The sequence below is a fragment of the Diadema antillarum genome, unplaced genomic scaffold (genome assembly GCF_040938485.1).
Source record: "Diadema antillarum isolate AM-2024a unplaced genomic scaffold, OU_Dant_1.0 scf00000071, whole genome shotgun sequence".
NCBI classification, from domain to species: domain Eukaryota; kingdom Metazoa; phylum Echinodermata; class Echinoidea; order Diadematoida; family Diadematidae; genus Diadema; species Diadema antillarum.
The window spans coordinates 1,302,900-1,374,988 of NW_027270960.1; the positions used below are offsets into that span (position 1 = coordinate 1,302,900).

Below are 72,089 nucleotides of genomic sequence, written 5' to 3' on the forward strand. Positions count from 1 at the left end.
GACGCCTTTGTTTATCATTCATTTCATTTTATTCCATTTCTAACAGCACAAAACATTTACATACACATAGTAACACAAGACCAGTACAAAGTTGTTACAAAGAAAATGCTGTGAATTTACAATAAATAATGTTTATCGAATTGGTTCCCGCGGAAAGTTTATCATTATGCACTCAATGGCTTGTAAGATATACATAGTGTAGTGGAAGGTCGGTGGGGAGACCAGCCCACGTTCGTTTTCTTTCTGGAAACCCTTCAGTCCTAGCGTTTGAGTGGTAAAGTAAATCGGTTTAGCACTCTTTTGTTGTGGCATTAGTCTGAACGTTTACATTTGAGGTCACAACATACATTCATGACAAAAGACCTGTCGCGAGCCTGCAGCAGCCGCAACATTCCAAGAACGCGAGAGGACACCAAAATATGAGGGGCAGGATAGCAAGTAAACATTGTGTTAAGAGGTGAAGAATTTCTTAAACATTACTACTGTCGGTCCTTAACCTCACTTCACTGATTAAGAAATTTCAAGAGAAGCCATTTTTTGTTTGCGAGCCGAGATAAGACTACCTTGTCACTTAGTACCAGATGAAACAAAACAACAAAACCCGCGAAACTCTAAATTTCACTGCAACTGATTGACGAATTGCCCTACATCGACGTAAATTACATCGACATCGACGTAAATTTATAAATTTCACCTTCAGCAAACGCTATACGAGGACAAACCTAATAACTGTTAACTGTCTTTGATGCCAAGATGTAACCCTTATTCAGTAAACTTCGTCCTTGCTTTTTTGTTTGTTTTTGTTTTCTCTTATCTACACTGGAAACAAAGAGCTAGTAGTAGTAGTAGTAGTCGTAGTAGTAGTAGCAGTAGTTGTAGTAGTAGTAGTAGTACGTAGTATTGTAGTAGTAGTAGTAGTAGTAGTAGTAGTAGTAGTAGTAGTACGTAGTAGTAGTAGTAATAGTAGGAGTAGTAGTAGTAGTAGTAGTAGTAGTGGTAGTAGTGGTAGTAGTGGTAGTAGTAGTAGTAGTAGTAGTAGTAGTGATAGTAGTAGTAGCAGCAGCAGCAGTAGTAGAGGCAGTAGTTGCAGTGCAGGTCTATAATTATTAGGTTCCGAAGTTGGCCTCTCCAGTGTTTAACACGAAAGAGGCCAATAGCGCTGATCTTACAGCGATCCTGACATGATCACCACGACTGCATCCGTGCAGGTTCTTATCATAAAATTTTCACACTTTTTTTTTTTTTTTTTTTGGGGGGGGGGGGGTCAAGTGGATCAACTTGTGCGAGGAAAAAAGGGTTCAAACAGGATTTGAACTTGGTGTCTTCTTTTAATGAGTTGACTAATTGACAAAACTATACCACACTATGATTCACCTGTCGCGTTGAATTGATTTTAAAACTGATTATGAAGGGTGATGGTGTGAGCTTTATACGCTGTTTGCCCGATGAGGGCAGTACAAGGGATCAGCACAAAACGGGTCAAGGTCAGGCGGTGATTTTCATTGATATTTAGCACTTTTCATTGATGTATGAAATCTTTCATTGATGTACTGCATTTCATAACATACTAGTAAACAATTTTACTTTATGAACATTGAGAATATGCTACAACAGACTGACAGAGTGTGGATGTACGTAAATTAAAAAAATAAAACAAATACAACGGCAGCGAAAACAAAGAGAGGGGTTTAGAAGAACATGTTTTGTTCTGTTGGGTTTTTTGTTTAGATTTCAACAAATGTATGTTTACTAACTTGCAAAATACTACAACCTATAAGAGCAGGAACATTTCTTGTCGTATCATTATATCATGGTAATCATAATCATCTTTGTCATTCTAATCAAGGTAGGCCCAAATGAGTTCGATATGAGTCATTACACGATGAATATAAAGAAGCAAGTTCATTGCCACCCACAAAGGCAAGCTGCACACAAAAAACCCTGTTTCCCAAAAAGAACGTTAGAACGTAAGAAAAAACAAAAAACAACAAAAAGAAAAAAGAAAACGGAAGTCGATTCAGAATGACGATCATTGCAATAACATGTAATGAGAACGCAGAAGTGCAGGAAGAAACAAAAAGATTCCAAGATCTTGACACTAGGTTTAGTGGTTCTGTATTACTGCCGGGATCGTTGAGTCACAGTCCGCCTTGGTCTTCTATCAATCATCACGCCCTTGTTAGTACGGAGGAGGACACGACATCCACCGACCAGCTCACACCTCAGCGGACACAGAAATAATGATTTGTTACCTCATGCTGGACGTCGGAGAAATATGACAGTGGATACAAGCAAATTGACTGCCCTTGATCATGATGTGGGATTGATTTTTTGGAGTAAGGACAAGAACAAGGCAGAAATCAACTTAATAGATTCGTGCATTTTCCACATCTTATTCTTCTGAAGTATTGACGCAATGACATTGACTGGTTTCATGCATCCCTCATTTTTTGAAATATGCCTTGCTCGAGCAAATCTAAGACTTATGACGTCAAAGAGTTTTACTGACTACTCTCCATTTAGACATTGATAATTAATGCAGGATGTGCGCTATCATAATCACTATTTCGGACAAAATGTGCAGCCCTTCTGTATTATTTTGAGTTCATCACTTCCGGCGTCAGACAAGGTGATGTCTGTGTTCTTAAAGAGAAACTCTGCTCCGGATTTCAAGTTGACTTGGCAAACTAACAAAATCGGATTATTCAGATCAGTGAGAGTTTGGAAAAGATTGGACAGGAATCATACAGTGTCTCAACGCTTCACGAAATAATGTTATCTGTACATGATAATCACATACTATGCAGATGGGATGAGGTTATGATGAAATCGCTTCACAAACCTCTCATTAAGCTGTAAATAAAACTTTTCCTAAACTTCTTTTTTTTTTTTGGTAGAAAGTTTTTTGTTTTGTTTTGCGAATAACGTAATTCTGGTCTCACTGATTACAACTCTCCAAAGGGGGCCCAAGCTGCTTGTAATGGGTATATTTTCCTAGAGTATAGATGTTCCAATGTTGCCCCTGTTCTTCTAGGGCTTTTTCATTGTTGTTTTCCCGATATTAGGTACCTATTAATACAATACGCCAAGAGGGCAGTTGTGGGGATGAACGCATCAGACAAGATTCGAACCCGAACTTTCTGTTTCAGTTTTCAGTTTCAGTTTCAGTTTCGTTTATTCATTCCAATAAAAATCCGTGGTTACAAAACACACAAAACAATAATCAATCGAAAATTGACATAATACAGACAAAACAAGGTTCAAGTTTACATATTTGCCAAAAATCAAAAATTCATGGAAATGAAAAAGAGAACTAGAGAAAGGCCTTGCGGCCTTGTATGAAATAAGTTCCCTCAGGTATATACGAGTACTAGATTATGGAGGCACATAGAGTGTTTTACAGTTTCGAGACAAGAACAGAACAAAAACAACTAAAACATATAGATGTAACAGTCATATGAATATGTGCAGAAAAAATATATGGTTCAGTATCTGTCAAGAAAGTACTTTTTGAGAGATTTTTTGAACATCTTTGAATATTTTTGACAGCGTATATCACTTGACAAAGAATTCCAAACAACGGGTAAATTAAACCGGACAGATTTTTTAGCAAAAGTTGTATTAACCTTAAACATATGAAATAAATTACTGTTACGAGTATCATAATGATGGATGCTGTTATTTACGAAGAACATTTCAGAAATATTAAGAGGTAACATATTCTGAAAATGCAGAAATCCAATTATTGCTGTATAATATAAGAACAAATCATGGAAATTCAAAATCTTCAACTTTTTAAATAAAGGGGCTGAATGAGCAAAATAATCACTACCAGTGCAAATACGAACTGCCTTCTTCTGCAACTTTATCAATGCATCTACTTTATACTGACTACAATTTCCCCAAACAACTACACAGTATGTTAAATAAGGTAATATCAATGAATTATACAAAATAATAAGAGCACGTAATGGCAAATGATATTTTACCTTATGCAATATGCCGACACACCTCGAAATTTTACTATTAACATAATCTACGTGTGTATTCCATTGTAAATGTTTATCAATATAAACACCAAGAAATTTAACACTCTCTAATCTTTCAATACAATGTGAGTCAACTGAAATTTCAATGTTCTGTATTGAATCAAAAACCTTACTAAATTTATTATAAAACATAACAAAACTAGTTTTATCAAAATTAACAATTAACTTATTACTTTTAAACCAGTTACTAACTTTTTCTAACTCAAACTCAATATTATCCTTCAAATTTTCAGTTCCAGATTGGGTATAAAATAAGGTGGTATCATCTGCATATAATATGAAATCAAAATTTGTAGAAGAATGGATGATATCATTAATATATATCAAAAACAGCAAAGGACCTAAAATAGAACCTTGAGGGACACCATAATTAACTGCAGTTAAAGGTGAGGAACAATTTCCGAAAACTGTATATTGAAAACGGTTTGATAAATAATCTGAGAACCATTTTAAAGGGGTCCCTCGAATACCATAATAATGTAATTTGTACAATAATATTTCATGATTTACAATATCAAAGGCCTTTGAAAGATCCAGAAAAAAATCCAAATGCAAAATTATTCATATTCAAAGCTTTAACAACTGTATCTTGGAGTTTTATCAAAGCATGATCAGTCCCATGATTTTTTCTAAAACCATACTGGTTGTTACAAAGGATATTGTTAAAAGACAAAAAAGAAAAAACCCAATTATATATACATTTTTCTATTATTTTTGAAAAGCATGGTAATATTGATATGGGTCGATAATTATTAAATGAATGAGATTCTCCTCTCTTATAAACAGGTACTATCTTTGCAACATTCAATTTTTTTGGAACTGCACCTGTTTGTAGAGATAAATTGAATATATAAAGTAAAGGTTTCAAAACTGAATATATTATTTGTTTCATTATGTATACATTTAAATAATCAACATCATACGTTGAAAATTAAGTTTGAAATTACAAAGTCTTATCCACTGTACCACCGTGCTACCACAATGAACGAAGTTTGAAAATGGACGTAAAATGTGACGTCAGAGGATCACTACGACTCATTGAAACATCACAAGACTTTACGAGCGATATTGACACTGATTTTAAGCCAATATGCGCACGATACAATAGTTTCAAAATCGGGAAAAACTATAGCCGTTCTATTCGTATTTCTTTTGTCCTTGTTATTGTTGTCCATGTTCACTTATCTACAGCGACGAAGAACTTTGTCTTGATTTGGTTCATGCTGGTATTCTATACAACATAAAGTACGATAGTTGAACTTGTCAAAATCCCTATAGAGAGTTGCGTTTCGCCCACTGAACTCAAACACGGAACTCAAGTGTTTGAGTTCAGTGGTTTCGCCTGAAGAATGATGCATATCTGATTTCCGGCGCTATTCAAGTGTTTTGATTCATTTTCAAATGGTCGAATTTATTGTGATGCTTTCAGTTTTATTTCATGTATATCTCAGTCTAGAATCAGAATTAAAACCACGTCAATTTCAATTCGATTCAGTTCAATTCAATTCAATTCAATTCAGTTCAATTCAATTCAATTTCAGTTCAACTATAGTTTGGCGATGTATAAAATGCAGAAGTCACCCAGTTGAGGCATAGCAGCCTGTTCTTGGTCACGACCTCATTTTTCTCTTCTTTTTTTCTTTTTTTTTTTTTTGGTGAAAGATGGTTGATACATTCAAGTGAAATAAAGGAAGATTAGAAAGAAAGTGTCGGTCGATCATCACAACGAGTGCATTTTAAACTAGTGACCAACAGAAAACTATCAAGAACCAGAGGATCCAAAAACCACCAAGACTCCGGACGGCTTGCGTGAGGTCGCGCGCGGTACACCACTCGGCAAATCATCCGCCTCATCGCCGAAAGATCGCCAAAAATGATAGGGGTGATGGGTTCTGTGGTGGGAAACCGAAATCGCGGAGGCAATAAATTGGATCAAGAAATCAGAAATCTGAATCAAACTTCGTCAAAAGAGAGGCGAAAATCGTATATCGTCTGCGGTTGAAGAATGAGAAGAAAGAGAGGGAGAGAAAAAGAAAGCGGGGGGGGGGGGGGAGGGAGATTAAACGGTCGAACGACCGCTGCATATACGGCAGGACAGCTCCGCAAGTTCATGAACTCAATGCCATTGTAAAATCCCTCGAGGTGATAGCTGCTTTTTTGAGGCGACATTTATTGCTGATTATCTTTAAAGTCGATCGAAATAACGGCACATTGGCTTGTAGGTCGACCTGTGGCCTCCGTCTGTCTATGTGTGTACAGCGACCCGCAGATCACCGGTGGAAACACGCCGCCCATGAACCGAGTTCCCTGACCCGCTTCTAGAAGTGTAAGGCGGCGAAAAGTCCAGTGTCGTGTACTCGTACAATTTAATCTAGTCTTTCTTTCCATACAACTGCTGACTGTCAATGGGTAACTTTGTATACGTTAGTTTGAAATCATCCTCAGTATGCTCCAACCTCCACCCACCAGAAAGAAAATACAAACATGAAAACGAACCTGAGCAGACGGTACTAAAATTTGTCAAAATATGATAATCTGGTTAATAGTAAAATACCCTAAAGGTGCACTTTTCCATTGGGAAAGGTGATTTCAAAAATGTTCAAGTTATCACATTTTATGCATAATATTATGTGTAGGTTGGTTGTATCCCCAAATATCCTACCATATTTAAAAAAAAAATTGCAATAAAGCCTAAAATACAAGGAGATGTCACTATCTTTCTCACTAAACCATAACTGCAGACACTTCAGTCTAGACACAATTCTATTATAACTATTGTTCACATTTTGTATATTTAACAATACTTAACTTTGATTATACTGATTAATATTTTTTACACTGGTTGTTTCTATCCCTCACTCACATTTCACAACTATTTTGGAGCACTAAAGCAAGGTTTTTGTTTCGTCTGCAAATGGCAAATTATGCATTTAACTTGCATTATTTAAGGTTGTTCTAAAGTTCCTTGTGTTTTCACAAAGATATCTTCCGTTAATTGAAAAATACTGTAAAAAATTATTTCATAACTCAAATAGTAATTCGTTTCTTTTTGTTATATACCTTTCTGAATTACTATATACCTTCCTGTCTTGTATGTAAAGCGTATAAAGAATTCTTTCATGCGCTGTATAAATCACAATTATTACTATTATTACTGTTATCTTTTCTACTATTGATGGAACGCACATACACGCACACACACACACACACACACACACATATATATATATATATATATATATATATATATATATATATATACACATACATACATACATGATACATACATGCATACACACATACGTACATTCGTGTAAACGCTAAACAAGGAATCTCATGTAGCCTTGCTTCTGCAATTACAGGTAAAAGGATAAAAAGAGCTACGAGTACAGTATGTCCCAAAAATAATTACAACGGGGGCCTCCGCAATGATATCTTTAAAAATAGTGAATCAATCCAAATACAAATTCAGGGTATGAAACTATAACTCATTGCCCACATCTTACAGGAAACCCCACTTGATTTGCTTCAGTGGTCAAAGAGAAATACGGAATTTTGTAGAGGATGTCGGGAATCTCTTCTGTCCAAGTTCTGTCTATTATTCACACACAAGATCATCAAAATGCTAAACTCGGAAGAATCCGATTCATTACATGCTTTACAACAATCCACATTTCTCTGTGACCGCTTAATCAAATCAAATGGGGATTTCTGCAAAATAGAGCTACAATGTTATATTTTAAGACCCTGAAGTAGCATTTAGAAATTTAGTCATATTGGGCGTTATCAATGCGAAAATCTGATTGTAATTTTTTGGGGGGACATACTGCAGTAAGTCGCACCAAAATTAACAATCAGATTTTCGAATTGATAGCACCCAATATGATCAACCTGTCTAAGTGCTACTTCATGGTCTTAAAATATAACATCTTAGCTCTATTTTGCAGAAAACCCCATTCAATTTGGTTAAGCGGTCACAGAGAAATGAGGATTGTTCTAAAGCATGTCATGAGTCTCATTCTTCCAATTTAGCAATTCAATGCTCTTGTGTGTGAATAATAGACAGAATTTGGACAGAAGAGATTCCCGACATTCTCTACAAAATTCCTCATTTCTCTTTGACCACTAAAGCAAATCGAATGGGATTTTCTGTAAGATGTGGGCAATGAGTTATAGTTTCATACCCTGAATTTGTATTTAGATTGATTCACTATTTTTAAAGATATCATTTCGAAGGGCCCCGTTGTAATTTTTTGGGGACATACTGTATATCTTTGTTTCTGCAGCAAATATTTCAATTTATGAATCATATCTTTAATTGACTCATTCCAAACTAGCCTCACATCAAATATCTACATAACATATGTTACCCTTCATCGCTGTATTGATCTTAATTCTACCCCAGTCAGGAGATTTACCTTCGGATGAAACAAGCTGCGTGTCCCCTTTCCCTGTAAATCACCATTTATATCATGTCTATGTGTATGAACGCATATTCATATCATTATATCCTCGCGATAACACAATCTGGTAATAATGATGAAAATGACAACTGATTTCATTTTTTAAAATTGTTTTTACAAGAAAGTCTTTAATACCAGGGGCAAAAGTATTGAGGACCCTTAATGAATCATTCACACACATTTCTAGAAAATTCGCAGATTTGCTCATCCTAAATATGTCATGGTATTTAATCCATTTCATCTCAATGTCTATTAATGTTCACCACGTTAAAATTTACATACTGTACATTAAAGTGGTATTGTTTTAACTCAAGCTCAAGCAGTTGAGTAGCTGTTGGTTTTGTTTTTCTACGTATGCACGAAGACAGACAAAACAAATGAGGTTTATCCTCAACCCTACGTCTCTTCACAGTATCACCCTGTTCCCTTCATCCTGAAGTGAGTAGGTGCCACTAAATAATGGAAAAATTTTTTCTTTTCTTACCGAACTAAACGAAAGTCACAAATTTACGTAAAGAACGTTTGAATCTGTCCACACAGGATTACTTAAGACAAATGCCACATACAATTGTAGATAACATACGATTCGCAATCAAGTCCTACTTTCATATTTTGCGTTGGTTTCCCGAAAGTTTAATATCTAGGGAGAATTTGAAGGCGTAGATTGTTCGTGGTTACCTGACGTACTGAGACATGGGCAGCAAGGGGATGGGGAGGAGAGGATATGCTATGCAAAATAATTCTGCACTAAGGATGCAGGATTTGACAAATCTCAATGCAGTTTTATAAAGCTGTAAACGCTGTTTTGTTTTTGTTTTTGTTTTTTTGTACATGGAATTAGTTGAGAGTGACACTGAGAGGGGTGTTACAAACCGCTCATGACTATCCCTAGTGAATTATGTCTTTGGTATTGGTATAACGCCTGTCTGGCAGAGACGTTCATGAAATTGGAAACGTCATTAAGAGACTTCTCACGACCTCGAGTTACCCTCTGATGTCCACAGATAGATATGGCACTTATGGTGACATCTATAACATTGAAACGTTGCCTTTGTCAGAGGGTGATATTGTGTAATCGTCGAGATAAAGAACTGTAGGCCTGAACTAAAATAAAATGTCTTGTAAAACATACTCGTAGCCAACACCACTGCTCTTTAACCACGGGCTAATAGGCTCTCACAGACAATAACACTACATTATCCTTTGCTAAGTAACAACCTTAAGAAAGATTACTCCCAGAAAATGGGAATCGTCAAGAAAGACAGACGTCTCGACCATAACGTCTGGGAGGTTTTTATTATTATTTGTCCACCCAAAATAATGCAGCTCATCCATGAGGCATTAGGAGCAATCTACTTCCTAATCGTATGTTACAGTCCACTGTCTTTTCACTTCAAACTGTGCATGAATGCGCATAAAAACAGTTGGAATGCTAAGTCGCGGAGACGGGGGTGCGTGCCATTTGCGTGTCCTCTTGGAATAGATGAAAGTGGGTTTTCAGCTGTAGAGGGCGTTACCCTTTGCTGATTTGTTTCGGTACCAATGTTGCCTTGTGTACTGCCAAGGGCCGACATATCGACACCCACGCTGGTAATGTCTGTCCCCCAATCACCAAGCTCAGTCGAGTCCGTATGACTCTCGAGATTCGCTGTGGCGCCACCTTGTGTTGTAATCTCTGCATGTTACGAGAAAAAAAAATACGACAAAATAAATCACTATTGCTTGCGCCCATCTGCGTGGGACTAGCTTCTCTAGACGTTGATTTGATGTCTTTTCTGACCTTTTTTCCCCCTCGAAGGATTATACAGGGAAATATAATATAATGGCTGGACAAAGTTTCTCGACTCCTTGGAATAACCATGGAGTGAAGCTGCATGGAATGATGTAACATAATTCTGTACGAACAGTCGTAGCACTGCACACAATAACGCTTTGCAATAATAGAATGCATTTATATTTCTATTCGGTAGTTCGAGAAATGCTCAACCTGTAATTATGTTTTGCCTTTAGCCTATATATGTTCTGCCTAACGCCTTATTTAAACTTGAAAATTAATCCCCTTTTCTTGTGTACGAAATACTTCATTCCTATGTTCCACCACTACTGAGCTTCAGGTTTTCGAATGAAATAGAGTAAGTCACATTCAGTGAGTCATCATACTCTTATCCAACCTCCAAGAAAAGGACGCCTCTAACTCTAAAAGTAACGAATCATAACCATTATGATTATTTCGACCACCGAACCGAACCTGCCAAACTGAACACTAGTGGGTCAAGCAGATGGTAGACTTCATAATCATTACTGGCTTCCTCCCTAGTCAGGACATCGCCAAGTTTGATGACTACTATCAATTAGAGCGCGAAACAGTAAGGCGTGTTTTTCTCTTACAGACGATGCTCGTACTGATGTTGAAAACGCAACCAGACACAGTCGTCACAAGAACAGCGATGGCGACTTATATCTTTGGCTTGACTTGCATCATGAATTAAAACACACTGCAAAGGATATCCTGGTCACACTTTACTTGGAAACTAATTATATAATGACAAGGAGGAAATGCTTGCCTAGTTAGATTTATTGCGTTATGTCATGAATGAATTGTATTTTTAGCTTTCAGGTTCGGCATTCATGATAGAAGAGTAGTAGCCTACTGTTTTTAAATTTGAGTTTTGTTGTGCCAATTACTAAGATTTGGGAGGCATCCTACCTAAAGTTGTCGGGGATGTAGTGGTAGGTAAGGTAGTGGTAGGTAAGGCAGTGGTAGGACAAGGCTCTTCCTCGCACCCCTTGGTGTTGTTAGGCCTGAAGCAACAGTGCGCTATACAGTCTATCGTAGGGGCTGGTTGCATCGTAGACCCCTCGATGCAGTCGACTGCCCGGCTGCGCTGGCCGATGTCGCACGTTGCCGAACACTTGGTGGTTAGTTAAGGAAGAAACAGAACCAAAAACATGTCACACAGTGTGCTGAGTTCTTGGGGTATTTCACAGTGTTTCATGACGCGTTTTGTCTGACAAATTTGTCCGACAAATTTGCTCTCAGCCAACCAGATGTAAGGATTTCCATAACTCATAACAGTTTGCCAGAAAAATTATCAGACAAAACGCTACATAAAATGCCCCCCTGGTCTACACATTTTAGCGAGTTTCTTTTAACAATTGCACAGACCAGACACTTGCACTAGATAAGTGATATGTCTGAAATCACTCTGGTTTTATACTAGCTGTTGTCTGCGGGTATGTCAGCCATTGCTTAGGCTTACAAGGATGACTCAACAATAAAGCATTTCATTATAGACGTGGCTGCTTCATTCTGATTTGAGGAGCTTTCATGTAAATGACATTGACACTGAAAGCAGCAGACATTTTTTTTTTTTTTTTTTTTTTTTTTTTTTACTTGTGATCGAAATCACATTGCCATACCTCGGACCACTCGCCTATCAGCCACATGAGTCCAGGACAGAACTGAGTGTTACATGGTGGATACTCGGCTGGTTTAGTTTCAGCGTCACATAGTCGATGACTGACGTTCATTGGAACACCGTCGACCTCCTTCGAGACGAAAAGGGGCAAGATTAAAACTGACTGAGAATAAATAAACAATTAATATAATATGGTTGTGAGTCTTTTTGTTTCTTGTTGTTTAAAATTCCTTTAAGACCAGTATGACGGTATGACAATTTGAAATATAAAAAAAAAAACACCTACATGTGTTTGATACAATTAACCTACGACTTGATGAATAGCCCAAATGGAGATTTTCCTCATTTTCTCTTCTTTGGTCTTTCAAAATGAATTCAGTGTTTCTTTGTATTGTATAAATTGTACAATTTATGTTTGTTTCCACCTAATCACAAAATGAATATACCCTCATACAATACATGTATTTACATTAAAGTTTTAGTTTAGGAATTAGTTTTCAATAAGCCTTGTATTTCTTTTTTTTTTTTTTACTTCTCATGATTCCGCCACTATGATACTAGATATCATGTGTTTCTGTATGCAAACTTTGTAAACCTAATGTAGTTCTAAAGTGTAAATAAATGAAATGAAATGAAATAGTCCCATGTTTTTACATCACCAAATTCAGTCTGTAGTTCTCATCTCCACCTGTAGAAGTCCAGCTTCCAACAGGCATATTGTACACTCAGCAAAAAAAGAAAGTAAACACTTTTTCGAGGTCATATATTTCATAGAAGATTTTTATGAAAATCAATGTATTATACACCATATTAAAGGTAATTTAATTGGCTATTAAGCTCATTATTAAATTCAAAAGAAAACTTTACGCATGAGTGAGCACATCGGTTTTTGTCCTACAAGGCACAAAATTAAAAATTGCAAAAATTGACATGTTCTCTTTCATTTGCAAATGACCTTTACGATAACGTTGACAACAAAAGACCAGTTTAACACAATAAGAGCGTGAATGAAATAGGAAGAATAAGTTTTTGTTCTCTTTATCTCTGTATTACCTCTAAGAAAGACAAACTAAGAAACTAAAGTGGAAAAATAAGAATTTTATGTCAAGTCAAGCTTTAAATGACATTGGGAATAAAAAGCATAAAGATGGTTAAATGAGCAGAATTTCTTTATTTCTTTTAAACTAGTGATTTAATATGCATGTGACAATTTCAAGAACCAAACATTATTTACAATTTCCTAATTTGTAAAAAAAGCTCAAATTTGTACCATTTTGGTTAATTATTACTTCTTCTCTTATTTCATTTGAATTTAGATCAGACATAAGATGCTTTATTTTCCTCCATTATTATTAGCCGTCATTGGCCTTTTAGGCTTTAAAGATATCATAAAGATCAAAGGTTTGTTTTTGCAGCTTAATTCATGTTTCTTTTTGTGTGAAATTTGTTGTTTGTTCTATGGAAGAGCACATACGCATGAATGACAACTTGTTCAGTTTTGCAATTTTTACTTTTGTGCCCTGGAAGAGAAAAACAATGGTGTTCACTCATGCATTAAGTTTCCCTCTATGTTGACCTACCAGGTTGACAGCCAATTAAATTACCTTTAATATGGTATATAATAAATTAGCTTTCAGCCAAATTTTCGATGAGAAATCTAAACTTGAAAAAGCGTTTACTTTCTTTTTTTGCTGAGTGTATATGCCTAAACAAGCTAGGCTCTTTTTTTTTTTTGGCTATGCTGGAGGGTGGGGGGGGGGACGTAATCAGCCCCCCCCCCCCCATGTCGGACATCAGTGACGTGTTAACGACACCCAAGTCATAATCTACAAGATTGTGTCTTATGTTCTTTTTTAATTATCAATTTCTTATTCTAATCAATTAATTAGAGAGATTAAGCCCAACATCTTATTTTTAGCCTGTTGAATACTAACTAAGAGCATTGAGAGTCTATGTTTTGGGTTTGCATATCTGTTTTAGTACAATTTTACATCATGATAAAAACTTCCTAAAGTCATTTAAATTCCTACTATTTTATTGTTTTCGGAATTCCTATGTATCTTTTTTTTTTGGTTTTTTGTTCACCTTTTTACTTCGGTTTAATTCTTTAAATGGAAATTGCCATGGACCACTTATCTACCATGATTTGCATAAAATCAAACAAAGTGATGAATAGTAAAAATAGGTTTTTATGAGTTTCAAGACTGAGCACTGTTTTCCATAGGAAACGTACAGTACAATGTACATAAAATCATAAAGTTCTGCACGTTTTGGCGTGACATGTCGTTATGAAAATGTAATTATTAAAAATATCTGTAATTATTACAAATATATTGTGCATATACATTGTACATTGTATATGATTTCTTTGTTTATTTGATGGAAGTGAAAATGAATTTGAATCTTTGAATCTTTGAAAAAATGGGCGTGGCTTGATAACGGTACGCGATGACCTGGCAAATTTGTTCTCAAAACTTGCACCAGACTTGAAAGAAAAAAGTCAAGAAGCCTCATGATGAGGCTTTCTCGTGTTGCAGAATTATTGCGCGAAACGTCGGGGGGGGGGGGGGAGGGGCAGATTCCGCCCCCGGCTGATTAGGGTTCAATGGTCAATTTGACGGGGTCATCCCAAGAGCCCGACACCCACGAGTCATACAGCCCACGAGCTTGACATTGAAAAAAAAAAAGTCCATGAGTCATACAGCCCATGAGCTCGACACTAAGCAAAAAAGGCCCTCAAGTGCCAAACTAGGCACAAGGCCAACAAAACCGACACAAGACAAAATACGACCAACAGGCTCTACACTAGGCAAAAGAAGGCCCACGAGACCAAAACTGCGTCGGTCGGTCTCGTGGGTCTCATTCGCCTGGCGTGGAGCTGGTGGACCGTACAGCTCGTGGGCCTATTCTAGTTATTTCGAGCTCAATGGCCTCGTTCACTTTATGTATAGTGTCTAGCTCCTGGGCTGTATGACCCGTAGCCTGTATGACTCATGGGTGTCGAGCTAGTGATTTGCAACCCGATTTACTATTCACACTCGGAGCTATCGATGGTATCGATACATTGAGAAATTCTATTGTGTCGCTAATCATCACTCAGATGAAATTAGGATTGAATCTGAATCTGGATCTGTGTCTGTTACTCTGAAAAGCTCAGCATCTCTCCGAACGTGACTGTGAATGGAGTGCCGCTTAGAAGTCGCTTAAGCCAAATGCAAGTGCTTTTGTGGAGCTTTTTTTTAATCGACTTGTGATCTTTTACCTCCACGCAGAAAATATCGGCAGTCGTGTTTCCACCACCACACGTGACCGGACATTCAGTTAGAATCGTCTGCCTCCAGCTGGGAATGAGAAAGATGCAAATAAAAACACATATGAACAATAAGTTACACGGATTTATGGAAACACATAGAAGTAATAATTTACATGATAGATCTTCAGCTTGAAATTCCGAACATACCTGATAGTTCGCAATTGAATAGTAACGGCTCTGCAATGCTTGATTGAAAATGTTAACAAGGTATTGTGCCAAAAGGTTAAAAAAAAGTTAATTCTTAACATTTCTTTCACCGAATATGACTCTATACGTAAGTGTCATTTATTGACCTCAAATAACACTTGATGTACACTGTACTTTCAGATACAAGGCTCAGACAGTTTGGGACATTTTCCTTTTTGGTATTACTTTCATACCAAATTTCAGACTGCGTTAAAAAAAGTCCCACAATATCAGACGATGTCAAAGTGTCCAACAAGGGTAATAAAATAAACTCACTGAACCTTTTATAGCTTTTGGTTTGGTTTGGTTTATTTCTGTATTTTCTTTCTCCAAATACAATTGCAAATGAAAACAGAGTGATAAAGAGTATGCAAAAAAACAAAAAAGAGAGTTAACATACAAATCAATACAAAAAAAATATCATTTTCGTAACAACATCAATCTTTTATAGTGGCATAGGAATCAAAATATCATATTAAGGCATACTGTATCTATGAACAAAGCAGAAATCAATACAGGGGACCGTCATCATACGCAGAGCTTGACGTGGATGAGGCCCTATCTATATAGTACAAATATAATACAACACCAATTATATATGTACTCATAAAACTCTTAATCTTGATTCACGAAACACATTTTGCTAAAGAAAAAAAAACTGAAAAGAAAAACAGTGACTTGGCGCTTTAAAAAGAAAAAAAGCACGCAGCACCATTGATTTCTGCATGGTATAGTAGACAATAGAAGTGTAGGTGTGTGCGAGTGACAGTGCGTCGTGTGTGCAGGTGGCAGTGCAAGAGAGAATGAATGCTATAGCATGCCTATTTTGGGGGTAAGGTATGTGCTTTACGGAGGGTATGCAATATCAAAATAAGTGCCCCTGTAAAGTCATTATCAAAGAAAAGAACGGGAGGGAATGGCACAAATCGAAGGTTATTCCTTCCCATATCTATGAATAACCTTCAATACCTCCTTTGTCTCATTTCTATTTCTTCTATTTGAATTTGTGTATTATATGCCAGTTGAAAATATGGTTATATAAAATAAGTTATAGTATAATAGTTGATAATGATAATAATAATAATGATTATAATAAGAATATCAATGATAATAATAATGGTATATTACGGGACAAATGAATTGGGCTGGAATGTGACTTAACTTTCCATGGTGTCCACACTTGGCCTTAGCAATCATTTTAAAACATTTTGTGTCCACACCAATGAGATAGTTGTGAAGCAATGTCATGAGAGTCTCATCCATCCAGCCTCAGTGACATTGAACGACATCGGGCTTGTGATCACACGCAAACCTTTGAAATTTTATAACTTTCTCATTTTTGCCCTATTTCTAATGAAAATTTCATTGTCGTTTGCTTCCTAACCTGCTTTTATCCATCAGTCAACTAAAACTTTCATCTAAACATCATCAGCTTTTATTTTCTGGCGCTTAATTGCTGGTGGACCAATCCGACCGTGTATCAAAATCGCCCAGTGCTCCCATGCCTGCAGTTCGCGCCCGCCGCAATATGTACAGCTGTATAATGCTTTCAGCACACCCATGCGCGCAGTTATGGCGCATTTGCTGTCAGGTCGGACGAAACTCAGGGAAAAATTGCCACGGATAAAAGACAATAGAAAAGAAAAAGTATGACAATATAACACTCACTAGTAGGAGACAGGGAGGGAGGTTGGCTCATACCATTCCCAGGTGAACTTAGGAAAGCGGCTAGGCCCGAACCAGGAAGGCCAGTCCATTTTACCCTCAACCTTGACTTTCCTTAGCGTGGGTCCAGACATGACCCAAATCTTTTCCCAATCGTATGTATCCGCGTAGTGCACAATAAGTGCGTCTTGCACAGTGTAGCGTCTGTCTTGCACTCGGTCGAGCGTTCTGGGTTGAAAGATGGATACCCCACCGTAATACAACCCTTGATATGGATAGAAATCAAGCAAGCTTCAACGTTAAATTCCTTTTACATGTGTATTGTAAGAACTGAAATACGAACCTTGAAAAAAAAAACCGCACATACACACACACACAAATATGATAATATAATAAATAAATACATAAATAAAGACAACCAACCAAACTGAAAAACAAACAAACAAACAAACAAACAGCAGAATACATATTGAGGCCAAATGAATGAAAGGGATTATGTTTCAGTCATTAAAATGTATTTCCGTCAGAATTAAAGAGCAACTGACATATCAACCTAGCGCAAAGTACAAATGACAGAACTTTCTAATACTGCGCTGTATTGTAATTTCAACGTTTTTATACAATTACAATTGCACGTTCAGGTAGAAGGATGGGAGCAATCGGGGAAGGCCTAGTTTTTGGAATGTCCTACAAAAACTGTGAATAGTGATTGATTGCCTAATTATTGTTATCTATTTGCATGTTATTATTCATTAATGATGACAAATGTGCCTCGACGAATGTCGAAACTAGAAATGTCGCTACAGCGACTGGTTATACCCCCGCCAACCAACATTTCATAAGCTTTGGTCAAAACAACATTTCATAAGCTTTGGTCAAAAAACTGAGGAAGTAGTTAAATCCGCAAGATCTTTGCTTGATCTTCTGCCATTAATATGCCGTTACCATGGCAACGTACTTTCGGGTACTGTCGAAAAATGCGTCTTGCACATCTACAACCAAAGGCACACATCTGTACCAAGTTTCATGGAAATTGGGCAAAAACTGAGGAAGTAGTTTGCAACACAAAATTTTCCATCATTTTGGCTCATAATATGTGAGCTGTTACCATGCCAACATACTTTTTGTCACTGTCAAGAAATGTGTCATGCTGACCTATATCCTAAGACAAACATTCAATATGAATTCCATGAGAATTGGAAGAACACTGATGAAGCAGTTTTGCCATGAAGCATTTTGCCCTATATTTTACCAATAATATGCCGTTACCATGGCAACGCACTTTTGGGTACTGTCAAAAAATACGTCTTGCACTTCTACAACCCAAGGCACACATCTGTGCCAAGTTTTATGGGAATCGGTTGAAAACTGAGGAAGTAGTTCGCGACGCAAGATTTGCAACGGACCTACCGCCCGACCGACCGCCCGACCGACCGTCCGCTGATTCCTATATACCCCCTTCAAACTTCGTTTGGCGGGGGTATAATAATTGTTCAATGATTTGCCCCAATGCAGGAGCGTAATAAGAAAATGTACAATACAATGAAAGATTTAGCTGAGATCCTGGGGCCCGTTTCATAAAACTTGTCATTGTTATCATAGATGTGACAAGCTACTGAAATTCTTGCATCTGATTGGCTGAGAAAACATTTGTCAAATGTAGCAGTTGTCACTGATTACAAATTTTATGAAACAGGCTAAATGACTCCGAGGTGGCATGAATAGCGCTGGGTGTCGCAAAGAAATTCGTTTGAGGAGTGCAAAATTTTTCGTTTTGCTTTGTTTTGCTTTTTAATCCTAGAGACATCTTTCATGCGTAAGAGGTGGTACAACTCAAGAAAATGGCGATACGTGTTCTCATTTGCGGAGAAAAAAAGGAACCTTATCAATGAAACACAAATTTAACCGAAACAGAATCAAATGACAGCAGTAGATGAAGAATGATAAGTTGTGAAAAGGAGTAAGGCAGAGCATAATTATTATAGTGACTCACCTAATGTGCAGTATCGATTGTTCATGTTAGTGATGTTGATTCCAACAGCGCCTCTGGGAACGATAAACAGCTTATACCACTCTGCAAAAATGACAACATCTTGAGATTAGGCATAGTTCTGCCTTGTTTCCTTGCTGTGTTGATATTACTTTTCATTAGCTCATAAATCAGGAGAAACAAATACCAAGTCATGACTGCAATAACTGCATAATGTGACTGCTGAAACATCAGTTTTTGTCTCCTGTCAATGATAAAGTATGGAGTTGAATAGAAAAGTTTACAAGTGACTGGTGAAGAGCTCATAAAATTAACATAAACTCACCTCTACATCTCGGTAAAGCCTCATTGAGTGACCCGGAGACGTGGGTGCATGTTCGACCGGTTCCTTCGCATATGCCACATACATCCTTCATCTTTCCAGAGCCGTAAATTCCATCACATCCAAACTCCTTGAAAATAGATACGATGTGTAAAAACAAAATATGTACATGCAGAGCAATGCAAAACAAAACAACTTACGAAACGAGATTAGGTTAAGCATGCAGCTGGTTTAATGGCTCACTTGTCGCGAAGATGACTGTTTGGAAATGTTCATAATTATTTTGCTTATATTTGTATAGCACTCTTTGTCAAATGTATATTTAAAGCTCGTACATCTAGTTTCATGTAGGTCATGTAACTTGTCCAACCTTCTTTTCGGTTCTTTTTTTTTATTATTATTGTTTCTTCGTCCCTCTTTTTCCTCTTTCTCTCTCCGACTCTCTTCTGTCTCTCTTTGTAGAATTTAGCTTCCGTGTCTGTATTTCTGGGAAAAGAGTACATAGCGTCTCTATGACAACGGATAAACACATGTTCATACTTACAACACAATGCCTATCCACGCAGTGCCGGGTTCGTTGGAGTTCCTTCGAGTCGGTGTTGTACTTCCAACACTGCAAGCCGTCAACGAACTTGTTGGGATCTCTATTGGCGAAGAACTCGCCGTTCGTGGTTCTGCACGCCAATGTGCAAAGTTCGTTACCTGTGTTTTGTTTCGTTTCGCAGAGAAGAGAATGATTCAAATACTAATGTGAATTGTGCCTCATCGCTTTTTACTAGCCTAGATGTAGATTGCCATCTGCGTCGCCATGGATACAAGTTCAACGCGCAACGTGAGAGCGCATCGTCTTTACTCCCCGAGTAGTATGTCTAATCCTTGTTTTGCTCTCTGCCGTAAAACTCTGTTTCTTTCACCTTGATTCTCTTTTCAGTAAAAACCACATCAAACATTCACGAAATGAACCCTGAATCTTCCTCTAATCATACACATCAAGTACTAGTACATATCACTCTTTTACAACTAGTTAATAGCTATGATGTAGTAGGTAGGCCTACGTATTATACATGCATATCTTTAGATGAAAATCTCGGCTAATCCTGATACGTGTACAATGTTGTCAGAAACGAATGACGGACGAAAGGAATGATATAATCTGACCGTCAATTCGTCCCTCGTAGTTTGGTTCCCAGGTAAAAAGTCGATTCCTGAACCTCACGGGGTTTGTTGCTGTACACTCCTGTCGCCTGAAGTCATCAGAGGTAACTATTCCAGGACAGGGCTGTGAAAGAACGATCGCAGCGGTATAGTAAATTGAACGATAAATGGTATGTTGCCGTGGCTATACATTCACACGCGGATGCACACACATACAACGTGTGTACACTCACAGACAAATTTTTCTCTATCAGGTTTGTTGGTTGTTGCTGTTTTCTGTTCTTTTTTTTTGTACAGCGTTCCTGATTACAGTCTAAACAAGGATGCGCGAATACTTTGTATTGGAAAATTTCATTTCATCTAATTTCGTTTCATTGCACGATTTCATCAATTGAGTAAAAGAATAGAGCAGCAGTGGCAAATCCATGGCAACGCATTATGCGATATTAACGCAAAAGGTGTATTGCACATCTATCTTTGATAGCGGTCACACATGTCAAATCTGAAGTCAATTGCTCAAAAAATTATAGAGTAGTTTGATCCACAACATTTAAATTTGTAGGATTTTTACAAAATTTGCTGTTGCCATGGCAACGCATAATAAGATACTAACAAAAGAGGTATCTTGCACATTTTCCTTTGACAGCGGTCACACATGCCAAATCTGCATGGGGCTAATTGCTCAAAAAATGAGAGTAGTTCAATCCACAATTTTTATGAAAATGTGCCGTTGCCATGGCAACGCATTATTTGATACTGACGAAAAAGGTGTTTTGCACATCTACCTTTGATAGCGGTCACACATGCGACATTTGGGGTCAATTGGTCAAAAAATGAGAGAGTAGTTCGATCCACAAGATTTTTTGCAACGGACCGACCGCCCGACCGACCGACCGCCCGACCGACCGACCGACCGACCACCAGGTTACCCGCCATCCAAGTGATTCCTATATACCCCTTACACACTATGTGTGGGCGGGGGTATAATAAGGATTACGGGAATGGAAACGGAGGGTCCCACTAAAAAGCAAAGCTTGTACGATATGGTACCCTCAGAAAATACGTAAGAGAACGATTATGATTTAATGAAACTACAAACAGATAAAACAAAATCAAAGGAACCAATGTCAACTGACATGAGATCAAATTAGGAAGAAAAACTAGAAAAAAAAATGAAACTACAACACGTGCCATCGTGGACACGAGCAAACTGGAATCCATGATGTAAGAGTAATGATAAGACGCACCCTGGATTGTTATATTGCAAAGAATTGTGTAAGAATGCAGAAGAGCGGACACCTATCAATATTATACATAAATAGTCCCAAACTAAACAAATACAAATCTTTCATTTTCAATATATTTGTTAAAAAAGCGGTACAGTATAATACAAAAATGCAGTATGACATTTTGTAATACATGTAGAAGTAATTCATCTCAGAGTGTTTGATATGTATTTGCCCATCCGAGGATTTCATAATTTGAATAAGGCAATATTACAGATGAATATAATGTAAGCAGGGACGATAAAGGAAGACAAAGATTAAGCTTGATAGTTATACCGATGTTTCGTGACATAGTTTTGCATAAACTGTCAATAGGAAATGTCCATGAAAGCTTATCATCGACTGTTATTCCAAGAAATTTAACATAACACTTTCCAGCGGAGTACTGTCAAAAACAATTTCACCAGATAGTGCCTCTGTAGATTTGCTAAAAAGCATATATTTTTTGTTTTTTGAAGATTGAGAGATAATTTATTTGCTTCTATCCATAGAGCGACAGTTTCTAATTCAGAGTTTATTGTATTTACAAGGGTAGCATGATTATTTTGTGGAAAGAAAATAAATTTGAGTCATCCGCAAAGAGAATAAAAGAAAGAGCATCTGATGACCTACAAAAATCATTTGTATAGACAATAAACAAGAGCGGACCTATACTGAAATTCTCCGAAGGAGCCCGCGCTTGCATAATGTGAGTTACAACAATTTCTTTTTTTTTCCCCATTGTGCGACAGTTTCTAATTCACAGTTTGTTTGGTTTTTTTTGTATTTACAAGGGTAAGAGGACTCTTTTGCGAAAAAAAAAATACATTAAGTCATCCGCTAAGTAAATAAAAGAGCTAACATCTGATGAGCTACCAAAAAAAAAAAAAAAAAATCATTTGAGACAATAACAAGAGCGGACCTGATAAACATCCCTGTGGGACCCCAAGTTTGATATTTAGCATTTGTGAGTTACAACCATTTAAAGAGACATATTGCTTCCTGTTCATGAGGTTGCTCCTGAAACCACTTAAAAGCCTTCTCACGCACTCCGTAACAAACAATCTTAAAAATTATAATATCATGATTATTGGTGTAATGTGTAATGCTATGTTTTTCCCTAAATCCAAACTGAGAATTTGAAAATATACAAATGAATTTTACAAAATATATGTTGTTCTTTTATGAATATTTTAAAAGAATTTTGGACAATGTACATAACAAAGAAATTGGTCGGTAATTGTTAACATCTAATTTGCCACCTTTTTTCAAACAAAGGGATGACTTTTGCTATATTCATACTTTCGGGGTCGGTGCCGTCAAAAAAGTAATGGATTAAATATGTGAGTGAAAGGATCCGCAGTTGACGATATTACCCGATTCAGAAGAAAATTACTGACGTCATGGTGTCTAGGTGTTTTTTTTTAACTACTATCGTTAACGATGTTGACTATCTCAAGTATGTTTGATTAGACCGGATTCCAAATTGGCGGTGTGATAAATAATTTTCAGCACCGTTAAATTCAATACTATTACACTTACAAATCAAAAACCACAAAGTACATCGTTATTTACAGAAGTTCTCATATGTTTCCAGAAGAATTTCAATTCCGATTAGCACAAACACACACACTCACACACACACACACACACACACACACACACACACACACACACACACTATTGCTGTGCTTAAAATCAGCCATTTCAAAATCTAGTGGACATAACTGACATTTAACCTGCTTTAAAAGTAACCTACATGAGTAAACTCATGAAGGCCGATATAGGCATACGATGTAGGACCAGTGATCGACTCACCTCAGTATTACACAGCCGCATGATAGCTGAGCTGCCAACGCAGCCCTTCCCACCGTGACGGGGGCTAGGATTTTTGCAGTATCGCCGCCTCCACACGACTCCAGTACCACAAGTCTTACTACATGTGGTGAATTCGCCTTCCCACTCCGACCATCCCCCATCAATCGGTGCGGGAACTCCTCCGATTGACGACTTGCAATGTCCGTTATAACACCACTGGAGCATAACGCACGAAACCACTTAACTTACATGTTAGCTTACTCAGGAATGCCATATTTGCAGATTTAAACATAAGAACATAAATATATGTTTATATGTAAATAACAATAACTGTTATTTATATCGCACCATATCGATTAAATGAAATGCTCAAGGCGCACTCGAAGATGAAAGAACAAAGATATTCAAGATAAAGAAACAAGACACGTTCAAATGTGACATGTATATACAAGTAATTATGTATGTTTTTTAAGTAGACATAATTTCGTTCTATAGTAGTCCATGGGCCAAGACCCGAAAAATGGGTTGTTGGTACCATTTGAGGTGGCACAACCTTTTTGGTGTCATTTTGTTTGTCGGGCATAGATATGCTTATCAAGCTATGATAGCATTTCCAAATGAGTAGCTTAGTCATAATAAATGCATTTTTTAACCAATTTGGTCTCGTATTTATATCCCTATACTTCTGAATCGAAACTAAACCGCTATACAAAGAAGAGCACTGCCTTCTGTATGTCCACAGGTGTTCTATTGTAAATGCGGTGCGCTTAGTCTTTATTCAAGGCAGCGAAGGGAATATCCAAAGGGTTATGATGTCCACAGCTGTCACGCGGTGCGCTTAGTTCTTTATCTAGACCAATGTACTGTTATCATATCTAAAGTTCCTCATAAAAGGGATTATCTATACTGTTTTTATACTACCCTATCAACAAATACATCAGTTTTAAACAAAAATCACTCTGTTCATTTACAATATCATTCATTATAATGTATCGTAGTGTACCGGTACATTGTTTTTGCATTATCTTATATTGTTGGAGGGAAATAAAGCGACATTGGCGTGGTATCAGCGTTTTCACCGTAGCGTTTTCACCGGAAAATGATAAATGATTGAAAAATACGGTAAAATTCACTAGGAATTGCTTTTGTTGTTGTTGTTGTTGTTTTTAGATAAAAGGATATACACTGTATCATACGCTTTGGATATTCTCTTCGCCGTCTAGAATAAAGACTAAGCGCTGTGGACATCATAACCTTTGGATATTCCCTTCGCTGCCTTGAATAAAGACTAAGCGCACCGCGTTTACAACAGAACACCTGTGAACATACCATAGAGCTGCATTTTACAGCTCTATGGAACATACAGAAGACAGTGCTCTTCTTTATATGGCGGTTAGTTTCGATTCAGAAGTATAGGGATATAACAACGAGACCAAATTGGTTAAAAATTCATTTACTATGACTAAGCTACTCATTTGGAAATGCTATCATAGCTTGATAAGCATATCTATGCCCGACAAACAAAATGACACCAAAAAGGCTTTGCCACCTCAGATGGTACCAATATCTGGCCTGGCCCATGGACTATAGGGTGACCCTGACGTAACCAACATGATGTACCCTGAAATCTTAGACAAGGGACTCTTGCTGTGTGAGTGCGTGTGTATTTGTGTGTGTGTGTGTGTTTTCTTTTGAAGACATTAAATCCTAGTATTTCACATTTTCTGTCAGAAATTATTTCTGTTTCTCGCTGATCGGTCAAAGCAAAGATGAGTTGAGGGCTGCATGCTCTTATCTCTTTTGCGACACACAGAACTAAGTGATATACATTGTATTACACGTTGCTTTTTTGATGTGTGCGTACAATTATACTCTATACATCTACTGCCCTAATGGAAACTTTCAAGGATTCTTTTTTCACATTAATTTTGGGACAAATACACTTCAGAAAAGCCCTAGTGGAAATAAAAAATGATACGACCAAAATGTTGATACTTTACTGTAATTTAGTCCATACTCTGCATTGATCATCACTTCAGTGTGCAGAACAATTTTTCTTTCTTACTGTACGAAAACCAATCCTCTTGAAGAGGAAATCCACCCCAAAAATAGATAAACTCCAAAAGACGAGAAAAAGAGAGAAAAAAATCCCTTCATTACCTCCCCAAAATAACAAAAGCCGGATAAGAAATATGGAAGATATGACATATCGAAATTTCACTTTTCAGAAAACACTTCTTAATTATCCCTTATGAACAGTCAAATGAGCGAGTTGATGATGTCATGCCCGCACAATTTTTCATGTTTCGTTATGAAAATTTGAAAACTTGTCAAAAGCTACATTTGACTGGTCAAGAAGTCTTTTCCAAAAGATTCTGAAATTTCCAAATGTCATAACTTCCTTATTTCTTATCCGATTTTGATCATTTGTAGACTGTTTAGACTGCAGGGAATTTCGTTTCTCTTTTTATGGAATTTATAAAGTTTTGGGGTGGATTTCTTCTTTAACGAAATATATTTTTTCCGGTTTTGGGCTGATATGTATTTTTGCTGCAGTCAAGGTTAAAACTCACCTTATTTGTCCCGCACGGTGTGCCCTCCATCACTTGAATCCAGCCGCAGGAGCTCCACACCTTACATCCAATATGACCGCAAGTCTGTAAAATTAGAGAGGGAAGTTTATTAATATATTTGGCGAGAAAGCAACCAGTGTTTTCTCCCTGGAGATGCTATATTGCACCCTCACATATCATTTCATTAATTCTGAATAACCCGCCATCTCCACATGGTGAAAATATGTGTCTCATTTCGTGGGATCTACAGCGTTTAGACTCGGAAACAAACATGCTAGGCTCAATCCCGTCGTTATCCCTCTATTATCCCCCACTATTTTGATGAGACCTAACTTCAGGTTTCTAACAATGTTTTAACGAGATAATGAGAAACCTCTTATGAAATGTGAAAGAGCATGTAATTCCGAGAGGAATTTATCGTTTATTTTGATGAAAGTTGGCTTTGAAATAGCTGAGATATCCAAAACAAGGTATTCCTAATAAGAGTTTGGTCCCACCCTGTATTACGATTGTTTTTTGGTTCGTTTGTTTGGTTGTTGTTGTTGTTTTTTTTTATGTCGCAGCAATTCCACAATTTTTCACCAAATAAACTTTGAATTCCTCTTAGAACAGTTTGCTCTGTACTATTTCACAAGTGGTTTCTAGGCATCTCGCATAAAGTTAAAAGCCCAATCCTCTTTTCCGCCAATTACTGTATCATCCATTTAACCATTCAGGTTTCCTGGAATACTTATGAATTACACCCAAAAAGGTTAACCATTCACGTTTCCTGGAATACTTATGAATTACACCCAAAAAGGTTAACCATTCAGGTTTCCTGGAATACTTATGAATTACACCCAAAAGGTTTCCCAAGTGGAGGAGAAAAATCTCTTTGATTATTCCACTGACTGGCAAGAACGCCCTCATGGGGCGCCGGTAGTCAAGACCGGGGAAATGGGACAGTAATTCGAATATAGCAAAGAGGTCGAGCTATATGTGATTTTTATACTCTAGCGTTAAAATCAATATTCAATTCAATTCAATTCAAAGGTTTTATTTTCACTTCTTTCAACAGAATGTACAAAAAGTATAAATTCGACATGCGTTTGCAGGAATGATACATAGATGGAAAAAATAACATTTGTCAGTAGTCAAAATGAGGCATTTTTCATACAAACATATATATACATTCTGCGAAAAAATTGAAATCGAGCAGTGTATATTTTGCACTCATTGTTTACGCCATCTCTGAAGTGGGCGTGTCTTATTTGTTTCCAGTTCATGCCAGAGTTCTGGTCCTTAGATAGCCTTTTTTTTCCAAGGCCCCTCGCTTTAATGGGCGAGCGACCCCACTCAGCTGATCTCTTAACCATACAGCGAGAGGGTCTTGTCAAAAAGAACTCGATTAAAGAATTTAATTAATCTGCATAATTACGAGTACCCGCTGCATCAGCAGTGGCTGTCGGGCGGAAGCTAGGTGGTCTAGTGGATAAGATGCCTGTCTGACAATGTCCGGTGATCAGGAGGTCGTAGGTTCGAATCCTGCCCGAGTATATGTATATGCCCATAATATTTTTGTCGTGGCTACTACTAAACAACAATGAATATGGTGCTTATTTACATCACGTACGGCAATGTGTTAATCAGTTGCAATAAAAACAAGTCGACACACGAATTATATTAATTTGATGATTAAAACCACTTTCTCGTTCTGCAAACCATCTTAAAATTAGCACTACCACTCAATGTGATTAATACCCCATCTAACACTGAGAGAGTTAGCTCAACCAGGAAATGCTTTATATGCTTTTTATTGAAAAAAATGTTAGCATGGCAAAGTATTGTTCAACATCAGATAAATCAAAATGTATATTTTGTTCACTGATAGTCACATGTTCCACATATAAAGAAAAGTGCTCAAAACCTGAGTGAGTAATTGGCAATTTCTAATATTTTCATTTAAAAATGCTGCTACCATGTCAACACAACGTTTAACATGAACAAAAAAATGAAGTCAGCACAATTATACCGGGTGTCCCAAAAAAAGCGGAACGGTGGATTTTCAGTACCTTGCGTTCTAAAAGTGATATATTTTTTGACATCATTAGAAAGAGCATCTTCCGCAGAAGACTATGATACCAAAACCATTAAATTTGGTTTAGTACTTTTTATTCTACGCCAATTTCTGTAAATGCAGTCATTTTCAATTTTTTGCGACTAATGAGATAATAATTTGGGTGCGACACGCGTTCCATACGGTGAATTGTGTACGCTCGTTGATCCATGTCAACAAAAGATAAAGCTTTCATATTGGGCGTACACACACACACACAGAGACACAGACACACACACTGTTTTTTTCTGGCCCGTGCCCAATGTGAAAGCTGTATCTTTTGTTGACATGGATCAGTGAGCTTACACAATATTCACCGTATATGGATCGCGTGTCGCACTCAAATTATTATCTCATAAGTCGCAAAAATCCGGCGAAATTTGAAAATGACTGCATTTTCAGGAATTGGCGTAGAACAAAAAGTACTGAACCAAATTTTATGATTTTGGTATCATTGTCTTCTGTGGAAGATGCTCCTTCTAATGATGTCAAAAAATATATCACTTTTAGAACGCAAGGTACTGAAAATCCACCGTTCCGCTTTTTTTGGGACACCCGGTATATTATAGCCGTCACATGAGCCAAATTTCAAGCCAAATGCTCAAAGACTGAGGGGGTCAGCTACATGTAGTATCCACTGTTTTTTTAATTTTTTAATTCAAAATATGCTGTTACCATGGCAACGCATTCTTCAACAATGACAATGATTAAGTTTGCACATCTACACACCATAGCGGTCACATGTGCCAAATATTAAGCCAAATGCTCAAAGACTCAGTGAGTTAGCCGAAACCACAACATTTTTGTATGATTTTTCAATTAATATATGCTGTTACCATGGCAACGCCTGTTCAACAATGATGAAAGATTAAGTTTGCACATCTATATACCACAGCGGTCACATGTGTTAAATTATAAGCCAAATGCTATAAGACTGAGGGAGTTAACTGAATCCACAGCATTTTTGTATAATTTTTAACGCACTGTTCAAAAATGACGGAAAAATAAATTTGTACATGAATGTATCATAGAGGTCTCATATGCCAAATTTCAAGCCCGATGCTCAAAGACTCAGGGAGTTAGCTAAATCCATTGTATTCTTGTATGATTTATCATGCAAAATATACTGTTACCATGGCAACGCCTGTTCAATGATGAAATATTAAGTTTGCACATCTATGTACCATAGCGGTCACATGTGCCAAATTTCAAGCTAAAAGCTCAAAGACTGAAGGAGTTAGCTGAATCCACAATAGTTTTGCATGATTATTCATTCAAAATAATCTGTTACCATGGCAACGCATTGTTCAACATGGACGAAAGATTAAGTTTGCACATCTGCATACCACAGCGGTCACATGTGCCAAATTTAAAGCTAAAAGCTCAAAGACTGAAGGAGTTAGCTGAATCCACAATAGTTTTGCATGATTATTCATTCAAAATAAGCTGTTACCATGGCAACGCATTGTTCAACGTTGACGAAAGATTAAGTTTGCACATCTGCATACCATAGCGGTCACATGTGCCAAATTTCAAGCCAAATGCTCGAAGACTGAGGGAATAAAGTGAATCCACAATATTTTGTAATGCTTTTTAGTGAAAAAAAAAGTTACCATGACAACGCATTGTTTAACAAAGACGAAAGATTAAGTTTGCACATCTACGTATCATAGTGGGCACATGTGCCAAATTTCAAGGGAGTACTCAGTTAACCGAATCCAGAGAAGTTTTGTATGATTTTTCATTCAAAATATATTGTTCAACATCAACAGAAAATGTGTTCTGCTCGTCTACATACTGTAGTGGTCACATGATTGTGCCAAAATTCAAGTCAAATACTAAAAAACGCAGAGAGTTTTGTCAATCTTCATATTTTTGTATGTTTAGCATAAAAAATGCTGTTACCACGGCAACAGACTTTTTCGCACACACATGAGGCAAATCCCTCGTTTGAAGAAGCTACACCCCTGTAGACAATGCCAGTGTATATCTTGGCAATCAAGGATTTAAAAACCAAAGACATAAAACACCTGTTTCTTGACCCTGGTCTAATCTAAGCATCAGTCACCGCCACAGGGAGGGGGGGGGGGGGGGGGCACCCGCGAGAGGAGATTGTTTTGGTTTTGGCATGGGCTATGTAGCTCCATGGTGCGTGTGTGTATCGACAAATTTCTACAATGCTCTCCTTATTCCTGTATTTTCGTTATTTATGGGTCAAATTTTTTCGTTCGAAATTCAAAACGGATGACTATAGAATTTCTCAATAGAATATAAACTCTAAAACTTTAGAAAGAATAGAGAAAATTGAGTTCACTTTGAATGGTCTGCCACAGGCAGATATCCTTATTATGCTCTTACGTAATATGACAGCTGTTGCAGTCATTAAACCCTGGCTTGGCCTCCAGGTTTGCCACGCCTGAGTAGAAAGTTATTTTGCAGTGGGCAAATACATCGACTTCCACTTCTCAAACAAGGAATTGTTAGGGGGGTATAGCACCCCATCAGCTTCGTTTGGCAATGGGGTCTCGCCTCAAACGGGGGTTTGACGGCATGAAAAAAAGGCATCTTGAAATAGTAAACATTACATTGATTGTATATCCCACATTTCAACTGAATTGCTCTAAAACTGAGAGTAGTTTAATCCACATTTGGCAAGATTTGTTTAAAAATTTGCCGTTGCCATGGCAACGCATTATGCAATACTAACAAAAATGGTGTCTTGCACATCTTCCTTTGATAGCGGTCACACAAGCCAAATACAAGATTCTGCAACGGATCGATCGACCGACCGACCGGCCACCCGATCTCAGAGTGATTCCTATAATACCCCCATACACACTATGTGTGGGTGGGGGTATAAATAATTGTATGCTGATGCTTACAAATTAAATCATGTGACCCATCATTCATTTGTTTGTTTGTTTGTTTTTTAAAGCCATGTTTACATTTATAGTAAACTAATTTATAGTAAATTATCAGTCCATTTCATGAACGCAGGAGGCACGGCATCTTGGACTAATGAAAACGAGTTGTGGCTGTGTCTCAAAAGATAAATCCCTCTCCCCCCCCCCCCCCCCCTTCCCTTCTCTCCTCCCTCCCTGTCTCTGAAAGATAGTAGTCTTCATTTGCATAGTTTAAAGGAGCTTCTTATACATCATCACTACTCTACCAGGGAGCTCTGTCGCCATCATTGCCATCGCCTCGCCAACTTATATTAGACTTAGGGGACAATGGACACTGTGGGTATTAAAGTGTCTTGTCCGAGAGGTTGAACACACCTGGTGGCATTTCAACAAGCGTTTTGTTAGATTTTTTTTATCTGTCAAACTGTTTTAAGCTACTGAAATCTTTGCATCTAATTGGCTGAGAGCAAGTTTGTCAGAAAATATCTCACAATGCGCTTGCACGAACCGGGCAACTTCTTTCAAGCTTCATTCATCATATCGAGGTGGCGCTACCACCTCTTTTTATTTCTCATTCATGATCTTTCCTTTTTATGCTCACGTTAAGTCGATTCGCCCAACAATATTCCGTGATGCGATGGTGATGGCGATACGCTTTATTGCACTGCTCTAGTCGATCGTATCGCACTCCTGGAAGCTGGTCCCACGTGAGGAGTTGGACGTTCTCCTCATCCGTTGCTGGTTCGTCCAAGAGGCAGCTTGACTTGTCTGATCTGGCAACAAAAAAGAAAAAAAAATAGATCAATTTAAAAAAATGACGTTCATCAAATAGTGAAAGACACGATACCTTATTCATGTGCATAAAATGTAAAACGACCTTAGCTAGCCCATAATGTTGGGGCTTTGTGTCACTTGCGCCTGTACTGTATAACATCTGCTGTAATTGAGCCGGTCAGGCCTGCAAGGTTTATCACACATTTCACATGGTGGCTTTTCCTGTTTTGTCAACCTATATAGCGCACTCATTATGACTATGCATCCACCTTCTATAAAGTGTGTATGCGCGCGTGTGTGTGTGCGTGACACCCAGTTACTGTGTGTCAATGGAAGAATAGTCTACCGAAAAGACGTGGAAAACAGCACCAAACTCTCGACATACAATAGTAGAGTAGGCCTACTGTAGGTTCGATAACGCAATTCTCTGTGAACAATGAGGAAAGTAAATATGCTTGGTAGCAGTCTTCGAATAGTGTTATGTCACATTAGTAGTATGGACTTGGCGATGAATTTAGATTCCCACTGATTCTTAATACATCTACAATGTCTATAACGATAGAATATCTTAACATAACAGACGAAGTCGCAAGTCGCTGGTACAAACGGAGCAAGAGAGGTCCAAGGACTTACTCAAGAAAGTCGGCCAGGTACTCGCGGCTGCACTGCGACCACTGAAGAGAGTGGATTCCCGAGGGGCGCATGGATGACATGATGTTACGATTGTTCTGGCAGCCGTAGGTCGGATCATGGCTCAAACTTAGACTGGTTGGTGTGGAAACCAATATGAACAAAATCAAACAAACGCACATACGTTCCACAAAATCTTAATACTGCTTATAATTTAGGCATATTTCATTACATGGTATCTTAAAAGGTACTATGTCAAGACGCTATGTCAAACGGTTTTCCATGTCACGCGTGAAAGAGCGCAATTTGTGAGGAGAAAAAAAAAAAGTTTCCTCTCTGGATAGAAATCCCGGACAAAATAACGAAATGAGTCATTGGTTATACAGTGTAAATGTACGTAGATTAGTTAATTTTGTGTAATTGTTGTCAACCTAACAAATCTGTTGCGAATACAGCTACATTGTTATTTATTCACTGTGTAAGTATTTGTAAGTGTGTCACTACCTGCCATGTGTTCAGAATAGGACCATGGACCTGATATATATGTCAACATGTCCTTTGTTTTTATTCATTAATAAAGACAAGATTACAACAAAAGCGACATCAATGGTCATCGGAACTGATGCAGCAACAAACAAAATAAACACTGTCCCAACGTAATCTCAACGTCATATGTCATTAATGGTTAAACATAGTATCAATGAGAAACGGGAAAGTTTGCGTTGAGTGGTTGTATCTAAAACAAAACCTTGTCAAAGATATTACTTATTGCCAGATTCTATTGTCTGATTATAGTACGTACTATGATTGATTGGCATGCTCATCGATGGCCATTTTCAGCTAACCCACCTGTGACCCAGCTCATGGGTGATCACAAAGCCCGCGGGGAGACCATCATCCTGGTTGACTGAACAGGACCACTCGGGGTCACAAATTGTTCCGACATAGGCACGGCCGAGCAGGGAAAAGCTTTTTCTATTGTTAGCTGCCATCGTGTATAGATCCAACCTTATCGAATTAAGTAAATGCAATGATCATTAAAGTAATTTTGATATTTTGTTATCAAATGACTACTTTGAAATTTTCACAGTTACAGTTTCTTTAAACAACAGCCAGTTCTCAGCCTTCATTCCTGTCTACTTTATATTACTGCACTCTTATCAAGGTTGTAAAATACTCAGTTTTTTGTCAGATGCATTGTATTTGTTATGTAGTAGTAGTGAGAAGTATACTCCCTGAAAATTATAAAGTTAGATATAATATGAACTATGATTAAACAAAACAAATCAGCAAATTTAACAAGTAAAGACATAGAAACAAAACTCTGAGCAATATCCAAACAACAACTGAGGGTCCGACTTCTATTCATTTGCTTCCAACCCATCTCAACCTATCGTGGCTGAAAATTCGTCATTATAACTGTGGCGTCCCAGTTCCGCACGCGTGTGCTGAATGCATGATATAATGTTGCGGCGCCGGCGAGCGCAAGCCAGTCGCCATTACATTGTGTATTCGCCATACGTGTGCGCGCATGGGACACCGCAGTTCCATAGCGTTGGGCGTTCGCCAAGTAGGATATCGATCTATACTGCCACGCTCACGGCAGTCAGACCTACCTTGTGATCAATATTGCCGTATCCCAGTGGCCCGGATCGTCGTCACTCACGGGGTTGAAGTGATACTGCCAGCCACACAGCTCATCCATGACCTCATCACCGTTGCCAGAGACGACCATTGTTCTATTTATCCCGTCAAGCCCTATCATCTGAAAATTAAAATGTAAAATGGTCGTTAAATATACCAGGCCCTGCCATTCTTCTTTGCTTATACGGTTTCCTTCCATAGTAGAGGGCACGACTGACCGATTACACGGCAATGGCTTTATGGCAAGGCTGTGCTGGTTTGCAAGCCGTGAAAGGGAGATGGTAAAGGAAAGCATATTATATCCGTGTCGGATGATTTCATTTCATTTCATTCTTAAACAAAAGTATGAACTACAGTATGCACTTGAACACGACCTCAGTTTCTTGACGCCGGCACACTGCCAGGCCGTATACGGCAGGTTTGCAGTTTCCAGGAAATGTGCGACTTACCCAAGGCGTGTTCGTCGTCAGAACCAAAACCCGTACGATAACAAGTCTGATCTGTGCACCGACAGACCCTTGTGCATACCTCCTAGATACCTGTGTAAGAGAACAGAGATCTGATTAACGTTAAAGGTGTGCTAAGATTAATATCCACGTGCAGAGTAACACACCCTCTGATCTTGTCCGGTGTTTTCACATCTACCGCTGAGGTGACCCTGTGCGTTGCAACCTCTTGCACTTTAACTACCATTTAAATTATTTCTCTTCGGGGTAGTACAGACTGCATCTATGAGCAAAGCGAATTAGGATCATTCCCTATTGCGCTGTATCTTCCCACGATGTATCTGAACAATATCTTGCTAGACAAGGATACCTTTGAAACTGTCAAATTTAGGGACAAATTTTACTACGTTCTGAATCTATTCACCTACAATGTATTCATTAACCTATCTAGACACATAAAGGTATTGACCTGGACTGAAGGCAATGGTCAAACATTTTGTGCAATACACCACTGGTCTTATTGGTCGCTAGAATTGAGGGAAAAAAAATCATTCTTGTAAATCATTTTATACAGAGTTACCATAATATCAATTATTTCCTTATTCTTCTTGGTAAAGTAGCGAAAACACTTTAATCAACATGACCAAAATCTATTTTCGTCAAAACTACAGCAGCAGAAGTATTCAACTGCCTATATTTATTTTTTTTTAGCTTAAAAGACTAACGATTTTGAAATGAAATGAGATCTGATGAAGATATGAAACGAGCGTGAACGCTCTGCCGTGGTTGCATAGGAATGGAGTTGTTGACATATGTAAGTACTTGTTTCGGGTTGTTGTAGTGGTCACTTACTATGTTCATCAGAGACATCGTGTAATTAACAGCATCATCGCCGTGGAATTTAACCATCTTGCGATCGATCAAGAGAAATATCTCGATATATCGCTGCCCGACCACAGCCTGTCGGAAGTCTTCGAACCTCGGCTGCTCGTCTGCCAAGTCCTCTGTTTGTGGCTCCTCGTCGTTAGATACATCCGCCCTCCCCACGTTAGGATTCACAGAAAACGGCGGCAATTTCTGTCTGGGCTGGTATGGGTTGTGTCCAGGGGCTTTCAATTTAACGGAGATTGCACGTCAAAAGTGTTAAATTAATATGATACAGTGTACTTAAAAAATAGCAGATTGTAATTCATTGAAAAAACAACAATCGAGCATCAATATTGATAAAATGGCGGACCAGGAAACACAATTAAGATTAGATAGGAAACTACATATATGCCGAGACAACAGAGCATGATATAAAGATGTAGGAAAGAAGAGGACGTATAAATGAACGAATAATGCACTCGCTAATGGTTGAAATCTTTAGTGTTGTGTCCATTTACTGTGAAAATGCACATCTGACTGTGAAAATGTGATATTCTCTAAGGTAATAATTAATATCATGAAATCTGACAAAACCTGCAATCAGCTAAGAGTAGCAAACTGCTGACAGGTTAATGGTGATTTGAACCCATCAGACGTTTTACTGTTAGAGTTACCCATGTGAAACATTATTTCAATAACTAAAATGTAGGTCATATTTTGCTACTGACGGTTATATTTGAGGACTTTAATTGTCCGCTGTTGACAAAAACTTTCTCGTCAAGATGACTTTTCGTGCACTCACGTGTAGCTGGAGAGCAAAACTTCTCTGGTTCTGTATCGTTGTCACGGCCGACATCAGCCTCGTGCTGGTCCTCGTCAAACTGGCCGTACTCGTCCTCGTCTTCATAGCTGCTCGACGAACTTTTCGACGACGAGCCGTACGACGGCGACCCACTCGACCAAGGGCTGGTCGCACTTCGTTTGTAAACAATATGAGCACGTTCTTGCGTCGATATCCCGACATCGCGTCTAAGGCGAGACTCGTGATCGTCCTTTAGCGGTTCTACGTAAATTTCATTGTCTTCGTGAATAATGACACCGCGCTGAAAGGAAATCATACATTGTATTAAAAATGCTGATGACAGGTTACTGTAGAGATTAATACATGTACTTGCACAATCTATGAATATATTGACTAGAGTACTACACTGTGACTTCAGAAAGCCAACATTGACATACGATACATATTACGTACATGTATGCACATTCATTTATGTGTATTACAACAGGTATAGGAATGCAGAGAGCAGCATATATTTATACCATACATTTGATCTCGCCGTTTTTGGTAATCACGAATACAATTGTCCTGTAAGGTTTTTTTTTTTTTTTTTCTCATTATTGCAGAGAAATAAAGTTCTCAGAAGATCAATCAACAGCATGTAATGTATGGATATTGATAAAGCACATATCACAGACTGATATAGATTTTAGGCAACGCATGGATGATATGCGCAGGTTGTACTTGTTACATGGTACAGTCTCCAGTCTACTCACAAGTCCATTACACGTGCTGAGGGCTCCCTCCGACTCGTCTCCATGCGATAATAAACGCGCGAAATAGTGACAGTCTCGGTTTGGCGAGCTTTCCTCTGTAATCACACCATCTTCTCCCAGTGTCTCAATAACGAGGTTTGGCCGCATCAGATAGTAGTTCGGGTGGAGATGAACAAGGTAATCCTCACCGAAGGCACGGAATTTCACCAGGAGATCGCCATCAACGGCTGATTGTGAGTCTACACTGCGTTTAGTCATCACGGATGCATCGAGATATTCAGGTGACGTTATGTCGTGATCTAGAATAGAGAGAATTTCATTGATTTTTATCAGTAGAGATTTACATAAAACAAGCTTGACATATTACAACAGATTAATCTCGCCCCACTGATATATGAAGAGATGATGAAGGCAATTCCCCCAGGTAATGGTGTGTCTCATATTATCTGTTGCCTAACATTTATATCAAGATATCAACGTTCTTTTGTCCAGATGTTAATACAAGGAAGAAACAACACACTGGTCCAAAGGGTGCACATTTTATTGAACGAATTAGTGGTTGTTCAGCGTTTCTTAACTGGTAAAAGCAATATTCCTACCTTGTTAAATGAGCTATAAGTCCGTCACATTTTTTGTTTCTTTTTGTTTGTGCACGTCTACTTCCTGAAAAATCTCATGTGATATGAAAAAACCGACAATGTCATTTCATGATGAAATACAATACATATTATGTACGAGCGACTTCTTACTGCTGCATCCCTATATCCAAGAATCACGAATTGCACGAGTTACTCACAAATTTATGAGTAGATAGTCATTATTGCCTTATAGTCCGATTATGTACAAACATGTATACTATGTCACAATCACAAGTTCCCTTATTTCCTGCAGCGAAGGTACGGTGTAAAGTCGTCAGAGGTGAAAATGTCGGAGGTTGAAAAGTGAGAGTAAAAATATGTGAGGCAAAAAAGTGCACATAAATCAAACTCACAAAAGAAAAAAAAAGTAGCTTACAAAAACTTTACATTTTGTCTGATTATCAACTTTCCTTTGTGTGTGTGTGTTCACTGATTTTCAAGGGAGCGAAGTGAGTAATAAAACACCTTGAGCCTTTTTGTTGTGAAAGAGAAAAGGAGATATACGTATTAAATATTCCGGTACATATGAAGAAATTCGGGCTTCTCGCTATATAATTCGTGGCGGTTGCTCGAATGTTGTAATTTTCACAAGGGGGGGGGGGGGGGAAGTTGGCTGCAGCCCCCTCTCCCTGTACACCTTCTTCATCGATCATTGTTAATCGATCGTATTCCCGGGATCGTGTCTTTAATAAGCCCAAATAGATAAATTCAATGCACCAATGCACATCATTTTTGCGTATACATAGATAACATAACCACATAAAGTGCAGTGCTGAAATTATGGATTGACAATAGTATGTGGCGATCATCAGCAGGGGAAATTAAGCGTGGAAAAATAATGCTTTTTACAAAGTGAAAATGCTCTCTGACGAATTAGTTTCGGAGACTGCAATACTATCAGATTCCATCCTACTGGAATCTCGTTTTATAGACTCCTGATGAAGTCATCAAATATCTCACATCTTAAATCTTGGGATTGGGAAAACTGAAACAACGCAAATATAAGATTACACAAAAGTAAAATTAAAAGGAGGAAAAGAAAGCACGGCAAAAATGACACCATTTCTAATGAATCTTCGAGCATGCACTCCAAAATGTAGCGGGTATTATTAAAAGATCAACCTTTACGTTACAGTTGATTTCCTAGAATATTTGACCAATGACATGTTTACCTCTGACATTTAAACCTGGCACCGTAGTGAGTACTTACCATCTATGTCCCTCCCATTTGTATAAACATGGACTTCTTCAATGGAAAGATGCAACGGTTTCTGAAAATGAAATGTAATGAAACGAGAAGTGCTGATAGAAGTCAAGAAATGATGCGATCAACGTTCAACTTGTACGAGTAAGCCTCTGGTAATGATGGATTAGCATTCGACCTCAAGTTGTTAACCCAAAGCTCAGCTATTTTCTTTGCTGGATTTGTTTTGTTTTGTTTTTGTTTTGTTTGTTGTTTTTTTTAAATTGCGGTTCTGCATGAACGATTAGATATCTAGAAATTTTTCAAGAATGAGGCAACGAGATCGATCTATCCTGCGTCATTGAGTTGACCAATTCCTACCACCCACAACTCCATTTCTTCGTCATAGTAAAGTTACTTAGTAGTCCCCGCCACATGCATCATACTTACAGATGCAAAAATGTCACGTTATGTTGAACCGGTATGAAGACTGTAGTTTACAATGTCCGCAATGTATGTGGAATATGAATAAAATTTTCATTTCATTTCATTTCATTTCGGAATCAGTGGCGGCACTGTCGGGTGTTTAAATAGTGTAACTGTAATGACTTCAAACTGTACGAATTCCGTACTACAGTAATAGTACGTCATCTTTTCAAATGAGCTTTTAATTTGTGGTGACATCAGCCCTTATCCTGGACCTGATCCTGCAACACTCTCGGTTCATCGACATTTGTATTCCTTGTCGACACTTAACCAACTGAGACATTCAAGCGAGACACTGAGAGCACCTTTGTCTGCTTGGAAAGTGATGAAAAAATCTCGGCATTACGGCTATTTCCCTTCATAATCGCGTGGAACTCGGGTGGTACGAGAAAGCAACGCCGCCATACACAACTTTGTGTGAATAATACGACAAGCGAAATAAGCTTGAAACCGCAAAATTCCAGTGAGAGTAACTTTGCCGCACTTCCAACCCCCAAAATACTAGACTCCAGAAATATGAAATGGGATTCCCATATATCTGACCTACTGAAACGATGTGAACAAAACACTACATGCTAAAGTATCTGAAAAGATACAGCCATCGCGTGACATGACCACAATCTATAGTGGATACATCCGTCCTATCCTTGAGTGTATACGGAGCACCTTCTTCAGGGCCAGTTTAACAATAGAAAATAGTGATCTCCTTGAAAACACAACGGTCTTTCAGGATAATAAATACCACGTATGATATGTTCCTTGGAAACCCTCAGAGACAGGCGAAAAAAGCTTTACCTGGATTTTGCCACTAAAATCGCCAGAAACCCATTGTGCAGTGATTGGCTTCCTACACTACCCAGGATGTCAATTACAGTCTACGTATACCAACAATTTAACTGCAAAACAAAACGGTTTATCAAACTTTATCAAAGTAGTGCCCTTCCCTATCTCATACGCTTATTAAATGAATAAGATATGTTTTGCTTGTTTGTTTATAAATGTTTTATGCCTCTTCCATAAGGTGCCGCCGGGCATTTCACTATTTCCCTCATATTTATGTAAAGATGTAAAGCCTGAAAGTACTTTTATACAAATATGGTGTGCACAGTACGCAATGCGAGAGTCTCTCCATAGGAGAGGTTTGGACCATGGGGCCAAGGGTTAAATGACATGTTAAAATATTGGAATAGTATTTTCTCCATATCTCCGAATTGGTTCAAGGTACAATGTATCTTCATGATGTAACGTTTCAGCGTTCTGGTGTTGTTTATTGTTTGAGATCCGATTCTGTCGTAATTATGTGCAATCATAATAATAGAAATGTTGGTTAGATAATTTTGTTATTCGTTGGTAGATATAACACAAACGAGAGAGTGTGTGTATTAGTGGAATGGGAATTAGAAGAGAGAGAGAGAGAGAGAGAGAGAGATGTGCAAATATTAAACGCTATCTTTGTATAATAATGTAAACATAGTATTTAGTTATTTATTCACAAATTTGATTAAATGTGTTTTGTGGAGATTGAATAAATTTTAATAATTATGAGAGTTAATGCTTACAAAGAGAAGATTGTTTCTAACTCTCAATTACGATCTCGTAAAGAGCATAACATAATTATCTCAAGCTATTCTCTCCTTTGATGAAAAAGTCGCCGAAGCCGTAGACCAGTGCTATCATACAGTGGGAGTTTTCCTGGACTTCTCCAAGGCCTTCGATACCATCGATCATGAAATACTTCTTTATAAATTGTGTCACTATGGTATCTCATTAAATACATCATTAGATATGTATATTTTCATATTCTAATTAAAAAGAGGCAAATTTTTGCTGAAGTTCTCAATGTAAAATTGTAAAAGTATTGGAACATTTAATTTCGTTTTTTCTCCAATTTCATGCGTATGGCTTAGCTGCTCCGTTAATTCACTCATCACTTGTCTCCACCATCGACATTTAATTTACTATGTGTTTTCCAATCATGTTATCAGTTCTTCATCTCTCTCTCATATTTTGTAATGTTGACATATTTGTACATTGTGCTTATATCTTATGTGGAAAAAAAATGTATTTACAAGTTCTGTTGGAGATGGAAAAATAAATGAATGAATGAACGAATTGTGAGAAAATATTTTCTTTTGTTAAACTTATTTTTGTTGCATAAAATGTGTAGATTTTAGGAATGTTTATAACATCATCACCTGTATTAATAAGTATAAGTGACCGCTATACACAACTGACACATTGATCTACTCAATTTATTTATAATTATCGCAACTAGTGATTTCAGAAATTGTAATTTTGTGTTTGTTTTGTAGACACAGGTTGATCTCATTGTGCAATAGCTATGATTAAGCCTGATTTTTTTTGTTCTATGTATTCTTTTATTTACTAAAGATACGTTGTATCATGTGCATATTTTTAATGTATTCATGGTCCCTTGTGTACAATGTCTGCAATTCAGCCTGTGGGCTGCGATGGATAGGCCCTATTAATCAATAAATCATCTTTTTCAATTCAATTCAATTCAAAGTAAAATGATTTCTGCGACCGAATTCCCCAACAGCAAAAAACAAAACAAAAACAAAGACAAAAGCAAAACAAAACGAAAAAAACACCCAAAACAAAAACGAAAAACAAAAACAAAAACAAAACAACCCCCCCCCAAAAAAAAAAAAAAAAAAAAACCAAAACAAAAAACGAGTGAGCCAAAGCCAATGACAAAGGTGTATAGGCCTATAGATCGTCAGGTTGGTTGTAGCACTATATAGGCCCTGTGGCTGTAGATCTAGAGTCTGTCTAGACTTCTAACGTTAGTTCTAGATATTGAAACTTCATGCAAGTCTTTGATAGATTGGAAAATAGACATCTATTAAGCTGTAACGTTCGGTCCTGAGAAAATCAATCAATGACAATACAACAATCAAGTGAGTTAACGATGTGATTCTGAGATTCTAAATTCAACAGCAGTCGCATTAGACCTAGATCTAAATGATTATTTTGTATTAACCAATTGTAAAAATAAGTCTCGGAGTTCTAACGTTATACTTACAAGTACCTCTGCAGTCGCTATCGAATTGAAACAAACTACCATCGACATCGCCATCGTCATCATCATCGCCAGTGGCATCAGCCTGACAATGACATTGTCATTGGTGTCACGATACTCGCCACGACAGTGCGTTTGACCCATGATTACAGTTTTTGGATGCAAGTTGCAGTCTGGGCAATCTCATCAATTCAACTTTGTTTTCCAGAGATGAATTAGTGGCATTCATACATGACAGATGTATTCACTTAAAATGTGAATGAAAACGGGCGACCGGCGGCATAATAATCACATTGCTAGCCCAAGATTATCAACATGATTATGTGATTACACACATGCTGATATGATTACAGTATGCGCAAGCGCAACCCAAGCCGGCCATGCCAGCAGCACATCATCCAATACAAAGATCCTACACAAGATACTCGTGGTGTACGTAACCGTATCACACAGTACGGTTACACTTGAGTAGGCTTCCACGTATCGTTTTGCGACGTTGCACTGTGAAAAAAACCAACAACAAACAAATCGCGCATCACTCTGCCGAAGCGCGTATTAAAGTCGGTCACGCTCGCGAACTTGCTTTAGGCTACGTCACAATGAGCACATGCTCCGTCATAAATTAGTACAACGTGTACAAAAATAATGAATGTTTATGAGTGCAATAGTGAAAGATGAAAATGATCCATTCAACGAGGCGCAGCCGAGTTGAATGGATCAAAGGTGTCATCTTTGACCGAATGAAATATTCTGTCCATTGCACGAATGAAAAACATTTATTGTTTTGTTTCATATAACGCCTAAAAAGGGGGCCGCGGAACATTTTTTTTTTTTTTTTTTTTGGTGTGGAGGGGCTGCGGGACGCGTGTTTTTTTTAGACGGCACAGATTGGGGAAACTAAAAATCTATCGGGGACCCTATCCCTAAACCTAACCCTAATCCTAATCCTAACCCTAACCATCAAACCCTAACCCTAACCCTGACCCTAACCCTAACCCCAACCCTAATCCTAACCCTAACCCTAACCATAACCAAAAACCCTAACCCAACGTTTTTCCCATAGGTTTAACACGCGCCATGCCCCAATCTGTGCCGTCTTTAAAAAAAAACGCCTGCGGGACGGGGGGTTGAAGGTCAAGAACCCCCCCCCCCCCCCCCCCCCCCGGCTTAGACGTCGAGAATCTGAGAGCGGAATCTTTGGAAACTAAAATTCATGGGTTGTGATTTTTTTCGCATTCTTTTCTTCTTCTTTTTTGCGGACCCAAAAGTGTGTGTGTGTGTGGGGGGGGGGGGGGGTAGCAGCCCCCCCCCCCCAGCAACTATTGCATAATCTGCTAATGTCTTGATAGAATGCAGTGGGACTTTGTTTGGATTTATATGTTTTGAGCAGGCCTTTAAGTCGTTTGCGTTCTAGTGTTATCTGCCCCCTTGGATCAATAATTTCATCTTTCATCGAATGAAATATTTTGTCCATTGCACGAATGAAAAACATTTATTTGTTTTATATTACGTCTAAAATAGATCTTTATCATGAGATGTTTTATGAATTTAGAAACAAGAGAGAATGTGCGGGATCTGAGATTGAGAGTGTGCTCACTGAGCGCTTTACGCTCGCCCGCTGGACATCGCATACACACTTCAAACGCAAGTGTTTTACTCGCGTAGTGTGCCGGGATATCGGCGTGCTTGCTGCAATAGAGCAAATCGTATGGATCCAAAATTGCACGGTAAATAAAGCTACAGTTGCACGGATGAGGACGTCATAGTGAAATGGGCCGAATGATCAATGTCAAACAACCAATCAAATGACAAGGATCTATTTAGGCGTTATATTATGTAGATTATATCTAGTTTATATCTTCATTAATAATCTTCATTACATAACGCTTGAAGAGATCCTTGTCATTACTTTTGATTGGTTGTTTGACACTGATTATTCGGCCCATTTCACCATGACGTCATCATTTGTGCAATAGCAACTTCATTACATTCCGCGCAATTTTTTTGGATCCGGGAGGATACGATTTTTTGCTCCATTGCACGCTCGCTGAGAGCCTGGCACACTATTATACGCGTGTAAAACGCTTGCGTTTGCAGTGTGAATAATATGCGACAGCGCGCTACCAGTGAGCACTCTAACGATCTCAGATTCTCTCTTGTTTCTAAATTAATAAAACATCAAATGACAAGGATCTATTTTAGGCGTTATATAAAACAAATTCTAAATGTTTTTCATTCGTGCAATGGACAGAATATTTTATTCGGTGAAAGATGAAATGTTTGATCCATTCAACGAGGCGCAGCAGAGTTGAATGGATCATTTCATCTTTCACCTCATGAAATATTCTATCCATTGAACTCATAAACATTCATTATTTGTGCAACATTATCACTTTATTGCAGTTTTATTTAAAGACAAAGGAGAACATTGAAACAGGTATAACAACACAATTTTAACATCAATTTATTACAGCAATCACTGCATTCACATTGATAAGGTGCATTCCGTTTGTAAACCATGTTTCCGAAATCTCATTTCACAATTTCTTACGATTGGTGTGTAGCTTTCATTGCTCTTTCGAGGTCACCGAATAGGCCTATATATACCCTCAGTTTTGTCCGGCAGAGAGAACTGACATTTATTATTTAAAAAGCGTAGGCCCTACCCTAGAGCTACCTGCTGCAGTTCAAATTCTAAATTGCTTTTTCCCCTGATAGTGACAAATGACAAAAACATGCCGATTTTCTGTTGTGTAATTTCTATAACTTCGTTACACAGGCGTCATACGGTAACACAAATTTGTGATGTTACGTCGTATTGCTATTTAAAGTGAAAGTGAAATATCAAAATCTTTCTTTAAAAAAAATCTACAATAAACTGAGATTATCAATTAAACATCCAAGGGCAATTTTGTACTTGTCATTGTGTCTGTCCTTTTTTTTTGTCGGGGGAGGGGCTATTTTCATTAAAAAAAAAAATAATCTCGTATTTGACGTCGTATGTATGGTCCCATAGATGAGAGGTGGTCGCGTTTTACATACAACCGGCAATGTAGTTCCTATCAGGAGGTGTTGAAACATCGTAAAAGGGAAATGACAAGCGGTAACGGTATGTTGATATTATCATGATACATTGGGTCATGATATTGCGTCAGTAGATTGGGAAACTGTGTGAACCATGTATCATGTGGTGCATATTCTGTGAAGAACGTTTGCTTTGTTGGATGTTAATTATAAAAGTGCGGGATCTGCAAACCACGTGACCGTATATATGAACATTGCTCGTAACAGTTAGAACTCATTCAATTCGTTTTACAGGTGTAAATGAATGAAATTCAGTTATTCCAGATCTCAAGTCCAGCACTACACTTTCTCGCTTCAGAATATTATTCAAACGACATACTTTTAAGAAACTGTTATCCATGACTGAGTAGACTGCTTGATACCAGATTTCTTCTTCTCTTCACTTCTCTGATCCTGACATTGCTACTGAATGAGTGTGTTGCGCTGTGTGTGTGATAAGAACATGTTGTGTGTGTATAGTGTAGGGCTGATAAGTTTGTGTGTGTGTGTGTGTTCTTTTTTTTCCCCTTCTTTTCATTTTTGCACAATATGCCATTAACAACTGCATTTTGTATAATTTTGTTTTGGGCCCCAACAACAAGCACCAGATGCTTCAAAGGTGTCCCGGCATTAATTTCCATAACATGTGCATGTATGTTTATGCACATTGCTTTTGTTTTTATTGTGTACATAATGTACTTTTGCTTTATTTTGTGCCGAATAAATTGAATTGAATCGAATTGAATGTGAGCGTAACGTACTATGTGTGTATATAGGGTGAGCTTGTGGTGGTGATGCCAGCCTGGATGCCAATAGTGGAATAGGCGAGTATAAAGGTGCGTTCCGAGAGCAGGGTTGCTTTGTGTCCGATGATTGGGGCTCCCAGGGAGGAGTCCGCTCAACCAAGGGCCTGTCATACCCCCTTTCACAAATGCTCCCACAATTGTCCGCATATTAGCTATGCGGAAAATTAAATACATTGTAATTCGATAAAAGTTGTGTTCACTAGCTCTGAAAATAACGTGCACCCTTAGGAGTAATGATTAAAAAAAAGTTTGAAAAAAAAACCCCAAGCAAATGGACAATTGTCATGGTAACCGCACACGCCAGTCCGTTGAGCGCGCAGCGGAAAATGTGACCTTTTGACTGCACCTTGGGAATAATGCACATTGTTTTGTATTACATCTAGTTGTATTCTGTAAATACGGCTGAATGGGCGATACTCCTGTTTCATTATACACTGCTCTCTCTACTCTTCGAAACAATCGACTACGCACTAGATATCCAGCGAGACAATAGTCGGGAACACAAATTTCTGAGCAAATTATGGCGAAACCTAGGCATCTTTTCATGTTTGCTTCTGTTTTCGTGTTTCGATACAAGTCCAGAATTATTTGTACGATTAAAATTAACATTTAATCGGTTAAAAATCATATTCAGTATAAAAATGGTATGTACATGTACTTTATGGTACGTTTATATCTATCATAATGTATGCGCAACATACATTCCTCTTTCACATGACCATGAAAAAAAAAAAACAACTTTCATTCTCTTCCCTCATTGTTCTCAAAATAAAGACACAAAACAAACACAGAAATATGGCCATAACATGTCATACATATTTCACTTGGTTTAATTTACAAGCAGACAAGAACAAAAAAATTCTTGTGAAAGCACCGCCACAATAGTGAATGAATGAATGAATGTACGACATTTAAAAGTGTTAAAGACAAGTGATCACCGGCATAACAACAGATGAATTTGCGTTTTCAGTTATGACACGCACATTTCTAAATTACTCACACCTAATGAATTGTCTTGTGGGTGGGTAGACAAGATAACTATGTATAAAATGGCAAAATACAGAAGATAACCACTCTCAAGTAAACATATTCATATAGCAAGATGAATCGAGACGAAAGACACCTCACCGAAAGAAAGATACAAGGATAAAATATTTACGGCTAGCACCGGCAAAAATATTTTTGTACAGTGATATGTGAAGCATGGTGACGTCCATTTCATACCAAATGTACCAAGCCAATAATTTAGAATGACGAAAAGGTTAGACAAGATGTGTCAATTAAAAATCATTTGCCTCAGAGACCAAAAAAAAAAAAAAAAAAAAAAAAAAAATGAATGAGAAAATGTCCATCTTAGATTTCTTTTGCAAATCAAAATTATCAAAATTATTCAAAATTACATAATTCATAATGAGCACAATAGATTTAAGTCTTGACAAAACCTTGAATTTTCAAGGGGACCATAACTCTCATACGAATACAAACAATGTGAAATACAATGCCAGGTAAAAAGTCAATGCACATTCAATCAAGTGGTAAATTCTTGGATGAAGTCGTAAAACATACATTAAGTTAAGAAATTAATCGCAATAAAGAATAGACAAGTACATGTATTAGTATAGAAGTTTGAAAGAAAACGATAGGGCATATTTAGTGGAGAGCACTCTAAATATAGGTAGCTGCATAAGAAATGACTTATAGATACACCATTGAGTTTGTTTATGATGAATAGTATGATAGGGAGAATTTGGTCATTTTCTTTTTTAAGAGATGAAACATAATTATGAGAAAAAGAAAGGGGAACACCAACTACCTTGATTTTTATCAAGCAGTGTATGTCTTTCGTCAATATGACTTGTATGTGATTTTTTTTTTTTTTAATACATACAATTTGAATAATAAAAATGAATCAAAGTGAAAAATAGGTTTAGGTTCTTTCTGGCTTTAAATGAGAGCACTATTTTCTACAGAATTAAACACAATGGAAGTACTTACATAATCATTACTCTGTGCATGGCATGCTAAACTGCACCAGGGAGGTGGGAAACCACCTTCCCTGACTGCACCAAACACTTTTTATCCTCTCCAGTAAAATCCAAATCAAACTCCATGAAGCAAATTCAATTCACACTTTAACCTAGGTTTATAAAGAACCAGTTGAAATACAATTCTTTGCAGAGCAAGCTTCCAACAACCACAGTCTATATTTCAAAACAAAAATATCCTGTTTGTCATAAAACAAAACAAAACAAAACAAAAAAGATCTAGTGTGCACAAATACTTTAAAGTGCACTCTCTAGTAGAAATCAAAACCAAGTTCATCCAGTTTTCACAAAATGGTGAAATGTATTCCATCAGTTTTGCTACACTGTCTTTGTATGTCTCTTCCATTCACACTAAAACAAAGCATGAGTACATTTATTCCTGTAGAATGTCTTAGGTCACAGTACCTGGATATATCAAAAGATATCCTCTGGTTAGTGTGACACAGACTGTTTGCAGTGCTTTGTGCTGCACTATGTGACAATCATCTAAAGGTCATGATTACCAAATCATTCGATGTAAATCAAAGCTTGAAATTCACAGCTTCATTCTGGATTTTCAGTAAAAATGTCAATACAATATATATTTCCTGTGGGAACTGCTGCCACAGACGATGCGATTTGTTTCAAGCTCCAAGAACGGGAGACAAGAAAAGTGCTGCATGACGTTCTAATAGGCAAACTGAAAGAAACAAACAATATCTGTGAAACTATTTCAGTGCTCAGTCAGTGAGGAACGACACAAAATAAGACAGCTTGAACTCCCCAAAACATCAGCTTGAAATTGTTTACCGATAGCTCCATACTGGTACATTATGCTATGATACTGTTATGTACCTTGGAGTAAATAACTATTACAGTAATAGGGTACATCTTCTGAGACCTTGAGAGTCTTTGTGAAGAAACCTTGCAAATAATTATGTTTGAAAACCCTGCTTAACCGTTCTGTAGTTTACAAGAGTTGTTAAATATCATTTTGGTCTCGACTGTAACAACTAAAAAACTTTGTAACACAGAAAAATACCTGGACAGCAAGAATGGGGAACATCAAGGCTTAAGCTGTGCACAAACAGGATTCTGAGCACTTTGCAAATCTATAAATACATTTATATCACAGCGCTGGAAAAAACAATGCAAAACAAAACAAAAAAACCCCAAGATGTGCAAGGATGTGAAAAGGTAATACACAGAATAGAAGCTGTAAAAATAATGGAAAAAACAATACAACTTGTCATTCACAGCTGTTTGGGTGACAAAACATGGATGACATGTGATGACACAACTGGAAATATATCTGTACATATTATAAAGTACAAAATTAAATAAAGAAAGAAATATGCATCACATACACTCTTTATAAATACAAATGAAGAAGAATAATACATTTAGCAACATTTTGTCTTTGTTTCAAGAAAAGTGCAAAAATAGATTATAAAAAGCCTCTCTGTTTGAATCAGTGTAGTCACTCTGACATTTGTCACAATTCAGGATGATAACATTTGTCAACTCAATCAATGTAGACACACAAAAAAAGATGCTATATCACAAAAGGTGCGTTATTAGTTGTTCACTCTGTCTGTAAATGTGGTAAGCAGCTTTTTGGTGCAGTTACCGGAAAAACATGTAAATTTTGGTATGGGTGGTGGGACAATTTTGGAAAGAGCTTGAGAGAAAAAAGTAATAGATATGAGAAACATTCCTAAATGAATCTGGCATAAAAATGTGTCCAAGACTGATGCAAATTAGCATGTGACCATGGCAATATACATCACATCAAATCTAGATCAAGGCAACAAATATTTTCTGCTCCAACAGGAATCAATTTGCATTTGCTCTCGATGACAGGTATGTAAGCTATGAGTTGTACAACTTTCTTTTACCAACAAATTATAGAAGTATTAGAGTTATGATTAATCCAACTGATAAACCCCACAGACCTTATAAACTGATGTATCTAATATACATGGTACAATGACATTCAGTACAATAATTATAGAACAGAGAAACAGAGAAGCATAGAATTTAGCATTCATAAAAGGAGATACGAACACTGTAATAAATGCATAAAATATGGGGTAAAAATTTCATCTTCCTTTTTTCCAGTCTTGTAAAAATATATTAGTATCTTACTTTCAAACACATACTGGCATTTGGATTTTTTTCATTTCAGTACTGTTTCATCACATGAATACACTCAGGTGCTAATGTTCTACAATGTTCTGTACATGTCAAGACCTTGTTTTCATATTATGCATAATAATTAGTGAATCTATACCTTGGCATACAAGAAAACAAAACAAAACTGTTATTTTTCCATCTTTGCATTAACATGTGTTAGTGCTCAAGCTCAAAAAATGTAATGGTGTTAGACATAATGTGTTCAAATGAAATTTACAAACAATTTATCATATCAGATGACTTTCTGAAAAGTATGTAACCTACTCTTTACACTGATGAACATTCAATCATGAACGCAAAAGCATAGATAGTGTTTAGGCTGAGAGTGGTCATATTTATAATGTTCTTTCTTCTTTCTTTGTATCCATTCTGCTGCCAGGAACCAGTCATGAATGCTGCATACTTCTTACATCAGCTCTCTTACCATGGAGAATGGTTTCGCTGCTCCCTTACCTGCTGGTCTTCCGATCAAATCTCCCCACAGGAATAAAAACACAGGAGCAGTCAAAATCTGATGCTCAACAAGTTCCATTCATAGTCAATCTTGGCAGCACAAAATTTTAAAAAGTCATATTTGGTGTCAGCTCAAAGAGGATCTGATCAAATTCTGTCTCTGTCCGTCTTTCTCTCAGATCTCGTCGTCGTCGTCGTCTTCCAGGAGACGTTCCGTATCTTGCTGCACGATGTCCATGCCTCTGTTTTGCTCTTCCAGACTGAGTTCTGAAGCCCTGCTGTTGATGAGTGAGCCGTAAATTGGGTTGGAGAAGTTTGTCCTTGCCTGCCATTCACACACACACACACACAAAAGAAGACAAGAAATCAAAAGTTAACAAAATCTATGGGAATTTAATTGTCTTTCTGTAAGAAAAGGAGCAAGAAAATTCTGAATCTCTTGATCCTGTAAAACGAGGAATATTTGTGTGCATTTTAATTCTGCGCATTTCGCAAGCGCCAAAATTCACGAAATTGAAATGCATGTGAAAGTTCTCGTCTACACTATAAATGCATTGAATGCCAGTGGCAATTTACAAAAATTTCCTGCCGTGAAAAAGGCCGTCGGGTCCGATTCATGAAAATTTCATGCCATGAATATATCTATCGTGTTTTACAGTATCATTTCAAAATGAAGAACACCCTGCACATGTATCGACAGGCCGGGCATTCAGGAAAGAAATAGAAAATTGATGCACTTTTAAATCTCGGGTAGTCAATGCACTGTGTGCTCGTAAAAATGCACATTTCATCAACAATGACAGCGACGATAGGCTCAAGCCTATTCATGGCAGTCACTGTTGAAGAATTGTATGTATCATGAAACAGTGTCTTTAGTGGTAATGTCTACTGACCAGGCATTCAAGAGTAGACAAAGATGAAACAATACTCCCTTTCACAAATGCATCCCCTAATGCAATAATAATAATAAATAAAAATAAGAATAATGCATGTGAAAATAATCCACATTATTTTTTTTAAAACAAACAACCTTAAAAAAATTATTCTGCAAATAAATATAATCATCATAACTGCACATGCTCCTCTCAAGATGTACTGTTTAATCCGCACGTGCAAAAAACAGGTGAAGTTTTGAACGCAGCTTAGAACTAATCCGCGTTATTGTGGAATTGCATTCACAAACTTCACGTCTTGTCAAAATGCACATATCAATATGGATACTTGCAGCACTGAAAATAGGCAGATCGCTCAGGTCCCATTCCCATTTATTGATCAAATCAAATGATGTGGATATTATCTGCATGACTGAAAGAGGTTTATTCTAGTCTAATGCCCCTTTTTCTAATAAACAGCATAAAAGCAATAAAAGCAGCAAGCTGAAATCTAGGTTTATGTGATGAATAATGTTGACAATCAAAACTTGTTTTACTGGACTTCAGGTCACATGTGTCTGACTGCTTTCATTTTTTCAGACATTCACGCATCATGTCCAGCATATGAAAACTTCATAGAATAACACATGCACAATACACCAAAGCACATAACAAATTTATGAACTCCATATATGGCTACATATGCACTACACAAATGAACCAGTGTCACATAGACTGAACACAAAAATGCACTAAAAACAGAAATACTGCTATTCCTGCACATGATCAACAATGTTTTAGGTTCATCATACTCACACATTTGATTGACTACCATTGATTATAGTCCAGAAATACAAGCAAATAAAAATAACAAAGCTCTGATAAACAACACAAAGGTACACAGTTGATATCTACTTGGTTATACGTTAAGCTAAGAGACCCCCTCCCTCTCCCCTTCCAATTTTAGAGTCAAATCTCAAACAATTGGAACTTCACTTCAACTGGAAAGAAATGACTCTGGCTTGTATGTGAAAACATTGGCTGATTCTCACTCGCAAGCAGTATAGTACACTTCAGCTTTCCAATGAAGTAGCCTTGCATATTTGTTTGTTTGTTTGTTTGTTTGGGGTTTTCTGTTGTTGCTTGTTTGTGTTTTGCAAAGTACATGACTGACATGCATGTGATTGAGAGCATCTAATCTAAATATGACTTGGGTCAAAATAATACAGGCATCATAGATCTATCTGGTTTATTAAGCAGTTATCTTAACAATGGTCAGCTTAGAATACAGTAGCTTGACCAGCAGATGATGGCTAGAGACAAATTACATTTTGATAAAATTTAAAATTAATGGAACCCTTTAATGACATAACTGTTAAAAAATGGTTTCCATAGGGAGAACACAATGTATTCCCAGGCCACATGACGACAAAACATCAAGGAAAGCAATTCCCATCTATTTGCAATGAGTAGCTGTAAACAGCTTTTATTCTTTATGCCAAACTTAGAGAAGCTTTAACAAAACAGTTGGCTCACAAAGAAAAGAATGAGAAACTCTAGAAAAGCACATGATCACCAATCATAGCATGCAATAGGTTTGAGAACAAATATACTCCAGCAAACAACCTGCATGTATGTATTGGAGTGGGTTGGGCTATTTAAATGTTAGAATCGACCGCAAGGTCTTCAGTTTCATTGTTCAATCTCTGGTAAATTGGTGTGTTGAGCTTCTTTGCTCCCTGCAGCAACCAAGGCGGGCAGCATTGAAAACAAAACAAAACACATAGAAGAATGGAGATATAGTGATAGCCAGCAGAGTACAGAAACAGGCTGGAGATTACAACACATCAAAAATAGGATGATTGCAAGATGGCATTTTGAAACACAGCAAAGTTTCACTTTATCATGTATTACAATATAGAAACAACAGAATCCTTCGTTCCAAAAATAAACTATGAACAAGAAATGCTTATTTGACAAACAAAATACCAGCCATGCATAAAAAATGGCATTGTTTAAAATCATTCTATTTTAAACAAATATCCACTAGTGCAAGGCACGCCTAGATTTGCAATTTTTCTCCCTCTCTAATGCAGAACCAATAAAACTCTTTCATAAAAAAAGGCATAAAAAATGGTGCTCCTTAGTCAAAATAATAATAACTATATACAAATAAAAGAAAATCTTGTAGAGGACACAACAGAATAGCAAAAACAAAATATCAAAGGCTGCAAATGGATGTGCATTCTTGGAAAGCACAATTACTGTTTCTATTTTCTTTGATTATCATTTGAACTTCTGGACCTGGTCAAATTTTGAAGGCGTTTATTTTGTAAAAATCATTTCCACAACGTACAGGTATCTCAAACCATTTGAATGGTATGTGTTTTATCATTTCCCAAACAGTATCTTAAGAAGATCAAATTTTACCTGTGTTGACACTGACCTTTCAACACTTGTGATGGTAACTTTTAATTTTCCTCTTTTTTTTTTCTTTTTTTAAAGCTGTTGTGAAGTTTCCCATAGTCCTGCAGGCAGAGTGCTTTTCAAATAATATATCTCACTGCATCCACTTTTGACTGTACATAAATGCCTGGTTTTCAAACCTGTCATGACATGTCATCATATACTAACAGGATTTCCATCAAAATTGATTAACTATGACTGAAATCAGAAATAAATGATTTACGGAGAAAATGATATTCCTTGTAATCATTGACTCATGGGCAATGATGGTGATGTAGGAACTATAAGACTGTGATCACATTTCTAGCTATCTAAGCATCTTTGGTGTGAGCATATGTAATGCATCAACATGCCAACCTAAAAAAAATGTCGCCAAATGTCAGTTTTCGGTTCTTGGTATTCCAGATTCTTCAAGACTCTCAGGATTGCACATGCCTCAGTAACAGGTTTCAAAAGGAGTACAACGTCTATACATTTCAAACATTCTTAGACATTGATATTCAGACAGAAAGTATTTCAGACATTAAAATTGTAGATTTATCACTGAAAATTTAATATGTTTGCTTTTCAACTGAATCACCTTTCACTTTTGTAAGTTTCCGGAATTTAACATCTACGACTTTATTGTTTCAACAAGGTAATGGGTCGCATAATGTTTTTATCGAGAGACAGGGTGCTACCCAGTAAAGTGGTTCACCACATACCCACCCTGGAAAATGGGTGAATGATGCCGACCCCTTTGTGATTCGCTCCAGATGACTAGTGACAGTCACCTTATGCTATCTATCATCTGAGCTCATTGTAAAATGAGAATCATCAAGAGACTCATTAATTCATGGACTTGAGATCTTGATTCCACTGAAAAAGCACATAAATGTCTCCCATACAGGGGCAGATCCAGAAATTCTGTAAAGAGGGGGCACGTTGACAAAATTAAAGGGGGGGGGGGCGCATGCACCCCTCCCCCATTTTTTTTTCTTTTTATTTAAACAAAAAAACAAAAACAAGGGGAGGGGGGCGTGCACCCGGTGTGGTCCTCCCTGGATCCGCCACTGCCATAGTCCCCTGTGTAGATACATCTTGATATGCCACCCTACAGAAGACAGTGCACACAGTTAGTCTCCAGAGGAGTGGGAAGTATATGCCTACCTTGTGATCTCGTATCGTGAAAGGCCCCTCCATCTGATCCCCCTCGTCCTCCTCCTGGTTCAGCTGCCGGGAGTATTTGAAGGTGGGGTTACCAAACTCCATGTCATCCTCCTCCTCCTCCTCCTCTATCCTCCGGTGACGGAAACTGTTTCTCAATCTGTTCGCATGCCAAGAAGGTCAGAGGTCAAGAAGCCAACACTGGTTCATTTATCCCTTGCTGCTAGCAAGGAGGTAGCCATCATAGTGTTTATGCTTTTTTTTTCATATTTCTGATGGTTTTTCTTTTATTGTTCTGGCATATTTTCAGAATCTGAACCATTTGAAATGTTCATCTTACTACATTGTATATCTCATCATCTTATACCCACTTGTCTCAGGGCCAATGTACAATGTATGACATATTTTCTCATTCTGTCATGGCTCTTCATCATCAATAAAAACATTCATACACATAACAGGTAACAGGTGATAGAAAGAAGCCACTGGACTGAATGTACATACACATCTTTGTATGAAAAAAAGAAAAGAAAATAAATTATCAACACCATGTGACCTTGGATGTGACATGAACCAATCTCAAACATTAAAATGAGAAGTACAGAGCAAATGAAACAAGAGAATAAGTGATATGTCAAACTTTGCTAACCTCCGGCTACCTATTGATATACCAAATTGCACCAACCTCTCTCATTACTGATATTAGCTGTCACATTGTCAGAAATAAAGGAATTCCCTTTTTATTCCCTTCTGTCAGTATGTTGACTTCTGTTTTGTTTTGTTTTCTTCTTGTAATTTAATAACGAAATGATGCAGAGTTGCAAACTCTACTGAAATACGGAGTTAGTATTCAATGGCTGATCTGTGGCACCAACTGAACAAACTAGGAGAGCATTATTTACCATGAATGCTTATTTGAAGAAAAACGTACTCTGGAGGCTGTGCCCTTCAGAAATAGTTCAGTATATAACATTCAGGTTTTAAAGACTTGAGGCATGATTTCTTACCTCCCTCTCCACCGGTGACAGATCAAAACCATAAGGATGAGAAGAACTGCCACGATGAGCACAGAGATTACCACAGCCACTGCAACTGTGCGTGAATAAAGATGGAGAGGATAAAAAACTAGGCTCAAAATTCACATTCTTGGTACAAGCATGAAATGACAAGAACATTAACTGTAACTTTTTCTTAGCTATTAAGGAAGAGACTGACTATGGAAGTATGTCCTACATTGCAGCATGAGTCTGTAGAACTCGAGAGTCCTTCACCGTTGCTGATGTCCAAAGACATCCTAAATACAGGCAGACAGACAGACAGACAGATAAACACACACAAACATGATGACACACACAGACACAAACACTCAACTGTACAACTAGTCTACTTGCTTTGTAGGTCCCAACATTTAAAGGGTGTGTACAGTTCTGGTAGAGGTGAGAATTGAGCTTTTAACGTTTTGCGAGATATTCAGAAACCACTATATGAGATGTCAAAGAACATGCAATTCTAAGGGGTATCAAAAGTTTATTTGATGAAAGTCGGTTTTGAAATGGCTGAGGTATCCAAAAACTAGGTGAAACAAAGAGATCCTAATAAAAGGCGTGGCCTGTCGCCTTTTATCACTATCACTTTTTTGGATATCTCAGCCATTTGAAAACCAATTTCATCAAATAAACGTTAAATTCTTCTTAGAATGACATGCTCTTTCATATTTCATAAGAGGTTTCTCATTATCTCACTTAGGAATGTTCAAAACATGAATCCCCACATCAACCAATACTGTACAGTCCCTTTAATATCAAAAAGTGAAAAATGTTGATTTTATAAAGACTGCCGGAACAGGGTGGTAATATGTTGTAAAGCCAAGATATACGGGATCACTATTGCATCACCATCACAAAAGTTTCCCTCATCACTAGCAATAATATTACATTGTATTTGTTGTGTGAAAATGAGCATCACTGTTAAATCTGGCCGTGAAGTAGGCTATGGAAAGCTTTCTCTGTTTTCCAGTTAATCACAAGTGAAACTTTTCCTTCTAAAATTCAGCTAACTCTGAGCAACAGGTAGGCATCATGAATGAATCACTCTCTTGTGCATGACATCACAGTATGCACATTATTAGTCATTAAAAGTCAATGAAGTTGTGAGATCATCGTGTTGTAACACTGTACAGAAAGACAGATGTAAGATTCTTCCTTTCAACTGGTAAGTTAGATACAGTGTTTTGGAATGGAGAAAGAATTTTCTCCCCCTATCTTTGTCGTACAGCCATTGAAGTACAAAATTAGGGGCCCGTTGCATAAAAGTTACAATTATGGTAACTTTGCCATCCAATGGGAACTTCCCTGGAATTCTTGATTTTGATTGGCTGTTGAGTATTGTTGCCATGGTAGTCACCACTGGATGGCAAAGTTGCCATAATTGTAACTTTTATGCAACGGACCCTAGAATTCACTATACACTTTAATGTAAAACTTGCAGTGCATGGAAGTGCAGTGTTACTATAAATGTCAGGTACCAATGCAGGGACTTACTGTTAGATTGCCGGGTATTTTTGGACGTATGCTTGTCGGGCTTACTGTTGAAAAGAAACACAAACAATATAAAAGCTTTATGTCATGAATATATCTCCAACTTGACAACAATCTTTGAAAAAACAATCTTAATTTGATAAACAGCTGGTACTAAAGGTCTTGCTATTATAGTCTAGTAGAGCTGAAGGCTCCAGATATATGGCTTTGACAAACTAAGTTTTCCAATAAAAAATCAATACATGCGCAAAGAAGATATATCTCGGCATGCGACGATGAACTATACCTGAGATTGTTGTCACCAAAGATATTTGCAAAGTGAGGGAAAAAATATTGAACAAGAAAGTGTCATAATGATGCAATGGAAATGAAAGTATTTTATTTATCTATTTATTTATTTATTTATTCTTTTTTTTTGGTGGGGGTGGGGGGGGGGTAAGGTTTTGTTTTTTGGTTTTTTGGTCACTGCCCCTGGCATACTCACATGCATTTTATGGCATCATTCTCCAGCGTACAGGAGTGGTTAGCTCCACTACAATTAGCACAGCGGTCCACCTCACACTGTGGCCCCTGGTATCTCCATGAACAGACACACTTGACTTCCGTTCCTGGTAGAGGAAACACACAACACAACTTGTTACCTCAAATTCATTCTTACATGCATGAATAGTCATCAACAAAAGTCTGAAAAGAATGCCACCTCCACCATGCAAAAATTCAGAGTAATACTGACACTTGATAGTTCTGGTCACCTCTATCTTTGAAGACAATTTACTCCATTATAGACCTCTGTATGTGGCACATTTTGAGCACTATGCGGCAGGAACCAAGCATTTCACAAATCAATTTATTTTACTGGAGTACAAACAGATAATTTCAAGTAGGCTCTAAAAGAAAACTGAATGGAAACTGAAGGTAAAAAAAAATAACTTCATATGATTTTACTCGAAGAAGTATCAAGTTCAAGAATTAATTTTAAAAAAAGACATATGAATTTGAAGTCATAGAATACCAAAGGATCTTATGAAAATGTGGAGAACACAGCTAAATGACATAGCCATAGCATTTCTATGTAACTACATGTAAGCAAACATTGTCTAAATGAATGCAGTTGAGCAGCTGAAATACATAAGCTTTTTTCTACACCATGCATAAGCTTTTTTCTACACCATAAACAGGCATTACATTCATCTCAAAATCTAACATTATTTCTTTGCTAGCCTTGAAAGCAAGTGGTAGTTACATTCTCCTGTTTTACCAAAGGACACAAATACTATCAAAACTACAAAGGGCTAAAAATTCACTTGATTATTCTCATCACAAATTCCTGAAAATTACTACCAACAAAATTTGTGACAAGGAAGACATTAAATTTCCAATCATTCCCGACATCTGAGAACATGTGAACAATTTATTTCATGACTCTACAATGCCAAAGTATGAGTAATGAACATCTCATATTCTCATTCCATAAACTAACATCAGCCGTCCTTATAAACAGCCCAACCAAGAAAAAAAGCTTCTTACCTATTTGCTCACAGTCATTGCCTTGCCCACACAACTCCTGGCAAAACGGCAGGCCCTCACACCTTGTACCGGGGAACTCCTTGGGGCAGTGACAGGTGGGCTGCCCCTGGTTGTCATAGCGACAAACACCACCATTCTGGCAGTGGTTATCGCATACTCTTTCGTCACAGCGGTCTCCCGTCCATTTAGGGTCACAGCTAATTTGTTGAAAGAGAGTAAGAGGCAAAGACATGGTGGCAGATTGAACACATGAAATCTCTACATGCAGAATACATGCAGAGACGAGTAGAATTACCATCTGAGTACTGGTATCGTGCAACTCTTGCGCAGAAAATGGTAGAGTGCAAACACATTCACTCTGAAGTTCAAAAAATGGGAACAAACTGGAAGCAAACGGTGCCAAAAAAAAAAATGTATTTCTCATCAATCTTCAAGAGTTCACTGAAAACAGATGTCTGAAAAAAACCCAAAAAAACAAACAGAAACGCAAGAAAGAATAAGGCTTATACCCTTTCCCTGAAAAAAAAAGAGAAAAAGGAACAACCCTATTACAAAAGGAAAGCTGTTATCATTCACACTTTATAACCTGATACAATGATTATCGATGCTTTCAGCCATAATAAAAGTGTGTTAATATCATTTAAGTCAATATGCATCACAACAAACAGGACAATGGCTCATTTCTGACAAAGAATAGTAACAAAGGCCCAATCCTACCTGCATGAAATTGTGCCATCAGCTTGATTTTCAATGCACCTCCCATGGCCGCTGCAGAAGCTGCGACATTTGTCGATGGTGCAGTACGGTCCCTCCCATCGTGGTCTGCACTCACAGCTAAGGACTCCCCCTGCACTGTAGGTACACTGACCATTATTTTGGCAGTGGGACTTGCACCTGTCTCTCTCACAGAATGGACCATAGAATGGGAACGGGCACCTGTACCATAGAGGAGAGAATTGGGGGGTGTTTCATCAACGAGTTCGTCGGAGGTTTTCACCGACAAATTTGCTATTAGCCAATCAGACGCAAGGATTTCAGTAGCTTTTAACAGTTGTCAGTGTAAATCACTGACAAAAAGTTTCATGAAACGGTCCCCTGCATGATACGCCTGTGTTCAGTTTTGATTCTATCAACATCAGCATGCCATAAAATGCGTACAATCATTGCCTTCCTAAATTTCATAGTTACATGAACAGAGCGGCTACTGTTGCTTTTTGGAGCCTTCTCAGTCTTTACATGACAGTACACTTAACTTATAATACAGTAAATATACACACAACATACAACTTAGATTGAAAATATGATAACATTGCTCGAAGTCTTTTCTATCAGTAAAACAGAGTAAGCATTTAAAAATGTATGAAATATGACTTTTACAAAACCATTCCTTGTCATAATCACACATGAGCACCTAAAACTAAAATCTTACTATTTGTAGTAAGACCAGGGTCCCGTTTCATAAAACTTGTTATCAGTGACAACTGCCACATTTCTGTGACAAATTTGCTCTTAGCCAATCAGATGCAAGGATTTCAGTAGCTTATAACAACTATGACAACTTGTCACTAATAAGTTTTATGAAACGGGGCACTGCCAGACAATGTAGAGGTGTTAAAGTTGTCTTTATCAGGCTTCTTCTTTTTGTGTATGAGGCAGGGGCAGCTAAACAATGTCTCTTACAGGTGTTCTAGCCAAGTTACAGTCTCAGGGGAAATGTTAGAAGTGTCTATTCTGCATTATATACCTCACTTGATAAATCCTCGATTCTGATTGGTCCAAGGTGCAGTAAATAGTTTTTGCCACACTGCCCAGCAGTCAGATAGTGGCTTTTCAAGATGCATGTAAGTATATCTGGCACACGTATCTATATGTGGGCATTGTGATATGATATTACATGTAATTTCTCTGACCAGTGACATGGCAGCTTCATTTCAATGCCGTAATTCAGCTTAAAACTTAAATCACGTGGGATATGGTATATAAGACATGTATTTACCGGTACTGCTTCTTTTTGGGTTCAGGTTAAAACTATTTGCCCTATATGATTTCTGAAGTGCTATGCCCCAAGATGAAGTCTAAGGCATAGCACTGTTGAGAGATCATCTCTGGGTGAATAGTTTTAACCATGCCCCTCAAAGCAGTCAATATATGTATACTATGACCCTGATGTCAGTCTGAGGGCAGAGATTTGAAAGTTTAATTTTTTTTTTTAAATATCTTCACCTGCATTTCCCCTTTTCATTCACTTTGATGCAAGTCCCGTTATTCATGCACTGGACATTTTGGCACGGTGACTGGACTGTAAAACAGAAGAATAACACATAAAATATGAACACAAATGAGAAAAACAGCAGTCATAGTTTCAGAGAACACTAAGGTAAACATTGTCCAAACATTTAGAGTGTAAAAGACTTTCATTCTCATCAATGGACTGTCAAGGTACACCTGACTTGAACATGCAATCAAAGGAATGCCAAAAATTTACTTGCCTGCAATTCTGCATAATTTCCAAAGTAAGTATCTCTGAAAGTTCTTTTAAAATGGCCCCAACAATGCACTTGAACATGTACATTCTTTATTAAATTAATCCAAAATGTGAGTTACTTTGAAAAAAGATTATTCAAATTTTCCATAATGTTCAAATTTACTGTCATATTCATACTACTGCTGATAATATTCATACAAATGGACACCATCCCCCATGTTTGGTACAAAATGGTTACTACTTCTCAGATATGTCTGCATAACAGTCACATACTGGTATTGCAAACAAACATTGACAGCGCTGTGCTGACTAGAATTTAAGCCGGTGTGTTGGAATGACAAAAAGATCATCATTGTTTGATGAGAGCAATATGCGAAGTCATGACACATTTACAGTAATTTACATGTACATGAGTGAGGAAAGCAATCTGTTAATTACACTACACCTCTAATAAGTGCCTGCTAAATAGTCCTCTACTAACACAGATATCACATAGAACATTGAAATGATGATTTCACGGTCTTTTGTTATCGCTTAGTACTGGCTCCAAACAAGATATCCTTGCACAAGGCTTTGGGTAGTGGGTTGGAACCAGGTACAATCATTGCTAGCAGCAACCATTGTGTTCACAGCTACAAATGTATTTGGGCGGGCTTGTGAGGTTGTTCAGAACCCGTTTCCATGACGATATACAGCTATGAAGTCACACTTTGGTACTCTATAGTTTGGTGATTGAATCAAGCTACAATCCAAACCCAATGCATCAGAGGATGTCTCCTTGCAAAATCTCACCCTGTTCCTTGATGCATATTCCTCTGGTCATGATGTAACCATCCTGGCAGAGACACGTGATGCCTGCGTTGTCTGCCATGAGATCATTGATGAGGCAGAGCTGGTGGTTTGCACAGGACTTTGGCAGACAGGGGTTGGTCAAAGCTGGACAGTGGGGGTAGTTCAACATGGATTGTAAATGGCTCAACTTTTCATCGGCATCAAGTGTGTATCACTTCCAAAAATACATGAGTAAACTAGCCTATGCATTTTACAAACAATGCTTTCTGACATGTTCACAATTCTATTGAATTCATTTTGAACATTAGATGCTCTCTCAGTAAGGCTCCTTTTTGGCTCAATTCTTTAGCCAGGTTTACAGCAAATCACACAAACACTGGCTGTAGTTACTGTTAGCTTCTGAAAGGCAAGAGCATATTCTTGAACATACTTACAACGCATATAATATAGTCACTGACATACAAGTACAGTCTCAATGCATGTCCTTCAATAAAATGGAATTCCATTTACACTCCAGCCGATAAAACCAAATTTAGCAGCTGAAACAACAATAAATATTCATATAATTTAATCTCATAAATTGCACAAACACTGATTATCTTGAACAGCTATGACAAAAGTTATTAAACAGTTACAGTAAAGTTGTAGATACACATTACTAATTCTGTACATGCACATGAATGTGTCAGCCAAGTCAAAACATTTGGAACGAATACTCACTACTATCCTGCTTGTTTTTCTGGACAATCTTGACCATTGACATCCTGGTCAGTGGCTCGGTCAGATAAGTCAGCTGACCACTTTGGGAACTCTCATTCCCAAATTTGTTGACCCTGAAGACCCTGTATGGTGTCTTGGTAACTCCATAGATCCATTCCTCAAAGACATCAACAGAGAAGGGCACACCAGAATCTGTGAAGTCAAAAGTTGAAAAAAGTTCTATCAACTCTTTTTAACATGTGCCACAATGTAAACCCCCTGTGTGCCACAATGTAAACCCCATGTGTGCCACATTATTCTGAGACTGCAATGCACATGCGCTTGTTGAAAACATTCTGTATTTTAAAGCCATGTAACTTGTTATAAAAATGTTTACACTAGACATGCAGTGAGCAAAGTTGTACACAAAATTCTAAGATTTCCAGGGATGTCAATTTAATGATAAATCAATTATTTTTTCCCCTTTCAAATGGCCAGGAGCTACATCATTAGCCAAGACTTTTGCACACACAACTATTTTATAACAGGCAATTACAATTTCCTGAAAAAACAAATCACTTTAGGGAACAATGGTATTCAATCAGGTCTAGGGCAATTACCCCGGGACCCTTCCCCTGACCCTTGGGGGCAATTGCCCTGATACAATTCAATCACCACGCAATGCAAGCTACATGTGAGAGGAATGGAATAGCAAGTACGCTAGTGAAACTATCACTGTACTGTGGTATTTGGCAATCTGTAGATCGGTTTGGGTGGGTTTGTGTGTTTGAGCAAAATATGCAAACTTTGCACACCGTCAACTGATTCAGGCATGCCAACGTGGCACTTGAATAGTTAATGCTAACGCCATGAACTGTATGCATCACAATGGAAGGTTTATTTGTGGTAGCAACAATCTGAGTTCAGTTCATTCAAAACTAAAAACTGTGATACAACACAGCATAACAAACCTCAAGCACATCACACTTTCAATATGGACACAATAAACTAGACAGTCATGATTGAAGTTGATTGTATTTTATTCGCCATTTATCAATAGACTATTTCTGTAATGTATTCAAATTCTATGCATGCTTTACTCGCAAAAGATTGCCTCTCTACTAGAGGGAACGGAATGCTTCCACACAACACTGCTCAGGGAGACTGGGATCGAATGCGGTAGGGGCCTACCCTTGGATCTGGAGGCAAACGTGCTACCGACTGAGCCAAATCACCACCCGGGGAGTTCACTGACCTTTGGGGAAGGAGATAACTGGTACACGGTTGCTACCGTTCAGGTCTGAGCACTCGATGCGGCGCCCCTTACTGTCTGTCCAGTACACCTTCTCGGTCACATAGTCCATGGCGATGCTGGTAGGCTGGTCTAGGTTGCCCTTGACTATTGTGACAAAATTGGAGCCATTCATGTTGATGCGATGAATTCCAGGTTCATTGCCCCATGTAGTAAAAAAGACCAGGCTAGATTTAAAAAAACAAACAAATAAACAAACAAAATGTAGAAAAATAAAAATACATTCACCATTTTTTTTGTAGATCTAGAACCTATTTAGGGCTTGCAATGTACATCAATACAAACTTGCTTTTTTTATAGACTGTCCTATCATATTTCTCAAACATTTGTACAAGTTGAGCTGTTTATTGCAACTGATTGACAAATTGCCCTACTTCGACGTAAATAAGCACTGAATTGATCGGTGTTTTAGTAGTAGCCATGATATTGACCAATTGCCATCACAACTAATGCATGTATATCATGTGTATATATTTTCTTGTTTGTTTGCAATTGTCAACGTGCAATATTTTGTGTCCATTATAATTCATAATGTATCCCATTATGAGAAGCAAGAAATAAATTTATCAAAAGAATTCAATTGAAAATCTATTTCAACAAATACAGCATGCACTGTGGATGCTTCGCATGACGTATCTAGCCCTCCGCCAATGTCATGCAGACAGTTTATGCCCTAGACTGGTGTACATTATGTATCTCTTGGAACTGTATTTAGAGTAATCCTGAAACATCCAGCTATAAATACTGTAAATGACACGTTTTATGCATTGACATGTTGTACTTAATACATATGTGACCGGCGACAATAGTTTCAGGCAAAAGTCGGGAATTTTGAAAATTCATTTTTTCATTGAATAACATTGCCCATTTCCTAAGCTTTACATTGATATAAAACACTTGTATTCTCCGGTACTGTAAGTGGTCATATTAAGCGAAACATAATGCACTTTTTGATTTGTTAGCCTGACAAAATTGCGAGAAAACGTGCTATAAAGATTCCCATCATGCTCGAAGACAATGCCCAGCGGGGATGCGAGGTGAGAATCACCCATCCGTACAATCGTGCCAATCGGGATTAAGCTCCACATCTAGCAACCACAACGGCTTCTGACTGGCTAACTGAGAGAGTCAAATTTCCCGGGCACCTTCTTCGGAACTCGGCATATGGAGCCCAATGCACAATGCTTTTCAATCCCGTTTGTTTACCAGTACGTCTGTCAAGATGGCGGATACGATAATTACAAGCTGCTGGTTACGTGTGTATGGTGCATGTATTACTCAATAGCATCCACACGCTATGCCTGTGCATATAATGTCACGGGAACGGGCGGCACATTCGTATCCACATCTTTACAAATCACGTTTTCATAGCGTTGATTTGTCTCGTAAATTTCATCATTGGAACTCTTTCGAAGGCAAAAAGATGAAAAGGGTATCGCTTCCTGTTTTTTTTTTTTTTCAAGCCGTGCAGGTGTTGCATTGTGCGGTAAACAAGCAGACAAGCAAACAAACAATCAAACACGACTTCACTTTAATAGTTAGGTGCAATTTTGATGTTTACTATGTTGGGTGTATTATGTGAATACTGGTCATTTCAATGACCACTCCTTTTCTCTCTTTGTTGTCTTTTTGAGTCAACCTGCTGTCGTATTTACCACAAGCACAATTAAGAAGTCAATTTCCGATTGTATGTTGCACGATTTGTGTGGCAATTTGCCACTCTGATACGCTTAAACCATGTTCCGCATCGTAACTATTTTCGCATTACGTAAGTTAGTGCTGCATCGTGTTGCTGTTCACGTTTTGTTTCACTTCTGTTGTCAAACATTGCGGTAGAAAAGCTCGGATAGAAAGCCAAACGAAGAGCGTACGGTAAAGACCGAGTGTACTGGTATCTATTGTTGCAACAACAATGGAGCACGCATGCGTGGACAAAACATTTCCGATACGCTGCAAGGCGTATCTCCGAAAGCCAAACTATGTAAATGTGTGCGACGCACTATCCAGCACACACGAGATGCCGCGCCATAGCAACACTGGGCATAGTGGCACGGCATTCGAAAGAAGATCGAAACTGACGAGTGCGATCCAACATAGGCTGTTTAAAATTCCATTTTCGGTAGGAAAAACTTAGTGTTATGCTGTGAAATTTAGTGTAGATGTAGAAAATATATCAAAGATTCAATTTCTGCATAAACCCAAAATCGACAAAAATAATGGTCAAAATCTTTGTACCCCGCCTAGGAGGGAATTTGCACTTGCGTCTTTTGCCTGAAATCGTTGTCACAGGTCACATATTTTATTAGTGGAGAAATGACAAAAGAAAATGGGATTCCATTTTTCCACTAATGAATTCTATTCATTTCTGGTCAGTTTCATTCTGCTTACATTTGTTCAATACATATTTTGATGGACAATCAGTATTCCTTCATCTATGCCATCAGTGCTAAAGATTGATGAAGAATATCAAGAATTCTCCAAGTGGTACACACACACATACACACACACACACACACACACACACACACATTCTTTCATTATGCTAGAAAAAGTTTCCAAGGGGAAACTCCAACAAACACTGAATCTTTAAATTGATGGCATAGAATATAAAATGAGCACATGAAGGGTTTAATAAACAAATGGCTGAATATGAGTTTTCCTACACGAAGGGCAGGTAGCCAAATACCCATTTTGATCTTCTTCTTCTCACTTTTATGAAATGTAAAAGAAAATCTTAATGTAAATGTATTTACTCAGTAACTTGAAAATAATGTGTGCAAAATGAAAATAAAGGATTGATGCAATATGCAATATGCGATATGCAACTTTCTAAAGCACAGTTAGTCCTCCCCTTCAGTGATATGGACTTGTCTGTTTTTGTGTGTGGCACTTACCCCCTCTTGGGATGTACCACTATAGCTTTGGGTGATCCGACAAAGTTTGACAGGAGAATCCGCCTGCTTGATCCATCCAGTTCTGCCACCTCGAGTGTGTTGAGGGCGCTATCAGTCCAGTAGAGCTTGTTGCCCACCCAGTCTACAGCTAATCCCTCTGGTCGATCCAGCTCCAGGAGCTACAAGTGTGTGCAGTGGGGAAATGAGTATTCATCATGTCCCACAGGCAGTAGTTGCATGTCATTCAACTCAACAATGAACTCCACAGTGTGCCATATGAAAGGGGAATGATACCCAAATATACTGTAAAACAAGGAATTTTCGCGTGCATTTTAATTTCGCGAATTTCGCGAGCGCCAAAATTCGCGAAATTAAAATGCACGCAAAAGTTTTTGTCTACACTACATGCATTGAACGCCAGTGGCAATTCGCGAAAATTTCATGCCGCGAAGAAGGCCGTCGGCTCCAATTCGCGAAAATTTCATGCCGCGAATATATCAAGTTTTACAGTATTGTTTTGATATATGATTTAATATGTACATTATTGGTAATCAATTACATGCCACACTTTAATTTAATATTTTTCCATATTAATCTGCTTAGAAATGCCAGTAATAAGCACTGTATAGGTGTTATTCTTCATTATTATTATTATCATTATCATTGTTATTATTATTATCATTATTATTATCATTATTATTATTATTATTATTATTATTATTATCATTATTATTATTATTATCATTATTATTATTATTATTATTATTATTATTATTATTATTATTATTATTATTATCATTATTATTATTATCATTATTATTATTATCATTATTATTATTATTATTATCATCATCATCATCATTATCATCATTATGTCTGGGTTGAGTGAATGTAAGATTAAAATATTTGATATTTATTTCTGCAATTTCATGATATACATAACATACAAATACTTTTCTCTTCTGTACAAATCATAGGATCTTTTAAAGAAGAATTAATAAACTTCATGAATACAAAATATTGACAATCATTTAATACAAATTAGACAGTCTATTGGTAGAACACATTACTGAAGTTTGAGGAACTTTGGTCAAGCCATTCATAAGTTATGAATTTTTAAAATTTTGGTGCCACCATCACTGGATGAAAAGACTACAACAGTTTGTGACATCACTGCTGGACAACGATATAAAGAAAATTTAAAGAGAACTGAAAATACTTTCATTTTTCTCGCATAATGAAAGAGCACTTGACTTCCCTCTTTCAACAAGCTGGGAAATATCATTACCCTTAACCTGTTGAGGATGAGCTGCTTTTGCTATAATACGTTTCCCATAGTCACCTGCCCAAGTATACTCGGGCCTAGTCTTCAACAGTTAACATATGTCAGTAACAAGTAAAGGGAATGTGTTACTGTCATAAAAAAAATGAAAGTATGTGGAATTCTCTATCTACTTTCTTTACATTGTTTTCATGCAGGAATGTCATGAACTATCACAGCCTTCACAGCCATCAACTGTAACAAGATAATACATTATTAATGAATTTTAGAAGTTGTGTATACATGCATTGAGGCAATCATTCAACATTCAACTATCTCTATTACAGGCAACATATTAGACTTTGGTTTGTTCTACAAGAAATTCTGTAATGTATGAGCAGGACGAACCTCCACCGCCCCTATTGAGTTATCCACTTGTCGCTTCTCTCTCCTGGCATCGTTGTTGAGTGGTAACCGTGACAACCTGAACCCCGTGTCGTTGAAGCCGGACATGAGGTAGACGTGACCATTGGCGTAGTGGATGTCAAGAGACACGATTCGAGTTCCGACATCAACACTCGTGTCCTCGCGGAAGAAGGAGTTTGCGCTATGTGTCGCAATGTGATGAAGGGCTCCCTCTTCGGCCACAAACAGATATGGTTCTGGGCCTGCAAGGAAAGAGTTAAGTTTTCAGTCCAGTGAAAACTGATATCATATATATATACACTGCTATCGTCTCATACACAGATGATGCTATTATCATTTATTGGTAATGTGTATACAGTGCTCACCCAATAGTCAGGGCTCGCTTTAGCGAGAACCCTGTTCAATGTAACAAACTTATTATGTGTTATTTCACTGCTTAATTGGAACCATTAACCGCTTTATCATGACATATTTTGGCTGAGACACTTCCATTGTCCATCATAAGCATCCAAAAATTATATGTAAAACCCTAGAAATATTCAAACTGCAGGGATTCATTTCCTAACAAGAAGGATTATTTTCTATTGCCTATACAGAAACAAAGCAAGTACTGTATACGCTGAACATTTCACGAGGTTTTTATTTTCGCGAATTTCGCAAGTCAGGTACTTTTCGCAAAATTAAAGACACATGAAAATATTGACTCTGATCCGGATGTGAATGTGACGTTCACGTGTACACTTCTACGTTCAGTACAGGACTCCACGATCGCGAATTCAACCACTCATGAAATCGTTGGGAATTCCTGATTCCCGAAGATTTAGACTCGCGAAATATATGGCGTACACAGTATTTCATGGAACTGCAATGCTTTACAGAATCATGTCATTACTTCATGTACAGTTTCAGTCATAGAAAGCAGAAATGTGTTCAGACACCATAGATAGCCCAAGGCCTACTTAAGACTGTATGACTTTCACTCTAATTGACCCTTGACCCCTTTGCTCACATACTAGAGGTTCTGTGACATTCTGTAAAGCAAGAAATATTCCCAGCATGAAACATTTTGCATATTGGAGCTGACTGCCTTTTCCACGGCATGAAATTCATCCAAATTTCCACTGGCATTCAATGCATGTAGTGTAAACAAGAACTTTCGCTTGAATTTGAATCTCACGAATCCTGGCTCTCGCGATATTTGTGAAACTAGAAAGCACATGAAAAAAATCTGGTTTGACAGTACTTACCCTCTGCGCGACATGTGGTGGTGCCATTTTGCCGGTTCTCCCGATAACCCTTTACACAGCTACAGACAAACGAACCCTGCTTATTCTCACACTCCTGGGAACAAACACCAAACTGTCTGCACTCATTGATGTCTGCAACATAAATGACACATAAAGCAAGATTTTCAGTTGTCATATCAGCATGTATTTGTTTTCCACTGATGGATCCTTACAGCTACATGTATAGAACAAACAGCTCTACATGTACAGTATGATATGAAGATCTCAGAAATTACCAATCTCAAGACTTAAATTATCTCACGTCAAATTCACATCTGCCATGAAATAACTTACAGCTGGTGGATGAATGGACACTTCGAGTGCCATCAACTTCTGCTAGCAGTTCACAGGCTCACAGTCATTACACAATCTTCTCGTCCAACCTGAAATCTACTCCTAACTATCATTAGAAAAGAACTCATCATCATCATCACCACTGGTATCTCCACATCACCACCACCATTATCTTTGTCATCATGATATTTTATTGATATAATATATATCTTTTTTTATCATAACTTCAGCTGCCACCTTGCAGTGAGCATCTCCTTATTCTGTAACGTGACCACTATACTTCAAATCAAAGTTTAATCATTGCTACTAGTGTAATCATCATCATCATTGGTATCATCATCATCATCATCACTGGTATCATCATCATCATCATTGGTATCATCATCATCATCATCATCATCATTGGTATAATCATCATCATCATTGGTATCATCATCATCACTGGTATCATCATCATCACCATTATCATCATCATCACCATCATCATCATCATCATCATTGGTATCATCATCATCATCATCACCTTCATCATCATCATCATCATCATCATCATCATCATCATCATCATCATCATCATTCTTGGGTGGTGACACAACATTTACTCCTGTGACATTTGCTCTGGTCTTTTAATATTGTCTCCATGGACTTGGGGTGAGGGTTAAGGTTGTGATATGGTTTTAGGTTCAATTTGAAGTGAGGATTCGCTTTAGGGTTAGGGTTATGTTTGTGGGTAGGTTTTGTATGTTTGGCTTATGGTGTGCATATATTTCCTGAGAGCAATTGTCGCAGGAGCAAATGCCATGGAACCACCACTTCTAGCCCCATCACACTTGACGTACCTCCACATGACACCCCATCTGGCTGTAGCTCAAAGCCTGAGTGACAGGTACAGTAGTAGCTGCCATTCACCAAAGAGCACTTGTGGGAACACTCAATGTTGCTGTTATTACAGTTGCCCCCTAAATGAAAGAAATGAAGTCACAAGTCACAGAGCACTGCACGTCGATTCATATCTTTGTTGTAAAACTCAAAGCTGTTTGCTTTAATAGCACATACATGTAATTAT

The 72,089-nt window shown here is 37.7% G+C and overlaps 1 protein-coding gene and 1 pseudogene across 1 annotated transcript; both read right to left on the minus strand.

Moving 5' to 3' along the window:
* Positions 1-9,186: 9,186 nt before the first annotated feature.
* Positions 9,187-37,392, minus strand: LOC139716968 (A disintegrin and metalloproteinase with thrombospondin motifs 6-like). Its single transcript, XM_071628491.1, has 18 exons — positions 37,135-37,392; positions 36,380-36,680; positions 35,563-35,819; positions 34,714-34,803; positions 34,237-34,385; positions 33,470-33,628; positions 32,624-32,755; positions 31,818-31,989; positions 26,219-26,302; positions 23,646-23,861; positions 19,411-19,537; positions 19,089-19,169; positions 17,132-17,360; positions 15,194-15,272; positions 11,933-12,061; positions 11,220-11,424; positions 10,030-10,187; positions 9,187-9,198 (listed from the first exon to the last, which is right to left on the minus strand). Exons 1-18 carry the CDS (start codon positions 37,390-37,392, stop codon positions 9,187-9,189), a joined length of 2,838 nt encoding a protein of 945 aa, XP_071484592.1.
* A 10,454-nt stretch (positions 37,393-47,846) lies between these two features.
* LOC139716969 (low-density lipoprotein receptor-related protein 1-like) overlaps positions 47,847-72,089 on the minus strand; it is a 183,283-nt pseudogene continuing 159,040 nt past the window's right edge.

Bases quoted from the DNA above. Each gene is read 5' to 3' on its own strand.
- LOC139716968 (XM_071628491.1), bottom strand. From the start codon at position 37,392: ATGACTAAACGCAGTGTAGACTCACAATCAGCCGTTGATGGCGATCTC. The intron at 23,862-26,218 runs GTGAGTTTTAAC...GTTATGCTCCAG, and splicing joins CACCGTGCGGGACAAATAAG to TGGTGTTATAACGGACATTG. The intron at 12,062-15,193 runs GTAAAAGATCAC...TTCGTCTCGAAG, and splicing joins CCGATATTTTCTGCGTGGAG to GAGGTCGACGGTGTTCCAAT.